The sequence below is a fragment of the Mangifera indica genome, chromosome 17 (assembly GCF_011075055.1).
Source record: "Mangifera indica cultivar Alphonso chromosome 17, CATAS_Mindica_2.1, whole genome shotgun sequence".
NCBI classification, from domain to species: domain Eukaryota; kingdom Viridiplantae; phylum Streptophyta; class Magnoliopsida; order Sapindales; family Anacardiaceae; genus Mangifera; species Mangifera indica.
The window spans coordinates 3,090,428-3,158,680 of NC_058153.1; the positions used below are offsets into that span (position 1 = coordinate 3,090,428).

A 68,253-nucleotide genomic window follows, 5' to 3' on the forward strand; every position below is an offset into this window, starting at 1 on the left:
CATTGACTCAATAATGTTGTTTTAATTAAGCATATTAGCATCTTGGTCACTACCTAAAGCATTTTAACTCATGCTCACACGATCTACCCAATTTATCTTATATTAAAATGTTCAAAATGATCTTAGGAATTGATTTATTATATATATATATATATGTATGTATATATGTATGTATGTATGTATGTTTTGTATACATAGGTCTATTCCCATTGCATTCTATTTGATTAACGCAACAGTTAATTAATTATTATTACTATTATTATTCCTTTGTTTTGGACTATATGCAGGTAATTAGATCTAAGTTTATCTTTTCAAATCGATATAAATATGATGGCTTCTCTTTTCCCTTGTTGAGTAAACAATTAACTAAACAAATATGATAGATCCAAGTAAACCAAAGTTTAAAAAAAGGGGCAAAGTTGCGAAGCTATTACACGTGTGATAATTTAGAGAAAACTAATAAGAATTTGTTGATCATCACAACCTCACTTTCCACCTCCTTAATATTTTTTCTTTTATCTTTTTAGGGCCCTCAAGATAAAATTATATTAGGAGGATACTTAAATTTAAAGAAAACATTCCTAAGTATAATATTGTGTATAATTTATGGCCATTGATGATTTCTTATAGACGCTTCTTTTAAACAATATTATATAGTTAGTTATATGAATTGCCAAGAAGTCACTGCAAATTAAACATATATGTGACACAAAAATATTATAAAAATATAATTAAAGAATCCTGTAAATAAAAGTAGAGAGATCACATCACACCAACAGATATGATCATATTGGATGATCGATCTTTTTCAGGAATCTCAGAGGATTCTTTTTATATAATTAACTAAGAAAAGTTAAGAAACCTAAAGTCTTCTCTTTATATGATCCTTCCCTCTTGCACACAAACTCAAATCCAGCTTGATTGATCTTAACAACGGATCACCAAAAAGAACAACAAAAAGCAAAGGAAAGCCCTTAGGAATAATCAATGAAGAATCTTATAAAATATGAGATAGTGATATGAACTTTGGAAGAATCATATTTTAAAAACTAATTATTAAAATTAAAAAGTTTAAAGAATATAAATCTCACCTAAATAGCTGATACTTTTTAATATAGAGTTTATCTCATATTTTAAACTTGGGATCAACCTCGACACCTATGTGGGCATGTTGTGTGCTAGCGTAGTGTTGGCTTTGATAATAAATAATATAAATTTTGAGAAAATCACATTTTAAAAACTAGTTATTAAGATTGAAAAACCTTAAAACATATAAATCTCATATAAAAAACTCATATTTTTTAATATGAGATTCAAGTTTCATACCTTATACTTGAGATCCTATAAGATAACGGATGATTTGGTTTAATAATTGGATGGATTTGGAAGCAGTGGGGCTCTTTTATTTTAATTTTAGTTCTTCAGAGACACATAGACAGCGTTTTCCAAGGGATCATATTGCTTTGCAAATCGTGTGGAGTAATGCATCCTGTGCGTTGCCATGTGCCCACAATCTACAGTAGATATCATATTCTCTACATCCCTCCCCACTAAGCTTTGTCTTTGTTAATTTCTTCTTATATTATATATTATTGATAGCAACATCACTCATCAAATCACACCTAATCAACATAATCCCTTCTTTTCTTCTCGACTTAACTTTCCTTATATTATTATATTTCTATGTTCAAGGAATAAGTATAGAAGCCAGCTTATGGTTACATCATCAACAAGTTAAACCCAGGTAGACAATACACTGTCCAAATTCAGCCTTATTAATCTAATCCATTCATATGCTTTGTCTACTTTATTTCCTAAACAAATGTGTGCATATGTCTTATATATAATATTATTCTTGGAGCCAAGAATATTCATACGTCAGTCTTAAAGGCTCCAAAACTTGGCCAACGCCTATTGGCTGCACCTGCAAGTAAATCTACATCAATAAAACTATGTTTATATATTTTAAATACATAAATAATTATATATATAATATGTATCATCACTTGATTAAACAATTTTAAATTAAGAATAAAATATCACTCAATTATATGATAATATATATATTTTTTTTTTTTATATTCAAAATAAATACACATAATATTATTTTTATATAAAGAGAGAGAGTTGTTTGAATCAAAGTATCATGAACTTTTTTGTTAGTACACCTATTAATAAATTTATATATTTTAATATGATTAAATAATTTTAAATTAAAAATAAAAAATTAAATCAATCCATAAATTGATAAGAAAAATTAATAAGTATAATTTTTTTTCATTATCATATGATTCATGAGAGATGAATTTAATAAAATTTTATTGAAAATGATAACGTTATGTACTCCTAAATTAGACTACAATGTTCAAAGGTTACATCAAGAATTGGTAATGAATTAATTTTTATTGGGACAACAAGAACAACCATTGTGGTTGAGTGTTGCATTTGCATAGAGTACAGAATATTTAATTTAAAATATTAAGATGTTGAAGCTATATTTTATTATATTTTACACATTTATTTCAAATATCTAATATTATTTTGAAATTAGTCGTGGACCACACAATTAATATCATATAAGAAGCTAGGTTTGCGTTCCCATTGTGACTGACTGCATGCCCTGTTGACTTTGTTAGCTTGTGATATTGTAAAACTGAATATTAAAAAAATTAATTAGTTTATTTATTTATCATTTCCATAAGAATTAAAGTATAAATTAATAGCATATCTAAATTGACAAAATTTTATGGTGAGATTTTTCTTGTCGTTGAAGCCAAAATTTTCAAAGATCGGGTTATTTAAAGCGTTTTGGATAGAGCGACTAAGGTGTACAATTTATTGGGTGTCATCTTGATTCACATAGATTATTCAAAAGTTTAGAGGTGCTTGAATTTGAGCAAAGCCTTCCTTTATAAGGAAATATTCATCAATATGTAATGAAGTATATATGTATATATTTCTTCCATCTTTGTATGAATATTCCATATCATATATGAGTTGAGACCCAAAAGGTTAATAAAACTGATAGAATGTTAAAACTTTAAAAAAAAAATTTAGGTTTGAAACTCTAGAGCAACGTTATGTGTATCCAATTTTTTTATTACCTAGATAATATACCCCCCAACCAATCAATACGGGCGGGATTCCTAATTGCCAAAATAAAAAAAAAAAACATATGTGAAAGCCAATGAACTGATATGAGCAGAGTCCCCAATTACCAAAAAAAAAAAAAAACATATGTGAGAGCCAATGAACCGATGCGAGTAGAGTCTCTGGTGACCAAAATAAATAAAAAAACATATGAGTTGATCTTAATACAAAGAGCAAAGTTATGTGTATCCAATTTTTTGATCACTCAATTAGGTATTTAGATGATATATTAACATATGATGAAATATTATATGTGTATTCATTTGTGTACTTAAAAGTATGTATACAGAGTTTTATTGTATTATTTTATCTTTAATTTAAAATCATTCAATCATATAATGATACATTATCTGAATTTCTAATTAAGTACTCAATCGATATCATCTAAATTCCTAATTAAGTACTCAATGTTGTAAAATGGACACAAAATGTTAAAATAGGAGGTTAGATGAGAAGATGTGATTATACAAAAGGGCTTAATTGGTAATTGCATGAGTTCACATGCCTGTATAAGAAATTGGAGGATTCTCACTTTCCACCACACAAACAACTCATAAAATATGACCCACAAATCATGCGTGAAACAGCTCAACTAGATTTGGTTTCTGTCGATTGTATTACATCAAATCATCCTATTCAAATTAATACCCATCTTTTCCTCAAATCACTTATCACATTACCATTAATTCTCCCATCTTGTTTTAGAAACTACTTCAATTTGGAAATTCATCAACTCTTTCAGCAAGGTTTAAAATTTCGGCAATTAAGATTTATACAGCTTCAGATATTAATGGCAATGATTTCTTTTCTCCCTAAATGACAATCCCTTTGAAGCTGCAAATAAGATTTTTAGAATCTATAAATTTAATGATTTTAATGTTTTCCTTTCCTGTGAAGTTTGCTTATAGAATTTCACAGCTGGGGCCTAGGATAAATTTTATAATACATTTAACAGAGAGACAATCGCTTTCAAGTCGTAGGCTTCAAGTCCATGACTAAAGGAAAATTTTATAATGGTAAAAAATATTATATATTATTGTTAATATAAACAATTTATAGAAGTTCTCAATGAGCAAAAGAGAAGGTGGAGAAAAAGAGCACAAAATCTATGTGTATATATCAAATAAATCTTTACAAAATCTGATCCAGCGATGCAATAATTACTGTATTTGAAACAGCTTTGAAAGACGTATAGGAGATCTCTGATTTCTCAGCAGCTCGTTTGTCTCAAGTTTTGCAGTAAGAGAAAGCTAGGGATTTTCAAACCAAACCTTCTATATATCCTTTTCATCCTCCCTCTCACTCACAAACACTAAAGACTGAAGATGGGTAGTGGTTATTTTGGAGAGCCAAACTTGGGAAATGAAAGAGGTGGATCTTCAAGGAAGGGGAAGAAGAACTCAGATAAGCCTAAGCAGCCACAAAGAGGGCTTGGTGTTGCTCAATTGGAGAAGATCAGATTACATGGTCAAATGGGTGGTAATTATCATCCTTCTTTTCACTCGCCATATCCTACTAATTTTAACCAGGTTTTTCTCTATCTTTATCTTTCTCTTTCTTTCTTGCTATGAAGCAGAGAATAGTAGTTGAAGATTATGAAGTTAAAGAATTTTCATCAAATTTTTAGATTTCTTCTACTATTTATGCAGGAGGATGTACGGGTGCAAACTGTTTATTCATCACTGCCATCATCATCTTTTTCTTATTCATCATCGTCATCATCCCCAACTTCCTATGGTTGCCACCCCAGCATCACGGTATACATATATGAGCTTTCTTTTCTTTAGTTTCTGTTGAAGTGATTTCGAAATGGATCCATTGTTTGCTATATATTGGTGGGTCTTCATGTTTATCTCTGACTTGATTTCTTTTTCATACTTTGTTAATTTTGTTCTTGCATAATTGATGATGGTGTACGGTGTTGTTAAGAGAAATCATAGCAGAAAAGTTTAGCTAATCAAAGGAAATAGTCTTTTTTTCATCATTGTTATCATCTGAGTTTAACTTTACACAGTTTTCTTTCAAATTTGAATAAAATTAAGTTGAATGCCTAAAAATTTGTTGTTGGTCAGTTTTAGTTCTTTTGGAGGTTCTACTTATTGATTGGCCCTAACCCTAGCTAGATATTTGCTCAAGAAATAAAAACTCAAAACTTAATGCACATCAGCCATCATAAACCCTAATTGTTTAAGATTGGAATTAATTGTTGTTTGCAAAATGAATGAATGCATTTCAAGAAGTTATAGGCGTTTGAAATAATTCTTTTATGTTTGGTTTTTATATATTAAATTTGTCTAAATCATATCGCCTTACAGATGGGGTTAGGCGACTATGAAAGATCAAACTTCATATATGGTGATTTGCAACCTACTACCACAGCAAGGTACATAATAATTATATTTGCAAATATAAAATGTTGTGATAAGGAAGAACTTCAAACGAAAATTCTATAAAATTTTACTTTTGTTTTTAATAATCTCTTTGATTTTTATTTTGGTGAATTTCCTGATTCTAACAAATATATTTGTTGGGATCCTTTACAGCAGTTGGAACCCTGGAAGTGGAATCTTAGAAACCCAACATTTTATTGAACCAAGCATGAATAGACACCTTCTAAATCTGCAAGTTGAGGTTGTTATACTAAGCTATTTACTGTGGTTGTTGGTTTTATACTCTTAAATGCATGATTCTCATAAAGATATATTATATATTACTTAAAAGATCGTTGAATATAAATTTAGATGTATTCTGATAGAAAGAACTTGCTTAGGTTTCGTTTTGATATTGACATTCTTTACATTTATGATAGGATCCACAGCAAAATAGGAATAAGAAACACAGGAGTAACTCAAGGGGCTCAAGCAGTCAGAATTCTGAATCAAGTGACACTCAAGAAGTAGATTTGGAGCTCAGATTATCGCTTTAGCAATTGTTTTCTCCACTCAAACAGATGGCTTCAAATTTTATGCGTTCAAGTCAAATCAGAAGATGAAGATAAGCTGTTGTTTTGGCCAACAAATTAGTAATTGCAGTCAAGTTTATGAGAGATCGAGCAAGGTTATAAACATGAAACATGCTTTAAATATGTTGAAGAATCTTATATGTACTATTGAAAGGTAGATTGACTTTCTGCAGAAGACAAATAAAGTTTCTTCTAGTTGATGAATTGTCAAAGAAGGGAGAAAGTCATAATAATTCCACTTTGAGAAAAAGCTAACATCATTTCTATTAGGGCATGAAATTGTTTAAGAAGGTAAAAAATGGGGACCAAGAATAAAGCATGTCAAGAACACTGGTAAATTAACTATGCAGTGCTTATTAAAGTTTCTCGTTTATGATTTAGATAAAGCCACTGACAGCTACAATGCCCTCTCATTTATGTGTTGAACTATATGGTATTGTTGAGAAAAGATTATTTGCATATTAAATTTGAAACTCCACGCATTTGCCTAGTTAAAAATGTTTTTCTTCACTTAAATGGAAACCCCAAATTTAATAGTTTCCATAGGTTTTAACTTTGAACACATCTCAAACACAACCCTACTTTGACTTTTGGTGTCAAATTTTGTTGTTTGACCATATAGACAATTTCAAAAAATAAATCAATAAAATTATGCATACATATTTTTTATATACACTTTGAGTATATAGAGAATATGTGTTTATATAATTAGATGATTTTAAATTAAAAATAAAGTAATGTTCAATCACATAATGATATATTATTACATACTAAAAGTATACACACATAATATTGTTCTTTTATAACATAATCACTATTAAATTTAGGATTGAATATTTGTAGAATTAAAATTGTCTACTAATCTCGAACATAGTATGAAGTTAAGGAAAAGTTCAAATAAAGAAGGAATACTTTGAAAGCAAATAATATACTTGCCTAAATCATGGCAGGGGCCATTGGCTCGAGGCATTTTATGAACAAAAAATATGTTAAAAGAAAGGCAGAAGATCAACATCTGAGACCCTAGTTTTTAAAATCAATGTTAAAAACATTTGTCAACTCAATTTTTTTTGACTTGGCTCCTAAGGACATTCCCTTCTAGTTTAACACATGTTAACGGTTTGAATCACTGTGAACTTTGAAGTAGTGTATAACACCAAGCATTAGTCAAAGCATCGGACTTTGAATTACAAGAAGAAGTTTATTATTATTTGGGCAATTTAATCAAACAAGGTAGTTAAGAAGCCTGCAGATACTATACTGTGATGTATACTGGTTTCACGATGAACATATGATTATCGATTTTCATTAATAAAAGTTGCCTCAAAATGCACTAAAAAGAATGTATTCTCAATGTTTAACAATAATATCTCATATTAATTAAGGAAGAGCCAAGCAGAAGCAGCTGGCTTCTTTAGGCTCCACTCTTTTAAACTTTTGTTAAAAGTGGAAGGGTAATTAGGGTTCACTATGTTTCTTTAGAATTTATGTTTTCAATTATGGTCAGACAAATAAATAGTTATATAGTTTTATAATATTAACAGGCCCCATGTTCTTTTCATCAACTCAGGAGCGCCATAGTTAAGATAATGTCAAAACCAGTAAAAAGATTAGGTAATGACAATAAAAACAGCTAATTATTAAGATTGATTGATATGAAATTAGAATTCTTTAATCATAAAATTAAAGTCCCATTATTCTTATTTAAATTATATGTTTGTGATTAGGAAATTATATGTATAATATAAAAGGGAAACTTGGCCAGTGCAATAGAAAATTTGTTAATAATAAGAGACGATGTAGGTAATGACAGGCTAAATATTCAAAATTGCAGTTCAGGATTCACCTAAAGCCCATCATTTGAAATTTTGCAAGAACTCTTAAAGTAAAGCATTATGTCAACTACCTGCAATCCAAAAACAACTTGAGATTATCAATGTTTTGATTTGAAATACAATTCGTTAATATAATTCGCAAGTTTTATGTGGGTAGAGTTTACCTTCTAATAATTGTACCTCGGTTAGTATTACTTACTGGATAGATTCTTGATGTGCAAACAATTCACAATAGGAGTGTGACATAAAAATGCAAACAGTTCACGCTTGGAGCATATAGATAACCAAATTGAATGTTGATGAGTCAATACAAAAGTTGGAAACTGGGCTAGTCGATAAAGGATTTCAACAGGTACTTGATGTAGATTAATGTGAAACATTCAGTCTAGTTATAAAGTCTGCCACTATTAGAGCCATTTTTACTTTGGTTGGCACATATAATTGGCCTATTCACCAAATTGATATGAATAATGTTTTTTTAAAAGGAGAGCTGAAGGAAGATATGTACATGGCAAAAACAAAAGGGTTTAAGGACTCAAGTAAACCTGGACATATATGTAAATTTACTAAGGCTATGTATGGGATAAAATAGGCCCCTGGGGCCTGGTATGAGAAACTAAACATGCATTGATGAGTTCTTAAATTTTATATTAGATTCTAGTTTGTTCTTTTTTAATAAGAAATAGCCTATATTTTGACATAAATAGATGATATGTTGTTGATTGGCACAGATACTAACTATATTCAATAATTATTATTTGAATTAAACGGGTTATTTTTTCTAAAACAGTTGGGCGAACTGAACTATTTTTTGGGTTTTGAGGCCCATAGGACCAATGAGGAAATCCACTTGTCACAGGCAAAGTATGCCTTAAATCTGCTTATCAAAACCATAATGAATGAGGCTCATATATTCTTGTAACACACCTATGATAGTAGGAATTAAATTTATTGTTAGTGATAGTGAATTGTTTGTTGATCATACTCTGTATAGATGCTCTACGATACTTAATCATTAACATACTTGATTTGGTCTTTGTAGTAAATTGATAAAGTTAATTTTTAAAAGCACTTACCCAACTCCAGTGGTAAGCATGTAAGAAGATGCTAAGACACAATAAAGGAACTATTCATTATGGACTGATGTTCAAACCAACCCCAATTTTACACTTAAAAGTCTATACATATATTAATTAGACTAAAAACAATTGAGATAAAAGATCAATCAGTGGTTACTATATATATTTTGGAATCAATCTAATCTAATGGAGGTCTCGAAGATAGAGAGTTGTGTCATTATCTTCCACTAAGGTTGAATATAAAGCCTTAAGCCAAGTTGCAACTAAATTAGCATGGCTTAGGAATCTATATCAGGAAATTTTAGTAACATGTGTTGGTCCAAAATAGTTTGGTGTGACAAACAAAGTGCAAATATGCTAGCCTCAAATTCAGTTTTTCATAGCCACACTAAACGCATTAAGATTGATGTGCATTTTAATTTAGAACAAGTAGGTGCTAAAACTGTGTCCATTCAATGTGTACCTACTAAACATCAAGTGGCTGATCTATTTACAAAACTATTATTTGTGAATAGGTTTGCACAACTGAGGCTAAGATTGAATGTAATTTCTTTAATGCAGATAACTGGCAATACAGGGAAAGGCAGTAAAAGGGCTCATGAAACTTCTGAAATAGACTCTGATGTTGGCAGTTAGTCGGCTATGAAAATTATGCAGATACATGCATAGCTTTCTGTGAACTACTATCTTGAACTGTTCCTCTACAGGTGTTGAGATAGTATTTGGTGTAAACGGTTACAGGAAATGTTTGGCTGTTTATGGCACTTTCTTGTTTTGCTCTTCTAGTTGTTTTTGGGAGTGATTTACCAATTGTTGAAGTGTTGTATAGTTGTCTCTTGTATCTGCTGATTCGATTTAGGGAGGATAAGGAGTCTGTGAAGTTGTTCTATAAATGGAGAATCAAGTTGCGATGAAAAAAGTGATTCTGCTGAAAAATTAGCAAAGCTTTGTAGTGGTTAGCACTCAAGTTGTTGTTTTTTTGCTAATTACCCCTCTTGACTTCATTATCTTTACAGACCATATTATTTCTTCTAATAATATGGTTCAAGGGAGGATGTTAAGAATAAAGCTGAAGATGTGTTGCACCTAAGTGGACGAAGTTAGTGACTCCACAAGCATATATACCATGAGAAGTGACAGTGGAGTTAAGTCTGCTAATGGGAGAGAACCAAACGGCATCGCTTATGGTTTAATGGCTGGGATTGATTCTTTTATTGTTTTTTCTTAAGTAATTAATGGTGCTTATTGGCTTTCACCCCAATTGCCAAATCAGACCCATGAGATGCATAAATTGACTCATTTTTATCTGTAATGACTTTTGATTCCTTTTTAAGAAAAAAATTTGATGTTACACACAAATATCTCACTCTTCTTCTTCTTTTTCTTAGATCTAGGGTTTCTTTCTTCAAAATTTCTTGTTTGATTCACTGAGTGGTGTGAGGTTGAGTGTTTCTCTTCAACATTTCAACATTTCCCAAAAGTAACAACTTGATGGAGCTCGACGTGGTATCTAGTACTCCAAAATGATATTAACTAACAACTTGATGGAGCCAACGTGTTCAATACATGGAAGAGGACTTGGAGTCCTTTGTCAGTTGACTTATTACTCTCGTTGATGTTGAGTGTGAGAAGTCTTGTTGTATGGTGTGGATGTTTCCGCAATAGTTTCCTTCTTGAAACTGGGCCCTTTAACCGTAGTGTATAGCAAATGAACAAAATTGCATGCTAGTTGAAAAATGTTGAGAAGATCAATTTAAGGCGTGGAAGTGGTACCTCATTTGGACTACGATGTTTTAGTCTTGAAGATGAATTGGCTTTGGGAAAGAGTTTTTGAAATGCTCTTTGACCTATTTAAGGATAGTTTGTCTAAAGCCTTTTGATATAATTTTTTATGAGCCATTGTCAAAATTTGTGAGAGATTATTGATGTGAGATATGTTTGTGTCCTTTTTTTAATGTCAAACTATTGATTCTATTTCTTTTCATCAACTAAAATATATAATTCAGAGTCTCAACCTAGGTTAATATAAAGACTCAATGGATCATGTCAAGATCGGCCCTATATGACCCATTAATACCTCTACTTAGATACAAAGTTACCAATTTCCCAATAATTTCAGGAATCCAATTAACTTGACTATTAAATAAAATTTAAAATACAATTATGAAATAATAACAAAAATAACTTTAAAAATTTAAAACATAACGAGACGTTAGCCATTTGAACTTTCTCGATATCTTGCTAACAAATTGAGATGAAATGGCCCCAAAAAAAGGTTTGAGTTAGCACTAGAAGATTTTCATCCTCCCTTTGCTGAAAGAAATCGCCCACTACACCACAACTCTAGGAGGGATATTTTAAAAAATATACATTGTTAATTTGTTTATATAAATCTCTCTAGAATTATATTTGAACATTATTCAATTTATGTATTATATAAAAAATATATATAACTATTGTTTACACATTAATGTAACATTACTACTATTTTTTAAATATATTTCTTACAAATATAATGAACGAAGAACAGTTTAACTGGTCGGCAGAGATGCAGCCACAAATATTTACTGTTCAAAGCGACTAGTTCAAGCTACATAAGTTTACTAAAAATGGAAAACAAAAGCAAATTTGACAAATTTATCGGCAAACTATTTTAACCACAAATTATTAGAGGCGAGGCAAGCGAGGAATCGTATAAATTATCAAGAGCGATGAAGGTTGTAAACACAACGAAATGTTATTGTATTTCAGATAAGATGACAATCAAATACGGTGTCATATGTATTCTTCCACTCTTGTTCGTTTCTGCTTACGCAGGTCCTGGAATAGCTGAGCCAAAGGGTCCTGGAATAGCTGAGCAAAAGGGTCCTGGAATGGCTGAACCAAAGGGTCCTGGAATGGCTGAACCAAAGGGTCCTGGAATGGCTGAGCCAACGGGTCCTGGAATGGCTGAGCCAACGGGTCCTGGAATGGCTGAGCCAAAGGGTCCTGGAACAGCTGAGATAAAAGGTCCTGCAACAGCTGAGACGAATTTTCCTGGAAAATGGGAGCTAGTAACTCCTAATTCTGGTATCTCGGCAATGCATCTGATCTTGCTCCCAAAAGTTAACAAGGCTTTGATGTATGATGCCACTGTTTGGAGGATATCAAATATTACATTGCCTCCTGAGAAGATGCCTTGCCGTATTGCTAACCCGGCCACCGGTGAACAAGACTGTTGGGCACATTCAGTCTTGCTTGATTATGAAACAGGCCAACTGACGGCACTCAAGGTAGGTTTGAAGTTGATGAAATGTTAAACATATTAGTTTGAATGTTAAAAAGATTTTGTTCAATGTAACAGATTGTGAGCGATACATGGTGCTCATCTGGAGGCCTCACGGTGCAAGGAGACTTTGTGGGCACCGGTGGTTTTAGAGACGGAGCAAACACCGTGAGATTTCTCGACTCATGTGAAAAATGCGATTGGAGGGAATACCCAAAAGCACTTGCACAACCCAGATGGTGGATATATATTTATCTACTTTTCCTTTCAATATTTTTTATTTTTTACTATATTCAAATGAAAAAAGAATTTATTTGGTTGAAATCAAACAGGTACGCAACACAAGTAACTTTACCTGATGCTTCCGCCGTGGTGTTTGGTGGCCGTGGTGTTTATGATTACGAATTCATTCCAGCGGAAAAACAAACCAACAAGGATGCCATTTTCCTCCCCTTGCTCAAAGACACCCATGATAGGTTGCCTAATATGAACCCACCACTACCAGACGATTCACTTGAAAATAATTTATACCCTTTTGTCCACCTTGCCCCCGATGGCAATCTCTTCATTTTTGCCAACAATCGTGGTATCTTGCTGAATCCAAAGACAAATCAAGTCGTCCGTGATTATCCAATTCTTCCAGGAGGAGCCCGTAATTACCCAGCATCAGGAATGTCCGTTCTCCTCCCGTTACAACTTGAACTAAAGCAGAATTTGGTCAATGCCGAAGTATTGATTTGTGGTGGTGCACCTCGAGATTCATTTTATTATGCAGAGAAGCAAAAGAAATTTTTGCCTGCGTTACAAGATTGTGGAAGATTACAAATCATGCAACCCAATCCAGTTTGGGCGATAGAGAAAATGCCAGCTCCACGTGTTATGGGCGATATGATGATTCTTCCAAGTGGAGACGTGTTAATGCTCAATGGCGCAAAAACGGGCACATCAGCATGGAATGATGCCGAAGAACCTTATATGGCTCCAGTTTTATATAAGACTACAGCACCAGAAGGCTTAAGATTTAAGGAATTAGCACCTTCAAACATTGCAAGAATGTATCATTCTGTAGCTGGAGTTTTACCAGATGGAAAAGTTCTGGTAGCAGGAAGCAACACTCACGATGGATATGAATATAATGCCAAATACCCCACAGAGCTTAGGGTTGAGAAATTTTCTCCCCCTTACTTGGATCCAGCATTGTGTCCTTTCAGGCCAGCAATACTGATTGAACTTTCTGACAAAGTGCTTGCTTATGGCCGACATTTCTCAGTTAAGGTTAAGTGTGATGAAAAAATACTTAACAAGGAAAATCTCAAAGTGACAATGTATGCTCCACCTTTCACCACACATGGTATCTCAATGAGTCAAAGACTGGTTATCTTGCCTATCGTGGAACTAACAAACAATGTTTCTCCTGGAGTTCACAACGTCGTGGCTGGGGCACCCATGGCTGGCACATTGGCTCCTGCGGGATATTATCTTCTTTCTGTCGTTAACAAAGGAGTGCCAAGCGTTTCCATGTGGGTTCAGATTAAGTAGAGCAGATTCGAGCTACTGATGAAAATTATATGTTTCCTTATAAATCTTTATGCTTTCATTTCATAAATTCACTGAGCCATGATTCCTTCGGAATCCCCTACGGTTGTTTTACCAGATTTTTTAAATAGTAGATTAAGAATGGATCCTAGTAAGTGTTTATGATTTTGTTTGAATTTTTAAAATTTTAAATTATTATTTTGTTGTGCATGAAGACCATGAACAATTATAGAGAAAATTAAATATCAATAAAACTATATACATATATAATTTTATTTTTAATTTAAAATTATTAAATTATATAATGATATGTTATTGTTTATATATAAAATTATACAAATTATTTATATACAAAACATTATACTCTTAGATATATACTCTTAGATATATATAAAACTAAAAAATTAGTGGGAAAAAAAATAGGGACAGTAAATATTAAAGAATATTAATAATTAAACATATTTACAAAATTAAAAATAATTATTAAATATGTTGTTAAAATACTCTTATGGTGAGAATTATAATAAATTACCCCCGGTACGTTTTTATTTTTTCAATTTCACATAATTTTTGGTAGAGTTTAATATAAATATCATAATGAAAGTACTAGTAAATATTTTTATAATATCAATCATTATCAATAACATAATAAGTTTTTTTTTTTTTATCTTCTTTTTTTTTTTATAATTTTTAATGGTTTTTAATATAAACGTTTGAACAAAAATGTTAGTAAATATATTTATTATAATAATTATATGGTAAATTATTATTTTTTTAAAATTCATAAGCTTTAATGGTTTTTAATTAAATATCATAAAATATGACAGTAAATAATATTTTTGTTGTAAGAGCTAGGCTATATAGCGAAATTATTTACTAGAACCTTGATGCAACACAAACCAAAGGCCATCGTCTTTTCGCACAATTGTTGAATGATGTGCACCTCACTTAATATACAGTGGCTACCCAGAAATAAAACTTAAAAGGGTTAATATTGTAATAATATAAATATATTTTAAATTAAAATAATCATAAATATTTATTAAATAATATATTTACAATTATCTTCGACATCACTATATACTAACCATTGATTAAATTCATTAAACTATAAAACAACAAATCGTATTGAAAATCCATCAAAATCTTTAAAAGGAAATTCATAGACTTTAGGTTGAAAGAACCCATTTTCAAATATATTCTCTTTATTTGATATTGAATATTAGAATCATAATATGGAATTCAAAGTTGAAACTTAGATCCACGAAAAGATCTTACAAATCGATATCTCTATTTTTACTTGAATCATCAATATTTTCCTTTGTTCGTATGATAAGATCATTATTTACTTTCTTTTAATAAATCTCTTCATACTATTTTAAAATAACAATATATTATTAATTAATAAATAAAATGTAATAAAAAGAGATTATAGGTATAACAAGAGACTTATTTTTACTAACGAAACATTGAAATTAAACTTAAATTAACCTTAATTTCACACAATCAAAATCATAAACACCTTAAGTGTAAAAATTACCATACCTTCAAACAAGTCTTTTTTTTCACAAATATCATGGGATCTCTTATTCTCAATTAATCATTCTTCCAAATTTTAGAAAAAAAAAAATTAATGTAATTAAAGCTCTTTAATGATTAAAATATTTGCTCAACTGATAATACATTAATCCTCCAAGAAATATCTAATCTAATGACAACCATATAAAGACAAAATACTCATATAAATGCACCAAATAGACTATATGAAGTTGGAAGATTATAAATATTCGAAATAATGATTCAATATTTTAAAATGAGAATAAAAACTATAGACACAATTTGAAGCAAGACTTTCTTCAAACGTGTTACAAACAACCGAAAAACAACCCATAATAGACAAATCTTCTTTGAAATAATCACTCCCAAAACAAACCAAATAGTCAAATTAGCCCCATAAATAGTCCAAAAATCAAATTTAAATAAAACTTCAACAACCCAATATAACTCAAACCCTATTTCATTCTAATTAAATAGTCAAAATAACAAAAAGGGATGTAATTGATACACGAAGGAAAATCCGAATAATTATATGAAATAAAGGTGGAAGAGAGTTAAAAATCTTGTGAAAAAAGAAATGAGCAAGAGACAAAAAAGAAGCGAAGGCCAGGACGGATACTTGTTTAAAAGAGTGAAATGCATTTTGTATAATAAAACCGATTATATAATATAATGACAATATTGTAAATAAAATTTTTTTATATAATTAATAACATAATTGTAAATATAATAATATTATATGTATCTAATTTTGAATATAAAATTAAGTATTTAGATGATATATCCTCATTGAATTGAATATTATTTTATCATTAATTCAAAATTATCTAATTACACGGTGATACATTATTTAAGTACTCAACTGTATGATTAAATTATGTGCATATGGTTTTATTATTTGAAAATATTTGCGTCAACTAAACCTTGATGAAATGCAATTGCAGAGAAAGAATAGGACAGGCAACAAAGTTTGCGAACTAGCCATGTCCACCCAAATGGAGAATTATATTCTTATTTAAATTCATGGATTTCAAATGAATGCTTAAAATCTCTATGTAATTCTATGGTTTACACATGTAATAAAACTATATGTATATATAACTAATACAAATTTGGTATAAATAATAATATATTATTATATATTATATAATTTTGAATTAAAAATAAAATGTTAATCAATCACATTATAATATGTTATTATTTATATTTAAATTTATGGTCATTATTTATACGAATAATTCTACACTTATGCATAAGCTTGTTCCACTAAAAGGGCCTGCTAAGAAAAAGCTTAATTGTATGACTTATTTAGTAATTTACTTTTAGAACTATTGACCTTTTCTTGCTTATTTACATTCGCGTAGTGAATGTTATGTGTATAATGTTTGCATACAATTATGTATACAAACAATAATGTATTATTATGTGATTAAATAGTTAAAAATTAAAGATAAAATAATACTTAATTACATGATGACACGTCATTATTTTTATATATAGTTATATATATTATTTATATGTATAGTTTTATTAATTACATATACTGGCATGTTTGTGTCAAAGGAGTCAAGGCAAATGTTTTAATTCAAACAATGCCTAAAATGTCGGAGTAAAATTACCAATGCTTTTATAGGAATTAAAGGTAGTTTTATTGATGGTTGAAGTTGGAAAAATATAAGGCGTAAAATAAGTATGACTAAATTTTATTTGAATATTTTTTCATGTAAATTCTCTGTCCGAAATATTGGTAATTTGACTATATAATTTAAAAGATAACGGGAGTGTCTTGATATTATGTTTAAATTCAAGAAAAATTTAAATACAGGGATCAACTCTTAATCTTTATATGTTTTTTAAATATTATTAACATACATACATGTTTAGAATTTTTTTTTTAATTAACCATGACTCCACCGGTATTGGTTGGATGAGTGAACTTAATGTACTATAGTGATCGAATCCACAACTATTACATAAAATACGTTATGGTTTATAAATATGATAGAGGTTCAAACTTGGGTCTTTCTTTAGAAGTTTTAATGTTTTTTGCTAAGTCAAATATGTGTAAATATTTGCTAGAGATATAAATCATGAATTAAAAATGTAAAATCAGACTGCAATTTCTAACATTATAAATATTGAATGAATTCTTATTAATTTAGATCTAAAAGATCTGATCTTAAAAAACATGACCAGTTATTTTTGTCTTCAATGAAATTCTGAAATGAGAGCATAAAGATTTACAAGTAAACATATGATTATCATCAGTAGCCCGAATCTGCTCTACTTAATTTGAACCCACATAGATACGCTTGGCACTCCTTTGTAAACGACAGAAAGAAGATAATATCCTGCAGGAGCCAATGTGCCAGCCATGGGTGCCCCAGCCGCAATGTTGTGAACTCCAGGAGTGCTTGTTACTTCCACAACAGGTAAGATAACCAGTCTTTGACTCATTGAGATACCATGTGTGGTGAAAGGTGGAGCATACATTGTCACTTTGAGATCTTCCTTGTTAAGAAGTTTTTCCTCAGACTTAACCTTAATGGAGAATTGTTTGCCATAAGCAAGCACTTTGTCAGAAAGATCAACCACTATTTGTAGCCTTAAAGGAGCCAATGCTGGATCCAAGTAAGGGGGAGAAAATTTCTCAACCCTAAGCTCCGTGGGGTATTTGGCATTATATTCATATCCATCGTGAGTGTTGCTTCCTGCTACCAGAACTTTTCCATCTGGTAAAACTCCAGCTACAGAATGATACATTCTTGCAATGTTTGAAGGTGCTAATTCCTTAAATCTTAAGCCTTCTGGTGCTGTAGTCTTATATAAAACTGGAGCCATATAAGGTTCTTCGGCATCATTCCATGCTGATGTGCCCGTTTTTGCGCCATTGAGCATTAACACGTCTCCACTTGGAAGAATCGTCATATCGCCCATAACACGAGGAGCAGGCATTTTCTCTATCGCCCAAACTGGCTTGGGGTTTAAGATTTGTATTCTTCCACAATCTTGTAACGCAGGCAAAAATTTCTTTTGCTTCTCTGCATAATAAAATGAATCTCGAGGTGCACCACCGCAAATCAATACTTCAGCATCGACAATTTCCTTCCCTTGTACGAGTTGTAATGGGAGGAGAACGGACATTCCTGATGCTGGGTAATTACGGGCTCCTCCTGGAAGAATTGGATAATCACGGACGACTTGATTTGTCTTTGGATTCAGCAAGATACCACGATTGTTGGCAAAAATGAAGAGATTGCCATCGGGGGCAAGGTGGACAAAAGGGTATAAATTATTTTCAAGTGAATCGTCTGGTAGTGGTGGGTTCATATTAGGCAACCTATCATGGGTGTCTTTGAGCAAGGGGAGGAAGATGGCATCCTTGTTGGTTTGTTTTTCCGCTGGAATGAATTCGTAATCATAAACGCCACGGCCACCAAACACCACGGCGGAAGCATCAGGTAAAGTTACTTGTGTTGCGTACCTGTTTGATTTCAACCAAATAAATTCCTTTTCCATTTGAATATAGAAAAAAAAATAAAAAATATTGAAAAGAAAAGAAGATATATATATATATCTACCATCTGGGTTGTGCAAGCGCATTTGGGTATTCCCTCCAATCACACTTTTCACAAGAGTCGAGAAATCTCACGGTGTTTGCTCCGTCTCTAAAACCACCGGTGCCCACAAAGTCTCCTGCCACTGTGAGGCCTCCAGATGAGCACCATGTATCGCTCACAATCTGTTACATTGAATAAAATCATATTATCATTCAAACTATTACGTTTAACATTTCATCAACTTCTAATCTACCTTGAGGGGCGTCAGTTGTCCTGTTTCATAATCAAGCAAGACTGAATGTGCCCAACAGTCTTGTTCACCGGTGGCCGGGTTAGCAATACGGCAAGGCATCTTCTCAGGCGGCAATGTAATATTTGATATCCTCCATACAGTGGCATCATACATCAAAGCCTTGTTTACTTTTGGGAGCAAAATTAGATGCATTGCCGAGATACCAGAATTAGGAGTTACTAGCTCCCATTTTCCAGGAAAATTCGTCTCAGCTGTTGCAAGACCTTTTGTCCCAGCTATTGCAGGACCCTTTTGCTCAGCTATTCCAGGACCCTTTTGCTCAGCTAATCCTGGACCCTTTTGCTCAGCTATTCCAGGACCCTTTTGCTCAGCCAATCCAGGACCCTTTTGCTCAGCTAATCCAGGACCTTTTATCTCAAAGTTTGCAGGACCTGCGGAAGCAGAAATGAACAAGAGTGGAAGAATACATATGACACCGTATATGATTGACTTCATATCTGAAATACAATAACTTTGTGTTGTGTTTACAACCTTCATCACTGTTGACAATTTATACTATTCCTCCACTGCTTCCCTTGCCTCTAATAATTTGTGGTTGAAATTGTTTGCCGATAAATTTGTCAAATTTGCTTTCATTTTCCATTTTTAGTAAACTATATGTAGCTCGAACAAGTCAGTTTGAACAGTAAATTTTTGTGGCTGTATCTCTGGCGATCAGTTAAACTGTTCCCATTATACACATTTAAACTAGGTTGCTCTGAAATCGGATTGACCTTATATATATATATATTAACTACATAGCCATTTCATTGCAATTTATTAACATGATATCGAGAAAGTTAAAAGAGTAAATCGCAAAGGATAGTTTGACATGTATAAAAAAATTTGTATTTAAATCTTTTTTATAATATATTAAGATTATCAAATTTTTTATTTATTTGATTCAATACCCTCTTATTATGTTTTAAATTTTTTAAGTTTTAAATGTAAAATGTAGATTTTTTTGCTAATTTTTATTTTAAATTTTATAATTTTTTAAGATACCTAGAATATTGTTCACATGCATGTACTATGCATTAAAATAACTTAGATGTGATATATACTTCCGAGGGAGAAATAATTGTAGACCAGATTAGAACTAAATTAAAGTCATATTAGTATTAAAAAGGAAATACCAATCTTGTTGTAGGGTAAAAGAGTTCTCTTGAAAGTTAACTCTCTGAATACAACCAATACAATTCTCATTAGACAATGATTAAGTAATTCTTTAATACGAAATCTATAAAAATATGTTTGATATTTAAACACTTAAACGAGCAACTAAAGAATAGATGACTTCAATTTTGTATTTTATAAAGTAAAAGTTTTACTTTAAAGTAAGGTTATAGTTACAATTTTATCAAAAAAAAGAAACCTATTAGAATTATAAAACGTAACACCCTTATAAACTCTTACTATTCGCCCCCCAAAGAAAATGTCATTGGCATAGAGATAACTCTTGTTCACTCATTCAAATTCAAATAATAGATTAAGGTCTACCATAAGGGGATTTCCAAAGGAATTTTCCCTAAAAAATACTTGTATGAAAACAGATGAAAGAAGAAAAAGGGGGAGGAGGAGCAATAATACATATAAAAGATAACATCACCATCTTGTATTATTCTTAATCTATACTAGTGTAGTTTTGTTAATTTATATTAGTGTTATATTTAGATAGTGGTTATTAATTTGTTTGACGTTAAATATAAATTGTAGCAGAAGAAAAAGGGCGTTGGGGGTTGTCGTTATGTTATTATACTTCACGGACTAATTTGCAAATGAGTATGTCGCACACCTAAATGTTGTGTTGTATATCTTAAACAAGATCATATTGCTAATGTAGCATGTACAGTTGCATTCGAATTGAGTAGAGTTAAATTAAATTGAGTTTAAATTTATTTTAAAGATGTTTAAGTTTGTTTCAAAGATGCTCAAACTTGACTCGTTTCAAAAGAGTCGAGCTTGAATAGAATTTTAAATTCAGTTCGATACTAATATGACGTTATTTTAATGCATATTAGTTAAAGTAATATTGTTTTGTATTAAAATTTTCAAGTTCAACAACTTGACAAGTCTAACACCTCTAAAGTTTGAGTTCAAAATTTTTGAATTCTCAGAGTCGAGCTCACCTGAATTGAATTCATTTCAGACTTGTTCAAATCAAGTTTGAGTTCAAACAAGCTCGATTTGAATTTAACTTTAGTTGAATTACACATAATTCAGATAATTTATTTTTGAAAATATTTTTAAATAAATCCTTATGAACTGAGATGATATCATGTGATTAGAAAAATCATCTAATCAAATATTACTATATTAGGTTATATATACACATTTTAAATATATAAATACATATATATTTTATATGTATTATTATATAATTGAATATTATTTTATCTTTACATTAAATATGTTACTATTTATATAAATAAAATTGGTAGCATAGTTTTATTTTATTGAATTGTATTAAGAAAGTAAGTAAATCTTTTTTTTAAAAAATGGAAATAAACCAGAGGAGCATCCTGCCGTTTGGTTTCGGCAATTGTAACTATAAATAGCTGAATAAATTCTTCAGAAGATGAACCCTAAACATGGAGAAGAAGCAGCACAAAGTTGCAGAAAAGAAAGGGGGTGATGAAGCTGAACAACAACTTGTACAAGTGAAGAAGAGGAAACGTAAAGAAGTTTTTCCGTTCGGAAATTACAAAAATTACTACGGCTATCGTGTAACTACTTGCTTCTTCTCGTTTTCTCTATTTAGAATTTTAAAGAGTTTAGTACGACTGTGAGTGTGTTTGTTATACAGATTGGCGGGGGCTTTGATGAAGATCCGCGTCTTAAGGTTTTTAAGAAGGAGTGGTTTCAAGATAAAAAGTGTCTCGACATTGGTTGTAACAGTGGCATTATAACTATTCAAATCGGTATCTTTTAATCTTTTTTTTTCTTAATTTGATTATTTCTTTTTTCCAGAAATGATTTTCGTTTGTCTTGGGCAGCTAAAAAGTTTCGGTGCCGAAGTATTCTTGGAATTGACATTGATTCCAGTAAGATTTTGATTATTCCGGAATTCCTGTAATTGATATGATCAGCTTGTTAGGCCAAACTAGTAATGAATTTTGATGATCACATTTCACTAGACTCTTCAAAGTTTAGTTGACCTCCAAATTCTTTAGATGATATACTGAACAAGTAACATATTACTATTAATGATAAATGCCTAAATGTTGTATCCATTATATCGATTTTTTTTCAAGATGTGTGCTAAATTGCAATAAAAATGCATTTGTATGTGTTGATATGCCTCCACTTGATTTTGGGCTGCAAATCTTTGTTGGTTGAGCAGGGGGGCAGTAATGGCTCTTTGCTTGCAGTTCTAGTTAATGGTTCTACACACGCTTCAGATGTGGAGTGATAAATGTTGAAATTGTGATGACTTCTAATGACTCTTGTTTTAATCCTGCAGATCGAGTTGAGGATGCATATTGGCACCTTAGGAAAATTGTGAAAAAGGAAAAGGATGAGAGAAATCGTGCTCAGGCTTCCAGATTGGATGTTTCAGGGAATACAGATGGTCGTCAGCTTGGGTTAACTGTTATTGCCAATGCAGAGGAGGAAGTTTCAAAAGATTGTTCTCCTCTTGTAGAAAGGGATCTGCATGACATAGTTTCCTTCCAACAAGAAAATTTTGTTCATAGTCAACATCCATTACAGAGTCAGTATGATACAATTCTGTGGTAAGTTCTTATTTATTTTGTCTTACCTCCAAAAAAAACATTTGCATGTATCTCAGAAGTTTAAGAAGTGGCAAAACAAGAGAGCTAGGCGATAATACTTGGATAAGATTAATTTCATTTCAAGATTTCACATAAAATGATGTACAGAGTTTTTCTGAAAAATAATTTTGCAACTACAAAATTCTTGTTTCTCCCACTCTTTCATCTTTTTCCTAATTGATTGGTGTTCTCTCTGTCTCCAAAATGATTGGCACAGTCATTTTTTTAATCTAAAACCATAATGAGTAGAATTCCTTCTACTGGTCGGTTTATGAATCATTTAATTCCTAGCTAATGCTGCTGTGCCTTTATTTGAAAATTAAGTGGTGTAAGTTTAATCTTGAACAACTGCACAAAGGGTATTCTTGTATGTTCAGAAGAGAACACTGTTGTCACTATTATTAATATTATTATTATTATTAATAAATTATGTGCTTTTTTTTTTTGTAATTTTGGATTGAAGATGCCAAGATCATTGCCTCTGCTCCCTATTGTTACATGCGTTTATGCATTCGTTTGCTCATGCACTCAATTCTTCTTGTTTCTACTCTTTCCTCACTTGGTTTTTGGATAGTTACCTTACTTTATGTGGATGAGTTAATCTCATTGATTGATGAAACATTTCATTTTTCTTCTTAATTCATGCTTTTTGGTTATTGTACTCTGGATTATTTATAACTGTGACTTTTTGTCTAGAAAATGAATTTGGGCCTTTCATGGCCAACAACAAGTTCACATTTCATATTCATTTTACTTTGATGTTCTGCACATGTGATGAAATGGATTTGATTTCTGGAATGCAGTTTGAGTGTAACGAAATGGATTCATTTGAACTGGGGTGATGATGGATTGATAACTTTGTTTACAAGGATATGGAGACTTCTTCACCCGGTAATTGCTGCATTTCTTGTGCTATAGAAAAAATGTTTCCATGCCTTTATTAAGGATAGTCAGGGTTATGTTGCATTGTGTCTTGGCTTATGAAATGGCCTTGTAAACTCTATACTGAAATTTAAATTTTCATTGTGAGTAGGGTGGCATATTTGTGTTGGAACCCCAACCTTGGCGATCATATGAAAAGAACCGTCGTGTGTCTCAGGTATTAATTCTTCTGGGCTTCTATTTTCTTTGTGATTTTGCTGAGCAATATATAGGATCATATTGTATGCTAATTATTTTCTTTATTTTTTTAATCAATAATTCTATAAGAAAGGTTGCTGAAAACCTGAAATATAAACGGCAACTGTATAATGTATGTGATGGCTTCTGCCAAGGCTGGATGGGGACACAAATAGGTTAAGTTGTTGATCATTGAGAAGCAACCATTATGTAGTTCGTCTTTCGGCTCTGCTTATGAAAACTGAAATTTTACGAGATAAAAATTTTCAAATATTGAATTAGAATAACAGTTTCTTTGTGAAATATATTTTATGAAGTTGCACTTTTTACTTATACAGACCACTGCTGCCAATTATCAAAATATTGTCTACCATCCTGAGCAGTTTCAGGAAATTCTTCTGGATAAGGTATCTACTATGTTTTTGTTCTGTTAGCACTTGGCAGTATGGGTTTTCTGAATGAAACCCTTAAGGTTTAGGGAAATTTTATGCCGGCCATATTATCAACTACATGTTAAGATGCTTGATTGATGTTTTGTAGATTGGATTTAGAAGGGTGGAAGTCATCACTTCTGATGGCTTATCAGACAGCAAAACTGGATTTGACAGACCGATATTTGCATTTCAAAAATGACTCAGCATGTAGAGTTGCTGCTTCTGCCCAACTTGTCTGTCAGATGCAACTAATTTATTTCTTTTTTAAGGCATAGTATGTGTAAATTTCTTTGAATTTGACCAGTTGTTAGAATGTTGCTGCTGCCTAACACAATTCTGTACACAGTTTTACAACCGGGGAGATCTGAAATATGTTGGATCATTTGTGCTTTGTGGCTATAGATCATGCATTTCGGCATTGTGTTTTTGCTGTAATAATTGGGATTGGCAAATTTCTGAAGCAGAATACCAAGTGTTCGATGTTATACTGATTTGAAGGCAACTTGCGTATCAGGTATGAAGTGTTGATGTAAATTGGTAGATTTGACCTGGATATTGTCATGGTCAACTTCAGTGTAAATAACAATTGGAAGAAGAATCCATTACTAGTAAAGGTCACATATTTCTTAATCCGAAAATTTTGTGCATAATGCAATGTGTTAATACCATACCGCATTGCGAATAGTTGATGGCATCTAGGGTTTGATTAAAATTGAGTCAAACTTTAAATTCAATTCAATAATATATTAAATAAAAATTGATTAAAATAATATAAATTTTATACATATCGCTCAAACTGATGTTTTAATCAGTTCATATTAAATTTTTTTAAACTTACAAAATTGGTAAGTTAAACACTTTTTAAACTCAAGTTTGAAAATATTTAATTCTCAAATTTGAGTTCGAATTTACTTAAATGAAGCTTGTTTTAGGTTTATTCAAACCGAGTTAGCTCAAACAAAAGCGAGACTTGTTTCTGACAATTGGAATTCTTCTTCCTTAAAGAAAAGCCGAAAAGAAATTAGACGGCACATTCAAAGGAATAAGAAAAAAGATATATCAGTAATAGCATATAAACTGGCTTCATAACCGCCCACAGTCTGTAACTAGAACAAAATAGTTCCTGAGAATATCAGCATAAAAACAGTCCCTTATAAGAGGTACCAATGATAAAGTTCCGAAAAATCTTGCTAAAGCTTTAACAAAGGCAGCACACTTCTCCACACACTTGCATCAAGACAAACACAGATTCATCTAATGCAGTAATCCAGGAACAAGTTGAACATCTCAGCTAGAACATTTATGTCACAACCCAATACACCTGTACTTTGTATTTTATGTCTAGGTATTTTTGAGGGATAATTTCTGAAGGATCACTAAGTAATCTGCTTTCAGGAAAATCCTAAACGTCAAGATGCCTAGAAAAGAGCCCCAAGAAAACTAATTAGTATATGTACAAACAAATCTTACAAATTTACTCATACAATTTAATATGACAGCATGTGATTGAACTATTTTAAAGTGAAAAACAAATGTAAATATTCACGTCACCCAATCACATACAGGCACATCAAGTTGTATAGATAGATTAGTTAGAAAAATTTGTTTGTACACATAGTTTTATTCTAAATCTACTCAGCAGAACCCTGTAGAAACATTAGACTACAAACACTCCTTATCTCTCTTCCACAATTCTGGTGACCACCTGTAATCAGAATTCTTATAGTTGCACTCTAAGTTATACTTACAAGACCTTGTCAGTCTGGCCGTCTGCCCTTCGATTTATTTTCCAGTTATTCCATTCAAATACAGACTTCCCATCTTGACAGTTTTATAGCTATACGATAGACAAAGGCATTCCTTTTCGCAAGAGAAAAACCTATCTTACAAAGGGAAACTTACAAACATTTCCAGATGCTGTAGTCTGAACCTACAAATTACTTCAAGCAATCTTCCCTCAATCAGTAGTTATGTAGCTTCTTCCCCAACAATGAATAACCATAGATGTGCTTCGTGGTCTTCAAACACCATCACTAAACAGTATCAACTAATTTTCAGTAGTTATGTAACCATAGACATCGCCACCTTTTGCACAAAATTGTAGATAATAAAAAAGCCCTACAAATTACAAAGTATCAACTGAAAATTGAAAGTGTTACTTAGAATTGTTCACACATATACATTAATAAAGTAATTGGGGAAATAAAATGGAAACCACTCATCATCCCAAAAGAATGGAACCATGTAGGAATCCTGATCACAACTTGTAACGAGAGTAGCTTGAGATGCTACTTGAATTCAAAAAGAAAAACATGGGTCTAGAAAAACAATGTCACGAAACAAAATATTATTGCAAGAATAATATTCTGAAGGTAAAGACATCAATATTGCTCATCAATCTTTAAGAAGGTGACGCGACACGAATAGGTTTTCTTCTGCAAAATGCACCACTTTGTCATTTAAAATTTCATTTAGAGGACTGTTCTCAATTGTAAAAAAAGATACATCTGGTAATCATGCAAGTACAGATGAATACTTTCAGGAGTAAATAAGCTAGAAATATAATTGAAATTTGCAATTGAATAATTCAAAATGATCTCTCTGATCACTAAAGTAAGAAGTGAATGAGATAGAAACACAACATGTGGCTAAGGATCCATAAAATCAGGTCATACCACTGCAAACTCACAATTGTTAACTTACATAGAGCTACATCAATCAGAATAGACATGTACCTTGTCCATCATCATAACATAAAGCAAAAATTTTGAAAGAAACTAGAAACAAAAATCATGCCTGAAAAGTCAAATTCAAACTCAAAAGCTTTCCTCAATCTGCTGTCTTAAATGTAATGAACACAACATGCGCCCAGTGCTAACTAAAGAGTAATATCACAATTAAGTTTAAATTCAGCAGTTGTTCTCTTGTAAGTCATAAAATATTCTTCCACTTGACCCAGTTTCCACGGTACAGCTTGATATCTCGCAAGAAAGAGATTAGCTGAACCCAAGAAAAATGCAATAATAGGGGTCAAAAATAACATTTTCATGATAGATATAAATAATTACTGCAAAGTTGTGCTTCAGTTAGTAGGTTATTAAAATAACAAGAGCACACTAGAAAAACATAATCATGAGTTAAGTGGGAAAAAAAAAAAATTGCTGACAGCCATATGAAGAAAGCTAAACTGATAATTTAGTGAAGGGGAAAAATAAAATTTTCACATATAACTTGGGTTACATAGAATCATAAATTACAAGGATGCTATAAATCATTCATGAAATCTATGTACAGCACACTAACCAAACTCTCAATATCTGTACTTCACATAACAACCAATGTGTCTGCATTCACCTTAAGAAAAAACAATTTGAGATCACATTCATAAATGCAGTTCTTCAAATTAGCAGCATACTTGCAGCCGTCACGTGTGCATCAGTGGCAACTTTTCAACCAGATACATAATGGAAAACATAACATCAAATCACCACACATTCCCCGCTCCATTAATGTAACTCTAGTTCTTCTTGACCAAATCCATAGCTAAAGGCATACTGGTGAATATCTAGTCAACACCATGGGTTAAAATGTGGATAAACGCACTTGCTGCAATAAGAAAGAGTCCAACTTATGGCACAATGATGCCTTTTCCATTTTTTTTATTTTTGAAGCCATGAAACACATCAGTGAATGAACCAGATAAGTTACCGTTTGATCACTTTGCAGAAGAAATACGCTGCAACGATGAAATCCAACTACTTGAAGGGCCAACCTTGGAGCTGTGTCCAATACCAGGATTTGAAGCTTCAGTGGGTATCACTAGCTTTGGGGTGCTTCTTTTTGAGGCACCAACAAGTGAATAAGAAGTGGACGGCAGTTGTGCATCACTCACAACCTGCAACAATCAAATTCATCAACAGCTATCCATTTAAAATATCCAGGTCTACAGAATCAAACAGGTATATTTATTTTTCTTCATGCAGAATATATATATTTGGACAACTTACATTCCTGTCAACAGCATAATCAGGACTTAAATGCTTTTCCATAGGTGATCTGAAGTGTACACGTGCACCAGAACCAGTTACATTGCTTGATCGAATGTGCTCTGTGACATCAGCTGAGTGTGGAACATTAACTCCTCCTGCCAATCAAAGAACAAATGGATCTCAGCTTTAATTTCGATTAATGAGATATCTCAATAACTTAACAGCCTTAGCTTGATTTGCATCTTAAAGCAACCTTGTCAACTTCAACATATTACAGCTCACTCAGCACCAAAAATGTGCACTCCATATGTTTTCATTATTTAGTTTATGCAAATATTTTACTCAAAAAAATGAACTTTGTTTTTGGCCAAAAACAAAAATCTTAATCAATCACTCCAGAACCTATAAAATGAGCAAGATGCACTTGCATATGCAAGCACAAAAATGTGTAGAATTGAATCTTCAGTTTGTTCGATCATGTTTTTAATCACAAAACATCTCCAGTTCATTAAACAACTAAAGAACAGAAAGAACATTTAGTTATTGATAAACTTACATTAAGACATGCATTTTCTACCAGTAAGGTTACAACATGCCACAAAGAAGACAAAAAGAGATTAAGTCTTAACATTAATGCAAATTATGTACTAAATTGATACCATCAAGACCAAATTTAGCACCAAAATCAAGTCAGGAAAAATTGAAGAATAGATAACACCAGATCTATGACCAAAGATTAATTTACTCTCTGCTTGCAACTTATTACAGTTCTTCTAAACTTCAAATATTGAACAGCTAATTGCCTCAAAACCACAACATATCATAAGTGCTAGCTGATCTAACCTTGGTGGTTGATATCCATTGGCATTGCACGACTGCTGCTCCCCCCAGGAACCGGCTGTAATTTGAAGTACAATACAGTCACAAATTCAAAAATATTTGAATTCTGATAAAGAATAAATACTAAATTACTTAAAATATAGTTCACATTGAAAAATTATAAACCAAATCCACAAATCCAAGAAATAGACACAAAAATGTGGAAGATGAATTTAAATTAGAAATAGAATATAGGCAAAAAATGTTACTAACAGATAATCGAGGCTGACTTCTACTTTTCTGTGCCTGCTGGAACTTTATGATGGTCCAATCAAATATATAATCAAATTCATATCCTGCCATAGAAGTATTCAAATAATCATTAATTTGCACCAGGGAGTTGACATAGCATGAGAAACAAAACTACAATTTCTACCCAAATTCGGCCCCTGCCCCTTCCACCATCTAGGTTTGATTTTGAATTCTAATCAAACACAAAGGTCAGTTGGAGAGAAACTTGGACACAATTGGCCAAAAGGCTGATACCTTCTTCGCCATATTCAATTACATTCTTCTACACCAATTACCAATAGTGTCCAAAGAGACATCAAACAAGATCAAGTAACCCATGCAACAATTTTAATGATGTCTCATGCGCTGCTAACAATGCTTATTCTGAATCCAGCGTAACAAACATGAGCATACATGCATTTAATTGAAAGGGGGATGGCCAACAAACCAAGTTGGTCATCACATATAGACATAATATGCATATATACCTCATACAAGATGGAAATTCAAATTCTTAATACAAATGATAGCTGTTGAATTTATTTCCTCGAATACCTTCACGAGCAAACAAGTCACGAAACAGACGTTTTAAGAACCCATAATCAGGCCGCTGATCAAACGTTAAAGAATGGCAGTAATGGATATATGATGCAAACTCGACGGGGTGAGATTTGCACAAAACCTGACGGAAAAGAAGGCACATCAACTTAAGTTACATTTGAAACAATATATATAACTCATACACATTTAATTGGAAAACATACCTCAATAGGAGTTGATAACTTCTTCTCACATATTTTGTCATATTTCTGCTTTTTTGTTGCAGCTTTTAGCCCCTGCCATGGAAGGCTGCACAGAACCATTTGAATCAGTTTCACACACACTCAGAAACCCCAATACTGCAGCTTAAAAATTCTCTTTCCTTTCGTGTGGTATGAAACTTTTGAATACCTTCTTATAATATAGATCAGTCAACAACATAATTCAAGGCTAGGAAATGTCTAAAAATCAGAATTTCAACAAACAATTAGGAAAACGGTTGGTTTTCTTCATCCTTGGAGATAAAAACCAGTACCTTCCTCTGAGGAAATATAAAAGCACATAACCAAGAGACTCCAAATCATCCCGCCGACTTTGCTCTGACCAAGACAACAAAGGTGGAAAGGTAAGGCCAAGATTTACCAAACAAAAGAAAAACATTTATTATAACATCCCCATTCTTCTTACCAATCCCAAGATGTGTATTGCAACTTGCATATCGTGCAGTCCCTGTTAAGTTTTTATTTTCCCTGAGCAAGGTAAAGGTCAGCTTGGTACTCATGAATTTTGAACTCTCTTAACAAACTCAATCTTCTCTAGGTTTCACTAAGTGACAATATTTAAAATATCGACAACAAAAGTTATAACACATGGGCAAAGTTGTGAATGTCAAGTAATAAGAGGGAAATCAAAAATTGTATATTTTAACATATGGAAAAACTACCTGTAAGGTATATGCCGGTTGGTTGTAGCATCGCGATATCTCTTTGCAAGTCCAAAGTCAATCATGTAAACCTGATGAGTAAGCATAAACTTAAGGCACCAGGAAGAAAGGGAATAAAAAAAATAGAAGAGATGATTGAAGTCAAAATATAGTGCAAAATTTTTACCTGATTTGCTTTACGACCAAGACCCATGAGGAAGTTATCAGGTTTTATGTCTCTATGCAAAAATCCCTTAGAGTGCACATATTCTATTCTGGTAATCTGAAACAAGTCATCTATTACCAGCAATCTAACTAAAAAATTTCTTGCTCAAATTAATATATGACACATCATAAACAACTTACCATTTGATCAGCCAACATTAAGACAGTCTTTAGTGAAAATTTTCTACTACAGTACATAAACAAATCCTCAAGACTTGGTCCTAGCAAATCAATGACAAGTGCATTGTCCTCTCCATCTGTGCCAGACCATTTGATGTTCGGAATCCCACCTAGAAGAATAAATAAACAAATAAGTTGATGAGTCTCAATTCCACATCTCATAAAGACATAAACCCAGAAATAAATACAATATTTATTATAGTGTAATACATACTTCCTCCTTGAAGAATATTGTATAACTTGGCCTCGTAAAGCAGTTGCGGGTGCTTTGTTTTATTATTTTCCTGGAAAATTAATAATAACAATGATTGCTGGTAAGGGATTATCTGCTCAGAATGGTTTGAATATTACAACAGCAATTAGCTGACGACTATACACACATGTACCCAAACTTAAACAGTTCATCAAATATCAAATATGATACGTCATAGCAATCCACCAACACCTACACTCATGATCTACAAATGTCCACTCTAAAGCACGCATGATACCGTAAGATCAAACTGAAACTTACAATTTTAACAGCGACGATCTCAAACGTATCAACATGCGTAGCTGTAAATTAATGAAAAAAATTTCACAAAGATCAATCAGCACCAGGTAAATATTATATCAGTGTATATGATAAAAATTTTCAATAATAAAAACACACACCGAGGTAAATTTCGCCGAATGAGCCACTACCGATTTTTCGGCCGAGCTTGTACTTGCCACCAACGATCCTATCCATGCGAACTAAGATCGGCCGATGGATCAGATCATGAAAGAAAAGCTAGGATTTTGTAATTGGAGTTGGTGATGCGATAAAAGTAAGTATGATCAAAGAACGATCTTTTTTTTTTCCGTTTAAGTTTAGACAGAATAATATCAGAGAAGAATTTGAAGCCACACAGATAATAGCTTGGCAGCACACGACAGACAGGAATTAGTGTGGCTGGGTTCAGAGGATAAAGCAGGAAAATTCAAGGGTAGCTTTGGAATTCGGCCCAGGATTTGGTTGGTTGTCTTGTTGACTAATGGCCCTACTTGATGCTGAGGCTGACGTGATAGTGTGTTGTCAACATAGGTGCACATCATTTTATTATTGATTATCTACTTGTTTGGCTTAACTCGGGAGGAAACGCGAGAGAATTGGTGATCCCTCAAGGCATGTGTTGTGTCTTTTGTCTTATTACAAAAAATATATACATTAGTTAAAAAATTATTAGTATTATTTTAATTAAATAACTTAAAGATTATTAAGTATTATTATAATAAAATATTGTTTATATTACTTTTAAAAATTGTAAAATATTATTTATATTATTTATTATATTAATTAAAAAATAAGAATACTTTTACCTTAAAAATTAATAAATAAAATCAAAATTAACTAATTTTTTAATAACCAAAATAGAGACAGAAATCAAGTTATTTTATATTAATTATTATATCACCATTAATAATAAAAAATTAACAAAATTCCTTTTTTACCTAACAAATCAAACAAAATAATATTAACAATAAAAAATATATTACAAAATAATTTTTCATATTGATATTATTATTTAAAAAAATAATTATAAAATTATCTATTTATAAAAATATAAATCAATATTATACGTATCTATTTTAAATACATAAATAAATATATATTTAATGTATATCATTTAATTAAATATTACTTTATTTTAAATTCAAACTTATTATTTACTTCTACATAAAAAAATTCATCTTTTTAACAAATTTATCACTCACCAATGTAAAAATTTTCAACCATAAATATATAAATATTATTATATTTTTAATTTAAAATTTATAAAATATCAATAAAATTGGGATATATATCAATTCACACACAAACAAGAAATAGGTCATTTAATCCTTTGAAAAACTGTTTGTAACCAACTGACCAGGATACTGAATGGCGGTTCTTTGTTGATAGCTGGCCCATGAGATTTAATTTTAACGGTGATAACCCACCCCACCTGAATGTAAATAAAACGACTCTGTATTAGGGTGGAATTTAATGCTAACAGAGAAAATCAGATATGAATGGCAATTACAGTCAACTAAAGTGTTGCAAAATAATTAGAAATGGAGACAACAGCCTCTGGTTCAAGAATTTTACAACCAAAATTAAGACACAAGAATTTGGAAACAGTTTCTTATAGACAACCACTTCTTTTTCCTTTTTTTTTTTTTTTTTTTGGGGGGTGTTATTCTGTAGTCTGTTACCATATAACTAGCTTCTTCAAGCGGGAAGCAAAAATAATATTAGGAATCATATTAAACAGGTAAATCATTATCTAACAAATCCTTCACTGTTCCAAACCTAACAGCAAGGATGCTTATTGCAATGATCACGGCAAAAGATACTTATCAACAAATGGGGATACACTCTCAGCAACATCTTCAAAATTTTGTTTTCAATCCGTTTAGATTTCAGTGTCACAAGCTTGGTTCCATGATGCCCCTGTAATTCACTCCAACTCCTTGAGGAAGTCAACATTATCAACAAAAACCTGCAAAATTAATTAATAAATAAACACAAATGAATCTCGCAGAACTAACCATGACAACAGAAACCAAATACAAACAGAAGCAGATTTATTATTCTCAACAGACAAGTATTGCAAATAATATCCAAAAACACACAATAACAGCAAGACTTTGTGCATGTGTGTGAGCATCTATGTTCAAGAGAGATGTGAACCTTTGCAATCAGAAAAAACATATTAGACCACGCAGAGGACTAACATCATCTTGCCATAACCATATAATTGCTGCAGATTCTAATTTTCGTTATGCTGATCTGTTTCTAATTACCCTTAACCCAGAACTGTCAGATAAGTTCCATAAAGCTTGTCGCAGGACCATGAGTCAAATATTATGCAAACTTCCACCAAAGCACTTTTTTCTTAGTGAAAAAAAAAAAAAAAAGAATGATACCTAACATGAACAAAAGGATTAAAAAAAGTTAATCAACCTGAAATCTACTGCAAACTCTCATCTACAGTAAATCCTACATACATTCACTCTCCCATAGAAAGTAGTTTATCTATTGATGCTCCTTAAGCGCACATACAGTTACTGTATATAACATATCAAATTGTCTTGGTCTGGAAAAGATCTAGCAGATGTGTCACACATCAAACAGTGAAAAAATAATCAAGTCAGAAGTGCAATTATGTTATGCTGTAAGATCTCTTATGTTCAGAAACAAAAATGTCTCAGGCACAAGCATATAGGTGTTAAATCTTCAAATGCCTACCGATTTCCAACCATCAGGATCCAAGCATGCAGTAATCTTGGTATTGATACCAGGTAAAGGACCAGGTTCCCGGGTAATTTTACCACCAATGAGCTTAATTGCTTCTGCAGTTTTATAAACATCATCTGTGCCAATTGCAATCTGCCAAGAAAAGATATTAATCTCTAATTTCCTCCAATGGGATAGACAAAGCATAATGCAAAACCAACATACCGATACTGTGAGAAGAAAAAAATTAAAAAGTAGAAAATAAGAACCAGAAGCAGGATATCCCAAGACCACACAAATTTACCGCTGGATTCATTACATTGAACTAAAATGATATTTTATAACCCAGATATGATGGCATATGTGCATAGTCCTAATATATAAATATCAAACCATCCTGACAACAGACTTATTCAATACCTATATGTGTCTGTGCATATATGTGTGTGTGTGTGTATTAAAAGGGAACAAGAAAGAGGCAGTACAATATCTAGCATGTTGGCTAAAGCGAAACCTTCTGCCTAACATGTTTGAGAGAAACAATGAAAAAGAACTTGTTTCTACCTGAGCATAAGCATTTCCTTTGTCATATTCAGTAACCCCATAGTTGTATGTCAACTCAAGCACTGCATTTTTATCTTCAGGACCATAGCCCATCATTGCTATTGTATACTAGAAAAAGATGACATCAAGTTCATGTCAGCAACCTAGCAATGCATACCTTAACAACTACCAGAAAGGCAATGATAAGGAAAGGAAAAAAAAAGCAGCTAAAATGCACATCTAATACCCATAAAACATAAAGAGCAATATATGACAAAGATACAGGAAAAACATTTGGGAAATACTTTAAAAGTATATAATAATTTTAATAAGGAGTCAAATATGAAATTGAAGTTGAAATATGATCAATAGTCCACTAAATTTGATCAGAATGGGGATAAGCTCAAAAGAGATATGAAGAGATGGCAATGTTCTAGAAAGAAATGTCATTTAGCAAATGTCTGTTCAGACAATCCATTATTAATTTGAAGAAAAGTTTCTTTATTTTTTTTTAAGTGTGCCTAACCTCACGCAACAATATCATAGTAGGACAAAGGGAATGTGTATAAATATATCTTTTTTGTTTGTTTAACAGTAATAAATATATATATATATATATATATATATATATATATATATATATTCTGGGTTCCAATTGCCGCCTAACATTGTTACTTAGATAAGGTAGTTCTCCTATTCCATGCTGTAACCCTTTATTGGATGAAACAGGCTTTGAGTTAGAGAATCATAAAAGGGATTTCCCATTCCCAAAAATACAAACCCAAACACTCCTTTTGAATTCCTTAATTATTACAAAATAATAAAATATTGACAAGTGAAATAGTATACAAGCCATTTGCCAATGTAACCTTATATTGTGGATTATCAAATTTGCGGAGCAGCTCCATGCCAAAGGCCTAAATGGCAAAAATGACAAACCAAGAATTACAGTAAGAATAGGGTAACACAAAAACAAATTGCATAATAACAATGAAGACCAAGCCCCAATCTCTTCCAAAACAATACTCACCTTCTCATAAAAATTTATGGAACGATCAAGATCACCAACACGAAGCATCACTTGACACAAGGGCTCAGGTGTAGGCCCCCTTTCCAGCAGTTCAAATTTATAACCATCAGGATCTTCAATAAATGCAATTACCGTACTGCCACCTTTGACAGGACCAGATTCACGGGTTACTTTGCCACCCTTGGCCTTTATGAGTTCCACAGTTTTAGCAACCTAGTCAGAAGATCATGCAAGTGTGTGTCTTTTAAGAGTGAACAATCCAGCAAGCAGTCTAAGAACAAAAGAAAAAATTCACATAAAAGTAAGGAACCTATAAACAGGAGAGCCGGAAATATATATATATATATATATATATATATATATATATATATATATATATATATATATAGCAGAATGATTCTATTGTGAGCTTTAAGAAACAATAGAACTTACATCCTCAACCGCTATTCCAAAATGGCCAAATCCAGTACCAATATCATACTTGTCAACTCCAAAATCTGTCAACACCATTTAATCAAATTTCATAGAACAAATAAACATTACATGAATGTGTAGTAAAGACAACAATTATTAAATTTGTCTACACAAATTATTTAGCATCTCAGTATTCAGCAAAAGGTCACCACAATTTCAGCAATTTCAGAGTTTAGCAACGCTTAACAAAACTGAGGAGCAGGCAGATAGTTTACTGTAAGTGAGTTCGATGACAAAATGAGAATCTTCTGGCCCATAACCAAGAAAGGCATTTGTGTATCTCTCCTCCGGTATGTCACGTTTCCGCAGCAACTTCATCCCCAAACACTCAGTATAGAATCTAAAGTCACCAAATATATTAGTGCCTTCCAAGGTTACTACAATAATATTGTTTCAAAGAGAAACTTATATTACATTAACAATGCAATTGAAGTTAAACTAAAACTGCATACTTAATTGTCTTATCCAAATCTCCAACATGATAAACAACATGGAGCAATCTTCTTTTGTCTTTCTTAACCCATTCTAGGGCATTTTCTTGAGAAGCACTTGTGCTTGCCTGTGCCACATTCCCAGCTGATACCAGTCCTATGCCATTACCATCTCCTCTCAAGCACTTAGAAGCCTTCAAACCAAATAAGTGCGACTGCGGGACAGCTGGATAACGATTCAAAAATTATTCTATAGTTAAAACAAAACCACTATCACTCAATTCATCAGCTCTCTGAAGAAACACATAATCTCCACAATACCAAAATTCCTAGTTAGAAAATCAACTAGAAAAAGCACACTTCAAACATTATTAAATAAAACGAAACTGAAAAATTTAGCCAGCAAATACTTAACCTTAAATATGCATTATCAATAACAATAATAATCTCGATTTTAAAACCTAACTTCAAACAGATTCTTAAAAAAAGACTACTATTTGCTTTATCATTTTAGGCTCTCAAGAAAACTGCAAAATGTAAATATTAAATGAAAAAAAAATTAGGCGAAACTTAAATTTTAAAAAAAAAAAAAAAAACCTACTACTCTGATGTTTCTTACCACTAGCTAGATGAGAGAAAACGAGCTTCCAAGAAGGATTGAACGAGGCGAGAGGAAGACCAAATCCGGAGGAAGAAGAAGAGAACCTGAAGGATGATAAAGGTCTGATTGAGGACGCCACAGAAATTATCCTTAACATTGCTCGCTTTCTTTCTGTGCGAGCTTGCGTTTCTGTTGTATCGCGTAAAGGGCGCCTAGAGGGTGAAGTCAGCAAGGTGAGGCTGTGATAAGTTTCTTTTAAAATTTTCTCTTCGTTTGATAGAGAAATGGCGAGAATACAGTGAAAATTGCAGCGCTTTGTCCAAAGGAAACCGTGTAAGGAAGCGATGCTCCACTCACCAAAGTCCTGGAACCGTTTGGTTCCTTGCCTATGTTTATCATCGGCCTTCTAGCAACTTTTCTTATGAAAAATAGGCCTAATGCACTGTTAAAAAATTTTAAAAATTATAATTTAATAAACCAGATTCACAAAAACATGTGGGCGGCCCGTTACGGCCCATGGGAGCACTGTTGCGGGGTCTAGAGTTTTGTCCTAGATTCTAAATTCTTCTCAAACCAATCCGATACAAAAATCTATCGAGTGGTGAGCGTTGGTCCAGCTTGGCATGTGGGTTCGGTGGACCACACCAACATCGGTCCAACATAACTAGTCCACTGCCGTCTCTAATTATAGGCCATGGTGTTGTTGAAGGCCAACCGAACATCAGCCGCAAATTCCACCAGTGAATCATACAAACATTATTGGCTAATCTAAAGTTGCCATTACCCAGATCCATTGGGTTCTTTATAAATATTATATATTCATGATAATCATGTGAACCCATACCAACAACATCAACAAGAGAAATAAAAAAATGCCCGTGTTTGTGCTTCATCAACTTGGTCAAGATTTGCCCGCAACTCTTTGATAGCTTCCCATTATCTTGATTCTTTAAATATAGACTCAAATTTGGTGGGCACAGACACTTGTTCTCCGAGATCCTGTTATACGTAGTTGCAGACAATTTCTTGGAGTTAAAACTGAACGACAAATATGTGATAATTGTTTACTTTACTCCAATTATATAATAATTAGATTCATAATAATTATACTAAATAATTCAAAATTTTAATTTTAAAATATCATTAACAAGAATTTAAATAATTACTAGTATGCTTAGAATGCTATGCCTTTGCCATGATTGAGTGATTGATTACTGATTTTACGTCTGCAGAGGCAAAAAAATTAGGGAAAATCTTGTGAACCCAAGATGAGAAGGCCATGTGTTATGGTTGCGTCAGTTAAAGAAACAAATGCTCCCCTCATAGAGATTTATAAATAGTGTTATTTTATTGGCCAAAACACTTATTCACACCTATGGTTTGATGTATATTTAAACTAGGGTTAGATCCGAGCCGAGCTTAGTTTGAATTGGTTCGGTAGATTTTTTTTTAAATTTTGTATACAAAATGACGTCGTTTTGATTAATATATATTAAAAACGACGTCGTTTTGATAAGAAAAAACAAGTCGAGCCGAACGGGAGTACGAAACGAGTCGAATCGAGCTCGAGCCGAACTTGAGCCGCTCATATATGAACCGAGCCAAGCTCAAGCTGGCTGCGAACCGAGCTAGGCTTGGCTCGAATCCAACCCTAATTTAAACTTTTATTTATTAATTTTAAAAAATTTAAAATTGTATTTATAAACAGTTAAAATTAATAAAATTTATTAGTTATAGTGATAAAATTATCATTTAACTAGTAATTTTAAAAATATAAAAAATTTTATTGTTTTTCTCTTTAAACCGAAAAAACTAACAAATTCTCGTATGATTAAACTTTGAAAAAATTACATTTTCCCCTTAATGTTTCCATTTTTCAAAACAATTTCCCTTATGTCGAACTTGTATTCATCAGATAAGACAAGTCTTTATTTAGATGAAAACAAATCGATAAAGACGTTTATTTTTTTCATCTTATCTAGATGAATGTATCAAGAGTGATAACTTTTAAATTGCCAAAAAGAGACATTGTCGAGAGAGATAGAGATTGACAGAGAAACCGACCACTCATTAAAAAATTATTGTGAAATACTAAAACTCTAAAAAAGGATAAATGTAATTTTTTAAAGTTTAATTCTAAAATAATTAGTTAATTTTTAGATTTTTTAAAAATATAAATTTAAATATATTTTTATTTTTAAAATTAATAATCTTGACTAATATTAAGATTTTAAAATTTGACAAGTAAGAGGCGGAATAAGTCTTCTGACCTATTTTATTTTGACCTTGAGAATCCAATCCAACCGCAACCAACACAAGAATCTGTCCCCCGGGTGTCACGGTGAGCTGACTGGCGGTGCCATTAAGCGGTTGTTGCGGGCTTTGTCTAGAGTTGATGTGACTGGCTGATTTACCAAAACGCACCACTTTGGGAGAGAGCAGCTGGCCAGAACCCAATGCTAATCGGATCGGTGCGTCTAAAGTCACGTCAATGCCACTGATCCCAAATTACCCAAAAAATTAAAAAAGGAATATTAACATATACGCATGAGATGGTTGTGAAAAAATCGCAAATAATTACCTTTTCTGTTTAACGATTTTTTTTTCCCGTCCATTTAATCGAACCAAAACATAACGATTAATGGTGTTAATTAGATCGAATTAATTTGAATGAGAATTGACAAGGTGATTTAGAAAGACTTTTCGACCTAACATTTTATTTTAGTTTGGTAAAACAAAACAGCTTACGGGCTAGACAACTGGAGGGGCGTAACTTTCATATAATATTAAGAGATAGAGATCAAGGGACCACTTGCAAAATGAAGCGATAATGAGTGAACGTGGGGTGGCGCTCTCGGTCTAGTCATGTTACATGACACGTACATTGAATTGAAGGCCAAAAAAATAATAATAATTAGTTGGACCTACCGTATAAAATTAATTTGTGAATAAATATGCATTAAAAATAATTTGGTACATAACCAAAAGACTTATTCCCACCTAAAGTTTGGTGTATTCCCAATTTTCACTTATAAGATTTTAAAATTTTAAAATTTTATCAATTTATTAAAATTTTTTAAATTAAAAATAAAATCGTTATTTAACAATAAATTTTTAAAAAACTAAAATTTGGCCTTATTCCCCTTTCTCTTTTTTAATTTAAAAAACTAATAATTTTTATTATCTAAAATTTAAAAAATTATATTTTTTTCCCTCAAGTTTTATTTTTTTCAATAATTATTTTTCAATGGGCACTCCAGGAAAGCCATTGGCCCACCTTCTTGATCTTCTTAGAGTGGTCTTCAAAAAAAGGTTATTAGAAAAATTCAAACTCTAAAAAAATATATATAAATTTTTAAATTTTGAATAGAAAAAATTATTAATTTTTTAAATTAAAAATAAAATAAAATTTTATTTTAAAAATTATTTTATTAATGGCTGTTGTATTTTTTATTATAATAAAAACTTTAATAAAATAATTAATATTTAAAATTTTATAAATAAATTTTAAAAATATACCAAACTTCACATAGCCATAATTGTTTTGATTAAAAAAATTAACTTAAGAGTATAGTTAAAGTAACCGATATAATTCAGTGTTCAAGTAAAAATTTAGAGTTTAGGTTACTGTTCAGGATAATTTAATTTTAGATAGCAAGGACGCTATCATGCTCACGCCAACATGATGCGCGTGAGAACAAACAACTGGGGGTAGTGGCCGCAAAAGCTGACACCCTCACTTTACATACACATGCGCTGAATTACAACACGTACGTCATCACCTAAAACGAGCCGCACGCAGACAATCTAGGGTGTGACACCTCCTCTCCTCCAACCTTTCCATGAATCTCTACTTCCTACTCTCACTCTCACGCGCCCATCGTGGCTCATTTTCGCTCTCTAAGTTCTAATTTGCATTTACATTCACTCTCGCCGGCGTCCCTCCGCAGTTCCAGTACCTCTCTCTGTGTTTATTTTTATTTTCTTTCACGATTATAAAATTCTTCTAAAACGCACACTCACAGATTGAAGATAATAATTATTTTCTTAATTTTATTGTTTTATTAGTGTAACAGTAGATCAATACTTCATTTCAATTCCAGTTTTGAACAAGTTTGAGGCGTTTGCATTTCTTGGGAGAAGCAGAAGATGGTCACAATAATGATTTCAGAATTTGGATTGGTGGACATTTATTGTTGTTTGGAGTGATGGGTTGTGCGTATTCAAGAGCCTGTATAGGCGAGATTTGCGCACCAAGAGATGCTAGTATCAAAGAACCCCAACCAATCGCTGCAAGAACCACTGACGAAATTGCCGTATTTTCTCCAGCTTCACCGGACGGTGAAACTGGAGATCAAATCAACCAATTGGGGGACCCAGAGCTGGGGATTACTAGACTCAAAAGGATTTCGTCTCAGTTTCTTCCTCCTGACGGTTCAAGAACCGTTAAAGTTCCTTCGGGTAAGTACGAGTTAAGATATTCGTATCTCTCTCAAAGAGGGTATTATCCAGATGCTCTTGATAAGGCCAATCAAGATAGTTTTTGTATTCACACTCCTTTTGGGACCAATCCTGATGATCATTTCTTTGGAGTGTTTGATGGTCATGGAGAACACGGCGCCCAGTGTTCACAGTTCGTGAAGCGGAAACTGTGTGAAAATTTGATTAGAGATAGCAAGTTTCATGTGGACCCTGTCGAGGCTTGCCACTCGGCTTTTTTAGCGACGAATTCGCAATTACACGCTGATATTTTGGATGATAGTATGAGTGGGACGACGGCCATAACGGTTTTGGTTCGCGGGAGGACAATATACGTGGCTAATTCTGGTGATTCTAGAGCAGTTTTAGCTGAGAAAAGAGGCAATGAAATTATGGCCGTTGATTTGTCTATTGATCAGACCCCGTTTAGAACTGATGAGCTTGAAAGAGTGAAGATGTGTGGAGCTAGAGTGCTGACATTGGACCAAATTGAGGGTTTAAAAGATCCTGATGTGCAGTGTTGGGGCACAGAAGAGAGTGATGACGGTGATCCTCCTAGATTGTGGGTCCCGAATGGGATGTATCCAGGTACGGCATTTACAAGGAGTATTGGAGATTCCGTTGCTGAGACGATTGGGGTTGTTGCAAATCCTGAGATTGTTGTTTTGGAGCTCACAAAGGATCATCCTTTCTTTGTGCTTGCTAGTGATGGGGTTTTTGAGTTTATTTCTAGCCAAACCGTTGTTGACATGGTAAGGTATCCTTTTGTATCTCTGTTTTTAATGAAGATGTTAGATATGCGTTTAATGTATACCGATAGGTTGCTACTTGTAACTTGCTTAAGTTTATTATGATCTACTGAAACTCTTGGTATATAGTTGATAATCGTGTGCTGTGAGTGTGATATTGAAAATGGTGTCATATGAATATCGTATGTGATAGTATAAGTGATTCTTTAATTTGTAGCTTGCAAATATGTTTAATGACTTTATTTAATTTTCTGGTATTCCAAGTCTTGATGTCCCATCCTTACGTTTTTCCTATAGATGCACCATTAGTTTCTAATGTTACTCCTCTTCATTCTCCTTTCTGCTTCTATATCCAGGTTGCAAATTACAAAGATCCCCGTGATGCTTGTGCTGCAATTGTTGCTGAATCTTATCGTCTTTGGCTACAATATGAAACTCGGACAGATGATATCACTGTAATAGTTGTGCATATTAATGGACTAACTGGAGTAAGATAGCTTCTTTTTTATTTTTGTCTATTAGAGGGAAAAGTTAAAATTTTCTTTGAAAGATGATTTGTTTCTCGCTTGCTTCTTTATGAATATATTTCACCTTCTTTTTCAGAGCGCCGCTGGTCATTCAGTAAGTTCTGGTGCTGTTTTACGACCTCCTATTCCTCAAGTGATGGAGGTTACAGGATCAGAATCCCCTTCAACCTTAGGCTGGAGCTTTATGAACCAACGTGCAAGGCATGATTTATCACGTGGACGTCTTCGTGCCATTGAAAGTTCATTAGAGAATGGACAAGTCTGGGTTCCTTCATCTCCAGCTCACAGGAAGACTTGGGAAGAAGAAGTAATTTTTATCTTCATCATTTCTTTTGTTGTATTTATTATAAATGATAAAGGGAAAATAAGTACATATATTAATCATCAGGAATTATACTTGTTAAATTCTCGGGTGTTAAAATAGTTAATGTTTGTACATTATAGGCACACATTGGGCGAGCGTTGCATGACCATTTCCTCTTCAGGAAGCTTACTGATTCCCAGTGCCATGTTTTGTTGGATTGCATGCAAAGAGTAGAGGTTCAAGCAGGGGATGTTGTAGTTAAGCAGGTTAGTACTTTCTAATGGTTCTTTTTTATGCATAATTTCAATGGTTGTTCTCCTCATATGTATTATAATAATATAAGGCCTGTCAATAATTGATAAAGATGTGAAAATTTGTAATAAAGTAGTGAAATGATTTGGTTCTTTTTGAATATTAACGTTGAACATCAGTATTCAGTGGGCTGCGCTTGAATCTGGTAATGTTACAAGATAATACACCAAAAAGGAACCTTATTACCTTGTCCATGTGCTCAATAAAACAACAATAATTGTTATTAGCACTATTTCTGGATGAAACAGTTCTGGATTGCAAACTTTGCCATGATGTAATTTGATCTTCACAGCAATGAGCTTCTTAAATTTCCTGATCATGATTTCTCATCCTCTGCATTTGAAAGTACATGAGCTAGGCTGATAATGGTTACATATTGGAGTTTTGTTCACAATGATTAACCCTTGTTTGATTATACGTGAAGTTTCACGTGCAAGTAGTTGTGGATGAATTCTCTTTAACATAATTCTTGTTGGTGGAATTAAAGTTGCAGAAGTTTAACTCTGTTATTTTTGTTAGGGTGGTGAAGGTGATTGCTTTTATGTTGTTGGCAGTGGAGAATTTGAGGTCTTGGCAACTCAGGTTTGCTTTTATTCAGTTGCTTGATTAAAATTTCAAACTTACCTATTTTATGAAGCCTATAGCTTCTTGGGTGGATATTTGATAGACTCTCGCCGGTGAACCTGCAAAATTCTCCAAACACAGCAGCAACAAATCCAATCTACAACCAATGACACAAAACACAAACAATTTAAGATGAAAACTATGACATATTGATCTCTTTAACCTAGAAATGATAGTAAGCCTCACTCAATTACAGTCGGACTTCCTGTCTCACTATTCCATCACTCAATTAAACAAAACTCCAGCCGTTTGAGGTGCTGACAACCTCTCTAGCTCAAGCTACCTTTTTCTATTCTTAATCTCTCCCTTTTACCACTTTTCCCTCATTCTATTATAGTTGCCAAATCACTCTACTCTCTCCTCTCCTCTCTTGCTGCAACGTGGCCTTCTATAATTTCCACCTTTGGGTGCCCCTTTTCTTCTTCTAGCATAGACCTTGAGAGGTCTATCAATCTTCAAACTTTCTCTTTAGTTTATTAATATAATATCATCCAATGGCATCAAATGTCACTATTGTCACATTCTATTTTCCCAATTGGTAAAATTTGGAAAGTCGTTTGGATGAGCTATAACTGTGTTCATACATAGATGTTGGTTTTCTGTAAGATGTTGAGATCGTTTCTGTTTCTTGACTGAAAATTGTCATGGCAGGAAGAAACAAGTGGAGAAGTCCCTAGGGTTTTGCAGCACTATACAGCTGAGAAGTTATCATCCTTTGGGGAGCTTGCCCTCATGTGGGTTTTTCTCTCAAATTTTTACTCTTTCTCTCTCTCTCTCTCTCTCTTTATATATATATATATATATATATATATATATATATATATATATATATTGCCTGAAATAAAATGATATTGCTATTTTAACTAACTTAGGTTGGCAAATACTTGGTACTGGATGACAAAGGGATTGCTAAACCTTTAATATGATTCTTACTCAATTTTTTTATTTAAATTTGGTAGAACACATTTGATGTTTTAGAAGATAATACACCAAAAAAGGAACTTATGGCCTCATGTGCTTCAGTTTTATCAATAAAACAAAAATAGATATTATTAGAATGATTTCTGTATGAAACAGGTCTTGGTTGAAAATTTTGCCATGAGGTAATTTAATCTTCACAGTGATCAGCTGCTTAGATTTCCTTCTAATGATTTTTGCATCCTCTGCATTTGCAAGTACAAGAATTGGGCTGTTAATGGTTTCACATTGGAGTTTTGTTCACAATGATTAACCTTAGTCATGCAGATCCTTATGGCCTTATAAACAGTTGTAAAAACAATTTTTGTGATATATGATACATTAGGTATAACAAGCCACTCCAGGCTTCTGTGCGTGCTGTGACTAATGGAACACTGTGGGCTTTAAAAAGAGAAGATTTTCGAGGAATTCTTATGTCTGAGTTTTCTAATCTTTCATCTTTGAAGTTACTTCGATCAGTGGATATTCTCTCAAGGTTGACAATATTACAGCTAAGCCAACTTGCAGATTCTCTTTCTGAAGTTTCCTTCTCAGCCGGAGAGACAGTAGTTGATAGGGTAAATTTGATTGTCTTTAAGAATATGTTTCCTTTGCTGTTTGTTCCTTATATTAAGTTTCTTCAACATGTATATGCAGAATGAATGCCTCTCTGCACTATATATTATCCAGAAGGGACAGGTCAAAATTACATTTGATGCAGACTTATTAAGTAGTCCAAATGTATGCAGCCTGAAATCTGAGAATCAAAAAAAGGATGATAACCCACAGAGCAGTGAAGAGCACTCATTGAAGAAGACAGAAGGAAGTTATTTTGGTGAATGGACACTTCTTGGTGAATATATGAGTTCTTTAAGTGTGCTTGCCGTGGATGATGTTGTATGTGCTATTTTAACAAAAGAGAAGTTTGATTTAGTGGTTGGTCCTTTAACAAAGCTTTCACAGGAGGATCAAAAGTATGTTGTAACCTCTTTTACGAAGTGTTTTATCTTATATTTTACATTTAATCTCTTCAACATTTCTTCTAATCTGTCACCAAGTAAGGAAGTATGAAAGTTTTATTGCTTTTAAATTCTTTAGTTTCATGATTAAAATAGGTAACGTCCCTACTGAACAATATTTGCATATTAATTTTAATTTTGTTGAAAAATATATATGCTAAAATGCTTGCTTTATCTCCTTGACAACAGTCCTGTATCATTTAGGTCAAGAGACTATACTTCTGATTTTCCCAAGGAAATCAACAAAACTGTTGATATCTCAAGTCTTACTAAAGTCAGTCTTGCTAATGTGGTAATGATTGCTGGTCCTTCCTATGGTTGTGCTTCTAAAGGCTAACTTCTAGAAAAAAGATCTGTTTCTGAAATCAGCTAATGGAAATTTCTTTGTAGGAATGGAAAAAGTGCTTAAGTTCTACTGACTGCAGTGAGATTGGGCTTGTGCTTTTGAGAGACTCAGGTAGGTTTATCATGTATAATTTTTTTTCTTCAATGGCTCTTTTTTCAGCTTGCTCTTTTGCTTGAGTGACTTGCTTTTTGGCCACAAAGTAGAAATGCACAGCTTATAATGTATTTGAGATAATGTGTTTCATATGGAAAAAGACTGATGTATATTACTTTGATTTAATGTTGTAATAAGATGTGCATTTGTCTTTCTATGGATAGTATGTAGTGAGAAACTCATCTTTCTGAATGTGGTTTCCTGTCAGATACTTTGCTTAGTTTGAAAAGGTTTTCGAAGCAGAAGATCAAGAGGCTGGGAAAGGAGGCTCAAGTGTTAAAGGAGAAGAAACTGATAAAAAATATAGGCCCTTCAGCTTTTGTTCCACAGGTTTTGTGTACCTTTGCTGATCAAGCTTATGCTGGAATGCTATTGAATACACGTCTTGCTTGCCCTTTGGCTTCAATACTTCACGTAGCGCTTGATGAACCATCTGCACGATTCTGTGCTGCCTGTGTTGTGGTTGCATTAGAAGATCTACATAAGGTCTAATGTCTACAATTAATTTTACAAACCCTCCCCTCCCCGAATTTGATATGCAGCTCTATTATAACTGTCACATTTCTCTCTTTCTTAATTCCTCTATGGTTTTGATTTCAGAATGGCATTCTTTACAGGGGCATATCTCCTGATGTATTGATGTTGGATCAAAGTGGGCATTTACAGGTTAGTGGTGCATTTTTTATTCCGCTCTTTCAGAATCTGATTTATGTTATCATGTTAACTCATACATGGATAATTTTCCTTGGCTCTCTCTCACTAAGTAAATTGTACTGAGTTATGCTTATTTTTTATTATATTTTTTTCCATGTTGCGCTGTTTCTTAGTTAGTGGACTTCAGATTTGGGAAGGACTTATCTGACAACAGAACGTTCACAATTTGTGGAATGACGGACTATTTAGCCCCAGAGATAGTCCAGGGAAAAGGCCATGGTTTCCCTGCTGACTGGTAAAAATGCCTCTGTAGTCTGCTTGCTTATGCTAAAGTTTTCATGACGTAAATAGTGGAAATTAGTTCCAATTCATTAACTGGAACTATAAGATAAACATTTTCTGTACTCCCAACATCCTTTAAGGAATTGTTGGATAGTTCACATGGGAGGTCTGAGCTGAAAAGAGATGTCTGGCATGGAAATCTCTCCCATAATGTTTGGATGTGAAGTATTAGAATCGATAGGATGGCTGTACTTTTTAATGGGATTTACTATTTAATTTGTTTCCTATGGCAGCTTTAATACATTTGTGTTTCCCATTGAAGAGAAAATCTGGATCCGATTGAAAAATTAAAGATTGTTCTATTGTGCAAAAGCAATTTAGAAAAGCAGTCCCCAGTTCTCTATTTAGTTTCCTATAACATCTTAAGTGTCTTAACTTAGTTTTAGTTCTGTGACACTCAAAATATGGCCGTATTTTACAATGGAATCTTGAAACATCATATCATTGAATAATGAACAGACAATTTAAAATTCATGCAGAATAAATTGACAAATTAATCTGATGTGAATTTTGGCGACTGTTGGCATTTCATGTGTACATGAACTTTTAAAATTAATCTTGTTCTATGCCATGAACATTGTTTCATTGTATCTCCTGCAGTTTTGATATGGTTTTAAGGAGATGATGCTATTTACAAAGAGAAGAAGGCAACTTATTTAATCAGCATTTTTTTTTTTATTGGAGGATAATTGAAAATAATTAAATCAATTCCTAAAAGTACTTAATGATCTTAAAAAGGTGTAGTAAAGTTTGTTGTGGTCATGATGAATAAGTGGTGTTAGCTTCAATCTATATACGCAATTGTAAATTTTGTTTCCTTGATTCATAATGAAGCATCCATTAACTGTCTTTAACCACTAATGTGGTGATCATTATGCAGGTGGGCGTTGGGAGTCTTGATTTATTTCATGCTACAAGGTGAAATGCCATTTGGCTCATGGAGGGAGAGTGAGATTGATATACTTGCAAAGATTGCCAAAGGGCAGTTGAATCTTCCACGAACTTTATGTCCGGAGGCTGTTGACCTCATTACAAAGGTCTTGTTTCAAAATTTTTGTGTTTTCTTTCTTTTGTTTGCCCCTGTTTCTGAAAAGATATATGAAGAAAACAAGAATATATTCAATATTCTAAATCCTATTTCAACATATACAACTTTTTTTCAGTTACTTGTAGTTGATGAAAATACAAGACTTGGAAGCCAGGGTCCCAGTTCTATCAAATCTCATCCATGGTTTGAGGGTGTTGATTGGAAAGGGATTGCAGATTCAAGTTTTCCTGTTCCGCATGAGATATCTTCTCGTATAAGTCAACACTTGGAAACCGTTTTACAGGACTCTGCTCTTCCTCAAGCTTCCCCACCTCGAGATGTAGAAGAACTCAATGCTCCAGAATGGCTTGAAGATTGGTAGCAGAATGTTCGACATGCTTATCTGGCTTTGCTCTGGTAGATATGTTGCCTCTATTCCCCTTTACGAACCCCATTGGAATTAATCAGCTCTTGGCTTGCTTGAAAGTTTGACGAGCATACTTTTACAAAAGAAGCGAGAGAAGATCGGATTGCAGCCTCGTTTTTTTAAAATCCCATGATTTATTTTGGGGTCATGGTAACTAGTGTAGCTGTGTAATTAGCCATCTAACTAATTCATTGGAGAGATTAGTTCATAGATTTTCTATATTCAAATCTCTCTGTATTTTCCCATTTGTGTAAATGCAAAAATACATAAATAAGTTAGGGTCCCTCCTATTTGAAATTATAATTCTAGCTTTCCATAAATTTCAGAATCTCTCTTAGCATCGGGAACAATTTACCTATCTGAAATTGAGAAAATCCGAGTCTAAAAATATTCCTTCATTTAAACTAGTACCAGTGGCACTTGGGCAGGGTCATACTCATATTAGAGGCACAATCATCACCATGATTAGATTCAAAGAAATAAAATAGAAAAGCTAATCTACCAACCATACCCAGTTATTTATTTTTATAAATTTACGTGAATTATTGCTTGATACCTCAAATAAAAAAATTGGGAGAGCCAGTGCACGTTATGTATATTATAACCATGAAATACTGAATCCATTGATTTATTCATTCAAGACAGGGACGACTTGCTCTTCCAGTGGTGGCAGGCAAAGGGAGATTTAAAAAGCATTAGAAACTTGTTTCCTTGTGTGGATGGAATCATGTCATTGACTCAAAAGCTGTAGTGATTTAAGTTTTCCTGAAGCTGAGGTTGAGATTCCAAAAAACTGGCTTTCCTTCTATACAAGTACAGGCACTGCTGGGCTGTTGAAGCCTCTCAGAGTGTTTCGTGTGGATATCGAGGTATAAACCTACACTTGGTCTGAAAGTAACTTCAACACTTTTCCGGCTATCGTGAAAGACGAAGGAACCACCAAAGAAGTGATATAATACATAAAGATGAACCAGACCAGGGCGGGGTGGCAGTCACTTTGTTGTTTAAAGCAAAGAAATTTTTGTTAAATAAGAAACCCAATAATGTTCCTGTAAATTTCTATCTTTCACAAGCACATCATCAATCAACAAGCATATATGTAACACCCTCAAAGTTCAAATATATGATCGAGTATATATGGTTATTGATTAAATTTATACATCTAATGTTTTCTGGGCAATCTGTGGTGATCTTTTTTCTCTATCTGCAAACCATTGAACTGTTCTCTTTGCAATCGGCAACCAAACCCTTCTCCTCCTTTCATTTCCATCAAAAGTTTCGGTAATTCTGTTCTTGATTTTCATCTCCGGAAACCTGGAAAGGCCAGTGATTTCTGAAACTGACCTTCTGCCCGGATATTGACTTGTTGAAATGGCTTTAGAATCTGATCCTGAAGCATCCCCAATGCAACTACCACTCCTGTTCATTGAACCCACCTTTATTTCAAACAATCTTTTCATCTCTATCTCCTCTTTAATCTGTTTTATCTGCTTGTTTTCGATACCTCCCGGGGTTGAAACTTGGCTGCTGTTATTTTCTTCAAAGTTAGAGAATCTGTTGCTTGACATTACATTCAGCATCTCTGAATTCAACAGCATCAAGTCTGAAGAACTCACATTGCTCCATCGGTTCTTTAAAATAGCATCACATACAATGATCTTGTGATTAAACTTGTGCCAAAGCTTTTGATCATCCTCGCTTTTAGCCCCATCATTCTCGACAATTAACATTCGTTCTTCGTTGTTTGTCTCTTTCTCTTTAATTTTCCGGAAGCTGCTTCCAACGCTGAATCTTGATGAACCCTGATGGCCGTCTTCCTCTCTTTGGACATAGAGCTCTATGTTGGGGTCCTCTCTAAGCTCAGATGCGTTCAACAAGAACCGCATACTATTTGAGTAAGCAAAGATTGTTGGGTCCTCAGGGTTGACCTTGTGCCTGCAAAGAGGGCAGCTAGAGTGTTTTTCAAGCCATTGATCGATGCAGTTAATGTGAAAGGCATGCTTGCACTTGGGCAGAAGCCGCAGAATTTCGATGTCTTCGAATTTGGATAGACAGACTGCACATTCAAGCCCTTGTTTTGCTCCTTTAAGCGAAGAAAATCTAAAGAAAGGAAGCGACTCGATGACCGTCTTGTCGATTCCTGAAAATCTTGAGGTCGATCTGATAAGTGCGGGATTATTTTCTTGATCGTTGTAACTTGAGGATCTCCTGTGACAAAATTTCGCATACATAAGAAGGATAAATGTAAGCGAAAACATCACACAGAGGATACCTATAACAACACTTAAACTTGGTTTGAAATTTGAGACAGCATCTTCAGAAGGCGTTTCATTCTGGCCACCATAGTTTTGAGCTTCAACATAAAAGTCTGAGAAGACAAGAAGAAGAAAACTAATCAACCATAACCGATTCATGACAAGCTTAATACTTGAGAGATATTCTAGAGTGATCTTCAAAGGGTTAGTTTGAATGAGATAAATATTATGCGTGGACCTCTCTCTTATTGTTTTCACTTCCTAAAAGAGTATCTTTCTGGTTTGTCAGTTTTTCTGGTTTCTTCCTAGGCTTTGCCTCTCAGTCTTTGCTTGATAAATCATTTTCAAATTCTAGTGCAAATTTCTTAACCTGGAAATTCAGTAGTGATGACATGGTGGAGGCTTATACTATTATAAAAATTTTGGCATTTTTCTCATTCCATTCAAATAAACAACATTGACAAGGCTAAAGCATTTGCATTTTCAATTCTTTCTGCCAATAAAAAAATTACTTGAATCCTTTTTTCCCTCTTACCCAGCAAGAAAAATATAACTATGGTATGTATAATTGAGATGTAAGTTAAAAGTCAAAGTTTGTTAACATCAGAAAAGCAAGAAAGTCAAGAAAATGGAAGTGTTAACTTCGCATGTTGCAGGTAGTTGGTGATCTGATCTCATTGCAGAGGCAATACTCCATGCATGAATATGAAGTTTAAAACATTTAAAAGCTACAGAACTGCCTTCTTCCAGATAAATGAATTTGCTTTGTTGTTCATGATGATGTTAAGAAATGGTTGATAATTAATCATAAAGTACTACCGCTTATCCAAGTCTTGTCAAAAGGAAAAATAAAAAGAATCTGCATGTGTGTGTCATTCAATGGGAAGCCCAGCTGTAAGGAGAAAACACCCCAATAGAAAATGGGGGTGTGTTTCCTGAGGATGCACATGGAAAATAATTTCAACAATTATATATTGTCAATCTTTCCAGGCGTCGCCAATACGAAAACTTAGCCTATGTTACACGTTTTTGGGAAATTTGTTCAACTGCCCATCTTTGAAAATTGTATGATCTTATATGGGTTCAGTGTTTGACTGGTGTCTTACCAAAGATTTTAACTTGGAATGGAATCTGAATATAGAGAAGGTATTTCCAGTGCCATGTTTTTAATCTTAATGGAGGCATAAAATCAAGAGAATAGGCAGGTGAAAACCTGACAAAAGCCGAAAGTGAGCGAATTTAACATGAACAAAGTCAGCCATTTGAGTTGAGGGAGAAGGAATCCTGCTGAAATACAGTACCTAAGTTGGTGGTTCACCGGTTTGGCATAAGAGCGGTCTTATATATGCAACTTTAGTGTATAACTATGTATACAAAAAACGACATATCATTTATTAGATAGTTAAAACTAAAAATAAATTAACATTCAATCATATAATAAGATAATATTATTTATACATATAATTTTATTATTGGCATAATCTCTTTTCATATTTGAATAAACAAATGTAGAGTTTCTAGGTTCTCACATTCGTCAAAATCTACAACAGTCAAGATTCTTTTTGACACTGAATCTTGTTCAGGCAATTTTAACCTTTTACTTGACAGTTGGAAAAACTAATATAAAAGGGAAACTCTTTTTCCCAATTTAAACCATTGAGGGAGGCTGAGTTACATGGCATATGATAAGTCCACTAGTCTTCCAACATTTGTAATAATTTATGGTTACAAAAGAAACCAAGCAAGGTTTTCAAGCATCTCATTCGGCCAATCATCGGTACCACAACATTGTCATTATGTAAACAACAATATTTGACAAATCAATCTCAGGTTTGAGCAAAATTCGTAAAGTATTAGAATTTTTAGATAAAGTTTTGAATTCAAATTTCTGTCATATTTATAAAATTCTAATTTATCTAGTGTAACAGGTGTGGATTCAATTACTGTACATCAAATTTATCCGTCCAACCAATATAGACGAAGTCATGCAAGAAGAATTTGCATTTCGAGAAACCTATAATTTCTAGATTATGAGAACTAGTTATGTTTAACAAGTTGATTTTCTACATTTTACATTCCTGTGAATATGAGTTCAATTTTAAATTGTTTCGAATAATTACTGACTATATAGTATAATTTTCTATTTCTTGCAATTTATAATCCAAACTTGAATTGTCAACTTATAAATATAACATTACTTTGTTATTAGTAAATATGTCAAAGGGGCGGATTGGCCGAAACACGATCCAAACCCTCTTTTTTGGACACAACCCAAAAGAGCTTGACTCGCAATTTTGCAAGTTGTGCAGATTATATCAACACCTTAAGGTAAGATTCACAATCTAGCCTATTAAAACTAATATAGAAAAAAATTATAATTAAAAATTAAAAAAATATAATTTACTAAGCGAACTGTAAAAGTATGTAAACCCTTCTATCTTAATGGGCTAACCCGACTTGTTAAACCCATCAATTGACAGGCCTAAGTTTGATACTAGCATCAAATCTAGACCATCCAATATCAACGGTACTTATTAAGGATAAATTTATACTTTAAAAAATAAAAATTGTAAATTCCATAAAATATTTCAAGATGAAATCAACTTATGCTAAGATTGCGAATGAGTCGAATCGCTCAAGAGCAACTCATGACTCAACTCAACTAAAGATGAGTTGAACTCAAGCTTGAGTCGCTCAAGATCAACTCTCGAACTAAACTCAAGTCTAACATTAATTGACTCAATAAACTAACAAACTCATAATTTGACTCGAGTAAAATATAAATAAACTTTTAAAAATATAAATAAACTGAAAATTGAGTTATAAAATAAATTTTTGAACAAAACTCAAACCAACTATTTTTATCTCTACCTTGAACTCAAGCCAAACACTATTCAACTAGACACAATTTAGCTTATTTGCTCCCCTACAATAAATTTTTGAACAAAACTCAAACCAACTATTTTTATCTCTACCTTGAACTCAAGCCAAACACTATTCAACTAGACACAATTTAGCTTATTTGCTCCCCTACAAGTGTCATTCAAGTTGACTCGTTTTATACCATAACAGAAATTGTGACATTTTCCCTAATTCTATATGATGTGCCACAGTTTCCTTCAAAAAATACAACTGCTATTGAACTGAAATGCTTGAGATTATACACAAAGAAATGGTGTTGAAGATTATTACATAAGCAAGCGATATTGGTTCTTCTGGTTTGGATAAGTGATAGAAGAACAATAAACAGGTATACAAAGATAAAGGAAGAATCTCACTAGCTACAAAGTTATAGCCAATATTCTCTGATCATATGTAAATTAATCAGTCTAAACAAAATACATTTCAGCTCTGAGCAGAGGCGGCAGGATTTGAACTCGAAAATGTCAACAATCCAGCGCCACCCTCTTGATTACTATGCTCATCATTGGCATGCCGAACAAACTCCTCAGGGGACATGTGGCAACCATGACAAGCACAAACAATCTTGATCTGGTTTGCACTGTACCTATAAGTAACACCAGAAATTGTCCTACCATTTGGGCCAGAACCCTTGGTCGATACCCATGGTAAATCTGGATATGAACCACATCCCCCAAATTTCAGGTCTGCTTCAATACCTGGCTTTATAGCTGATAAATCAAAAGTAAGACCATCAACTGTTGAACGGTCAGATGCATCTTTTGCCCTATTGTTCATGCCACTTACTTTTCCATCTTCTTCTGCCTGAGTAGATGAACCTTCTTCTGTGCCATGCTGTTTCCCTTCAACTTTGGCCCATTCTATGGTCCTCCCATCAAATTGCATGGTAGCTGCATCAACAGAGCAGGATAAACAACAGCAATTCTTTCAATCATAAATATTGTAAATAAAAATAGCAAGACACCAATATATCCAGAAAAAAAGGAAAAAAAAAAAGCACCAGCAACTAATCAGTAGAGTTATCAAATTTGTAATGACAAAAGGTGGGCAAAGCCTTTAAAGAAAAATAGTTAAATCAGTATTTGCACAAGTCCCTTGGAGTATTATAATAATACAAAGCTATTATCCTTTCACCAGTTAAAACATGATGAATACCAAAAGTAAATATTTAAGTACAATTCAGCTTCAAATGGTTTAAACAACACATTTGAATTCAGAAATTGATTTTCTTCCAAGGTAGGGAAATAATGTATCTATAAGCAAAGAGAATATCAGTAAAGATCAATGTTCTGTCTAAATGTTTTTTTTTTTTTTTGTCAAGAAGGTAAGAGCAATTTGAACAGCATCAGTGAGATGGAAAATGGATATTACAGCACATTTTACCAGCATACCTATTGAATATCCTAACCATTTCTTCTATATTCTTTAATAAAGAAACATAAGTGTACCAGACCTTCAGACATCTTTAATCCATCGTTCTGTTTATCCAGGTTTGGCGGACCTCTGCCAGCATAGGAAGTGCAGAGCTGCTGAGACTGAGAAACCATCCCCCAGGAATTATCTTTATCAAACGTTGGAAGTTGGACAGCTGAGTAGCCAACCATAACTGGCAAGTTTCCAGGATTTGTAGACTGGGCTCCTTGATGTTCATTACTTGAGGTAGGCATCTTTTGTATCATGCCAGGTAGTGGATGGCCAGATGAGCCATGTACACCAGTAGAGCTAGACTCTTTCATAGATATTGTGTATGGAAAATTCATGATGTTTAGTGATTGGACAGAGAAAGGAACACCATAGGTCGTGTTTCCAAGCTTACATTCATTTTCTGATGAACTGTTAAACCTCTTTTGTCCTTGTACATTCACAATATTTGAATTAGAAAAACTGCGAATGTCCTTTGGAACCTCAGAAGCACCACCAACTCCGATGTATTGTTTGGAACCATCATCATGGTGAGAAACCAGCCTAGATGTTGAACCCTCAACTTCAGACTCAGCCACATCTTCATTTTCAGCAGTCGAGCCTTCCTCAGTTATGGAAATATATGATGTTTTTGTCTTGTTGAGTGAATCAGCAGGGTGAGCTTCTCTCTGGTGCTTTTTTTGAATGTTTATGTCATCAAACAACAATTTGCGTTTGTTACTTGCCTCAAGTCTTTTTGCTTCCTCAATTTCAGGTCTGCTGTTTGTGACCCAGGGCCTTCTGCTGTTCAAGTTCATATTAGCATTGGCCTTGGAAAGATCATTAAAGAAATTCTCTTGGGGTTTCACAGAATCACTTCTCTGAGATCCAGTACCAGAGTCCTGTTTCTGGTTGGCGCCATTCAGGAAATTTTTTAAATCATCTCTATTGTTGCCCCTATCATCTTCTTCTGTTTTAGCATCTGAAGATCTACCATTTTTACCTTTGGATTTAGCAGCTGATCCACCAAAAGATAAACCCAAACTCAGTTCAAGACCAGTATCATCCTCCATTCTGTGTAATAGGTGTATATCAATGTGGGTCTAGCATAACCATATTCAATCCTGAATACTACTCCTTATACCATTGATCCCATCATGATTAGGTGATCTTCATAAAAATGCCTGCATAAAAGTAATTTTATAATAATGGGAACAATAAAGAAAGTAAAACTTGGTTCCAACAACATTGCCATATGTGAAAAACAAGAACATTAAAATAAGATTTACTAATACACAGATAAAGACCTCTGATGACCAATCCAATTCAGTCAACTAATGTATAAGAAAATGCATGTCATTAAGAGTGCTTAATCACACATAAACATTATCACAGATTAATTTGCATCAAAGCAAGAACACAAGATGTCCAATTGAAAGTTTATCACTGTGGTATGTTAAAAAAGTAAGAATCAGTTGGTAGCATATATAATTGAACTCTCAAATTATACATTTAGGAAATCCAAATGAACAAGTTAACATCGCAAGAAACTTTCTTAGACTTCAGTCATAATATACATAAAAAAGGATTAAAAGATCAAATAACCGAGTACAAAATACTATAAATTATACAAATACATCCTACTCATACAGAGGAGAAGTTTCATTAAATCATCTAAATAAATCAGAGATCCAACCAAAGATTCTCTCGTCTGCAAAGAAAGTAACCAGAACTAAAGCCATTATAGTTCCACAACTCAAAATTTTCATCACCCAAGATCACCGGACGTAAACTCCTCCATTCAAGTGAGCCTAATACAACTACATAGCTCAACTGAACTAAAATGTAAATCATTCTAACACAGTCAAAGAACACAAAAATCCTTAATCCATCATTTTGACTTTTCTCATTTCTCAGCAACAAAAACTATAAATCCCAGATCTGCAAATCACCCAATCATGCATGCAAGCTAGAAAACACAGAAATTAAGCAAACCCAGAAAAGCTTGTACACAAAAACAGCAAATAGCAATATAATTCGCAACACCTAATAAATCAAAATTGATCCAAAGAAGATCAAAACCTCCACATAAACAAGGTTCATGAAAATCATACAAAGTTAAAGAAACCAAAGCCACCAAAATTCAACGAACAATTGCAGTAGAAAAACAATCCAAAAGTGAAAAAAATGAGAGAAAAGAAAACCTGAATCCGGGGAGAGAGGATGGAAACGAAACCCTAGAGTGAAGGTTGTGCTTGCAAATAGAAGAGTGACAAAGAGAGAGAAAGGACAAAGAGGATTTTCAATTTTGGATATAACTTAGTGAGAGAAACTTTCAAACTTAAAACAAAAAAGAATTAAAAAAAAAAGAAAAGAAAATTTTAAGCATGTGATTATCATGCAAATTCATATGTCGTTTTTCACATTTCATTTTTTAAATAAATATAAAATATTTACATTTGGCTGTAACTAAATAATTTAATAATTGGTTTTACATTTTGACACGTCATCTGCCATGTCATTACTATATATTGATTCAAAATTGTTATTATTGAAATTGATTATATAAAGCTTTTTTTTTTCCATCAAATAAATTAGTTGCATACTTTGACAAATTCATGAGGGCATATTGCACATGAAAGGTATGCAAAACGCCCCGTTTTATTTGTGGAATTCGTTTTCTTCTCGAACAACTTTTTACCACATGAATTTTGGAAGAAGAATGATTTTTTTTTTAATTTTAAAAATTTTATTTATTCACTCGTTATTCATTTTTATTAATCAAAATTATTATGTAAAAAGTTTAAAAAGTCGTTTTATTCAAAACCTTTAATTTCATTCTACACTATTATATGAATCATTCCTTTATTACTATGGCCACCATTTACCATTTTCATCACTACTATTATCATCTTTGTTGGCTCATGGTTTGGTCCAAGGGATTGAAATATATATGGTTTTGAAGCCTTTTGGGGATTAAAAAAAAATACAAATGATAATGGCTTGCACAATCAACCAACCCATGAAAATGGTAGCCCTGGTAAAGCATTGGAAGTTGAGATGGTGATGGTGGTAGAGAAGGAGGAAGAAATTAAAGTGTTTACGGAGATGTACATGTCTTTAATGGATAAATTAAGTGATAAAAGAATAAGACTTCAAATATAAGAGTAGCAATTCAGGTTTTATTTATTTTATGTTGTTAGTTTAATTATGAAAAAACGATCTACCTCAAACAAGGTTTTTTGGTTAAGAAAAAACTATATAGATGCTTCCCAAGCATAAGATGAATTAAATCAAAAGACAGGTTTGATTTCAACTTATATAAAAGTATGTACAGTCTGATTTGATATAGTTTGAGAGTTTTTTTAAACCATACTGAGCAAAAAGGTTTGAAAATTTTTCAAACCAAATCATTTTAGATTTTAAACCAAATTAAAAAAATATAATTTGGTATAGTTTGGATTGCGGTTTAAATTTATTAAAATCGTTCATTTCTAAATATATATTATTTAATAAAATTAATTGAAATATAGTTTTTTAGAATATAATTTGAACATATAACATAAATATGAAATATATATAATATACAAATAAAAAAATGATAAAACAAATATAAAAAAATTATACACATAATTATTTATTGAAAAATTATATCAAATATAAATATATAAATATATTTTTTTAAAATACAGTTTATGGTTTGATTCAATTTAAAAATCACCAAAATTATAATCATTTTCTTTTTACTTTTAATTCAAAGTTTAAAAAGTAATCATTTTTATTTAAATTTTTTGATTTTTTTTCAATGATAACGATAAATTGAGAAAAAAAAAAGATTGTGACATCTCTAGTATCGTCATCGTTTCTTGATGGACGGAGATCTATCTCTTTCCAAGAAGAGACAAGTTTACTTGTTCCTTACTAGTTTATAATAATAATATTATCAATTATTTATTTAGATTCTGATTAAACTTAACTAATATAATATACTATGGGGCATACAGAAAATACAGAGGTTTTTCTTTTTAATGACCTTATTATAAATTATTTTAGCACTATCTATATTTCCCAATATTCCCTGCACGCAACCCATCATTTTTCTTAATTATTGACGTGATAAATGATTTGTCTTTTTCACAAAAACTGTAATTTCATGATGACATTATTAGGAAAAGTTCAAGAAATAATTTATTATTTCTCCTTTTTTATTCTTATTTTGGAAAATTATCATGTCTCTTTTTTTCCTCTCTCTCTCTCTCTCTCAAAACTATATAGATTATAATAAAAATGTGTTAGATAGAGTTAGCAATTCGAGAGGAATACTTTCTAACTCAAGTTTGGATCAAATTTGTATTTTAAATTTATAATTTGAGTTTATAATTTATTAATAAAATAATATTATTTTGATTGATAATTGATAAAACGATGTCGTTTTATAAATTAGTTATAAACTCAAAGTTAAAATTTTGAACTATAAATTGAGTCAAACTCAAGCTATGATTTTGAATTATGGATTAAACTATAAATTTTAGTCAAACTTCAATCGAATCAAGTAAACACTTTTTAGCTAAAATTCTGTTCGTTTTAAAATATAAGTTAACTTTTCATACTCAAACTAAGTTCGAATTCAAATTAAACAAATTCAAACAAAATTAAACCGAATCAATCTGAATCCAACCTTAGATGGAATTGAGCAAAAACACACTCAAAGTCAGCTTTGGGCTAAAGTTCAAAATAAAGAAAGAGAAGGGTCACCTAACATGAACATGAAACTAAGACAGATTCTGAGTGCTTACCTAACTCCATTGGTGGGCATTTTGGGAGGTTTTAGTTACATAATTTAGATTGAGTTTAGCATATAACTACGTTTACACTGATTCACAGCCAAGTCAAAATCTGGTATTCAAACTGTATTAAGCAATAGAGCCAAGTCTCTTTGAGTACGTACGTACATATTTGATGATAATAAGATGTAAAATTATTAAAACTTACAGCTAACTTCAAGCTATGGTTGACCCTTGCTGTTTATAATTTGTCTTTGTTTCAGTGTTTTTCTCAGTACAGGCTTCCTCTGTTCAGTTTACATAAGACACTCACTTTCCTACCCCAGACATGAACAAAAGAAGAAACTGATGGCTGGAGGAGGATTTTCAGATGCAGGCAGCCTGAAGAGGGCTCATCTTTACGAGTACAACACTACTCTTTATTTCATAGTTGCTTGCATTGTTGCAGCCTCTGGAGGATCTCTATTTGGCTATGATCTTGGTGTTTCTGGTGAGTTTCCCCATCTGTAATAAGCTCCTTTCTTTTTCCCCATTCATTGATCTCTAAGCAAATGAATTTATTGGAATTTTTGAAGAACCAGACCGATAAACTTTTTGGGATTAATTCAATTGAATTATGCATCTTGAAGTTGAAAACTGAATTGGGTTTTTTTTTTTTTCGTTTGATTAAGGGGGAGTGACTTCCATGGATGATTTCTTGAAGGATTTCTTCCCAAAAGTGTACCAAAGAAAGCAACAACATTTAAAAGAGACAGACTACTGTAAATATGATGATCAGATTCTAACACTGTTTACATCTTCATTATACTTTGCGGGTCTTATTTCAACATTTGGAGCTTCGTATGTGACCAGAAACAAAGGCAGGAAAGCCTCCATTCTGGTTGGAGCAGTGAGCTTCCTTCTGGGAGCACTAATGAATGCATTTGCAGTCAATATCTTGATGCTCATCATAGGAAGAATTTTACTTGGTATAGGCGTTGGATTTGGCAATCAAGTGAGACTAATCAATCATTCAAACAAAAAATTTAAATCCCATCTTCTGAAATAATTTAATTCTCATCTTACTGATGGAAATGTTGCAGGCAGTTCCTTTGTTATCTTTCAGAAATTTCACCAGCAAAAATCAGAGGAACAGTTAACCAACTGTTTCAATTAACAACATGTTTGGGGATTCTAGTAGCAAACTTGATTAATTATTTTACTGATAAACTTCATCCATGGGGGTGGAGATTATCTCTTGGTTTAGCCATGGTGCCAGCGGGGATAATGTTTTTTGGTGGCCTTTGCCTCCCCGAGACTCCGAACAGCCTTGTAGAACAAGGCAAACTGGAACCAGGAAGACAGGTGTTGGAGAAAATCAGAGGTACCCCCAACATTGATGCTGAGTTTGCCGATCTTGTCAATGCCAGCAATGCAGCTCGTGCAGTAAAGCACCCCTTCAGGAATCTCCTTCAACGCAAGCATCGCCCCCAATTGATAATAGGGGCCTTGGCAATTCCAGCTTTCCAGCAATTAACAGGCATGAATTCAATACTCTTCTATGCTCCAGTCATATTTCAGAGTTTGGGTTTTGGTTCATCGGCAGCTCTCTATTCATCCATCATAACCGGTGTAGCTCTTGTCCTCGCTGCAATTATATCAATGTTTTTTGTGGATAAATTAGGCCGAAGAGCTTTCTTTATAGAAGCTGGAATTGAAATGATTTGCTACATGGTAATCCTCTACAATATACAAATCTTTAATGTTTTGTGTACTTTTGGCAACCCATACACTTACTTGAACGTTGGATGTGTGAGGCAGATAATTGTGGTTGTAGTTTTGGCTCTGGAGTTTGGAGAAGGAAAGGCCCTCCCGAAAGCAGTAGGCGCCGTCCTTGTAATCATCGTCTGCTTATTCGTCGTGGCCTATGGTAGGTCTTGGGGTCCTCTGGGTTGGTTAGTTCCAAGTGAGATCTTCCCTTTGGAGACAAGATCAGCTGGTCAAAGTATGGTGGTGTGTGTAAATCTCCTCTTCACGGCTTTAATAGCACAATGCTTCCTCGCATCACTGTGTCATCTCAAATATGGAATTTTCTTACTGTTTGGTGGCTTGGTTTTCATCATGACCTGCTTCATTTACTTCCTACTGCCTGAAACTAAGCAAGTTCCAATAGAGGAAATTTATCTTCTATGGCAAAACCACTGGTACTGGAAGAAGATAGTAGGAGAAACAGAGGATGCAGGAGAGTTGTAGGAAATGAAACTTGAAGGGTAGTCAGGGACTTAAAGTCTTCAATTTCCTTGGAAGAATATCTAGTGCAGGGCTGAATTCAAACCGAGCCGAGCTCGAGCTCGGCTTGGTTTGCATATAATATAGCTCGAGTTCAAGCTCGTTGCAACTAACTTAAACTCGGTTCGAATTCGGCTCGACTCAACTCATTTCGAGCTCGAGCTTTTAAGTAGCTCATTATTAAAACAACATCGTTTTAATATATATTAATTGAAACGACATCGTTTTGTATCTAAATTTTTAATTCGTAAATTTGACAAACAGTTCGAGCTCGAGCTTGAGCTTGGTCGAGTTTGTATAAGACTAACTCATTTTGGACTCGTTCGAATTAAGTTTAATTCGAATCAACCCTAACCTAACGTTAGAGATTTCTCAGCTATATTCTGTATCTAAACGCATTATTTTAATATAAGCTTTCAGAATAGTCATTTTAATAGGAAAGTAAGCTTCAAAGTACCAGCCTTGTGGATGGACCTTCACCTTTTGAACATCTAATCACCATGCCAATGGCTTGGGATTGAGAATGCTAAAAGCAAAGAATATATAACATGGACAATCTGGGTATAAAAATCAGTATCAGATAAAAGTAACAAAAATTCATCTTAATGCGATACATCTCTGATTCTCTGAACAGGACTGATGCATATTATGCTAATAGTTTAGCAAGCTCATCTACTCCCAGGCTTCCCTGTGGTGCTACATGTAGACATTGCTCATCTATATCCTCTAGTCTATTACGAATCTGCCTTGTCGCATTTCCTCTTTTCTCAGCAACAGTTGTTACTTCTCTTCTCACTTCCAAATCCCCCACTTCTTTCTTCTCGTTCTTCTGTTTGTTCTTGCTCATTTGACTAGCTTTCTTCCTTGACCTATGCTTAAAAACTGGCCCAGGCGGAGCTGATTTGGCAAAGGCAACTGACTTTTCATATACATTGTCTGCATCCAAAACAGCATCATCTAAAACTATAGCACCTCCGCTCTCAACAGCTTGCTTCATTAGAAGTAAAACGCTTTCCATACTAGGGCTATGGAACCTTTCTTGCCCATTATCATCTTGAGAGACTTCTAGAGGATTCTGTAATTTGTTATGATTTAAAGGACCTGCAGAGAAAAACTCAGACTGATTTCCGGTGATTTCATCAACTCCAAGCACTGTTTCTGATCCCATTGATTGAGTAGCCTGCTCTTCATCAACAAAGCTTTTATTATTCAATACGACCTCACATCTATATGTGTTGCTCACAGGTTCTGACTTGTCATCATCAAAACCAGAAATATCCAATTTGGTGATACTACTAAAGTCGTTTCTTGTGGCATTGATCTCACCATCAGAGAATCCTGTGTTAGTCTTCTCTGTTGTAATTTCATTAGTTGCCATCACATGTGAAATTGAGACAGTAGCTGAGCTTGATTTGCCATCATCTAGCACAGCCATATTCTTATGTGGCTCAGCATGCACATCTTCAGAGCCCACAAAGGACATGATTGTACCAGATGTTACAGAACTGACATGCCTGACTGAGATCAAATGAGTATCTGATGCTGCTAATTCATCACCTTGTAAAGTTGATGCAACAGAAGTTGCATCAACAACTTCTAATGTCTTATTAACCTCAGAATTAATTTCTGGTTTGGGAAGCGAGGACTTCCAGTCCCTTCCCCTCCACATGAGTATGTGCTCACGTTCAAATGAGATTAGAACACACGGGACAAGATCCTGGAATTGAAAAATTAGACAAATTATTATCTGTATTTTTAAAAAATAGATTACACAAAAGAGAAAGAAGAAAACGTGTAACCTTAAGTTTGCCACCAATTTTTCGGAAGTCACTCCCATTCATTCCTTGACAATTAATACGGACCAATTCACACTCTTCAAAAGCCTCTCTAACATTTTTCACCAGATCACAGTACACACCATTCTTCCCTGAAATACACCCAAACATGAATTTGTGTGCTTGCTTAAGTAAAACTGATTCTAGTTTCATTTTCCACAAACTTTGGCAACAATCATCTACCTAGCTTGCATATAGGCATAAGTGTCCTCCCTTTTTTGCGCATTTCTGACGCTTCTTCCAGTGTTAGACCCTCGGGAGCCCTCTGAATCAACCTTGGATACACAGGAGTGGCAGGCTTCCACAGCATAAGAGGAAAGTGCGGACGAAATCTGTTGTTATAGTTTCTGCCTCTAAAAAGGTATAAGACCCCTCCTCGTCTATAAATTATCTTCCCTCCGGTCCTTTCCTGCCAAATCAAGAACAATAGACACAGCTTACTAATCAAATGACAATATCCAAGAGCCCAAAAATAACCACATTCTTTAAGTAACAAGAGAAACAGACCTCCAATTGCTGGCAGACATTATCCATATCGACTGTACACACTCCTTTGCACTTAATCTTGCAAACTCTCCTCCGTTTCCAATGAGAATGAATATTATCCAACATGTTATGTGTCAAGCCATCTCTACCTGCAAACAGTATTGTAAGCCTTTTTTTCAACAAAGAGAATCTAAAACAAAATGATAATGAATTACCAATATTCAACTGCCGCCTTGACTTTATGCAAGACTGAACTAGCTCCTCAACTTCCTCCTTGGTTAAGGGCTCCCCCAAAATTTCCTCCCTCGATGACACGTACCTGGGTCCGGTTCCGGGCAAAAAAGGTCCCGGCTTTTGCACCGGTTTCACTCCCTTCTTATTAGGCGGCGGCAATTCAAACGAGTCGAACTCCTTCAACTTCTTCTTACTCGGGGGAAATGGTGCCCGCCCGGTCCACGGCCGTGCCATCGTGGTGGGCCCAAACGGCGCATACGGTTCGCGCAATTTTAGTGGCTTCACCTTTGGCGTCTCCGTGTAGCTGTATTTGAACTCGAATGGTGCTCCATCGATAACGTAAGAGACGCCGTCTTCGCCCAGAGCTACGTTGGCTTTTCGATTGGCCGCTTTCTCTCGGGACAATTCTGTGATTTTGGGTCTTTTCGAGATTTTGCGAAATGCTGGATGGTCGTCGGAATTGGTGGGTTTGGAGAACTTGGAGTGTTTACCGGGAATTGAAGGTTGTGAAGTAGACGAGGAAGACTTGTAAACGATGTCGTTTTTAGCGCTAGAGTCATAGTCGTCAATTTGGGTAATATTCGTGGCAGAGTCGAAGCGGCGGTGGCGGCGAACATCGTCTTCTATAACTAGATGAGCGGGTTGGCGTTGGTTGAATTTCTCTGCGTGAGCGTTATTCCACCGCGCAAATCGGACCTCAGTAAGCGGCCACTGAGTTGTCGGGTTAGGGTTCGGGCATGAAGGAGAAGCGAAGATTGGAAACGGGATGGTCAGTTTAAGCGCCATGACTGACAAGTGACATAAACCCAACACAAAAAAAATGAGAAACCTATCGACCCAACTCCCAAGCCCGTTTCTGTTGTGGAAACAAAAAGAAAGATAAGCAACCAAACGACATCGCTTCATCGACATAAGTGACTAGAGGGTCCAGTCTGGGGCGTTTATAACATCTTTACAAGTTTGATTCAAACTGAGTTTATTTAAGTTGAAATTTAAGTTTAAGCTTGAATTCAATTTGAATGAATTAGAAATCAGTTCAATTCAAACAAGCTTGAACTTCAACGTTCAATATTTTAAAATTTGAACTTTATGGTATTTAACTTATGAACTTAAAAATTTAATACAAAATAATATCTTTTTAATTAATAGATATTAAAACAACATCATTGTAGTAACGAACTAAACTAAAAACTTGATTCAAACTCAACTCTTTTGAAATGAATCAAGCTCATTCTATATAAATCAAACTAAATTTAGTTCGATTTGAATCTAGCTTTAACTTCTTTTATTTTCTAAGAGAACTTCGATATTAAAATTAAAAAATTAAAATTAAAAATGTATTTACACTAGTAATTTTATTAAATTTCCATTAGTTTTATTTGTAGCTACTACAACAGTTAAAACAGTATTTTAAAATAATTTGCGTAATCGAATGAGTGACAAATGAATAAATAATTATTTGATGGCTTATATTGAAAGTGAAGTTTTTTTCTACCATTTACAATAAAGATATCATTGAATATTTTCAGAATATATCGAAGCGAAAATTTGTGTCAAACTAAGTATTTTCATATATGTCATTCTAACTTACTTTCATTTCTAAATCATTAATATTCAAATTTACAAATCTTTAAGTATACTATTATAACTCGATTCTTTTATTAATACTGAGTGAGATGTATGGATTTTTAATCTGAATGACGAAGTATTGATTTTGACGACTAGATTCAGAGTTGCAAAGCTTGAAGATCAACTACTTCTAGTAATTTTAATCAGTCTCTTTATAAAACTTTATACATTTTGCTTGTATTAGAATTGTGATTGAGCTTTAAATTTGTGTGAAATAATTTTTCATGAATTGTGGGTGATGTAAATACTTTTAATTATATTAGATTTAAGTGTAACATTAGATTCCCAAGGCTTTTTCACTCTCCTTACAGTGAGAGATTTTCTACTTAAAAAATTACTTATGGTATTGCATGTTTGTTTTTACATTATTTCTTTAATCAAGGTTTAGTGGTTTTTTAATTAAATTTTCACTTATTAGTTGACAAATAATAGTAGAGTCGTGTAAATCTTGTTTCAACAAAAATCCGAGATATGAAGATTTGATTGTCATTTTATCTAGACAACATCCAAGATTTTCTAGTAAAATAATATGTAAATCTGTTTTATAAGATCTCAAGGGTTAGTAAAACTAGTGAAATATTAGAATTTACAAGTGAAAATCTAGATTTGAACCTCTGTCACGTTTAGAAAACATTGACTTACGTAGGGTTATGTGTCCAGTCATTATACTC

General features: G+C 33.2%; 11 protein-coding genes and 1 long non-coding RNA gene across 27 annotated transcripts; 5 read left to right on the forward strand and 7 right to left on the reverse strand.

Annotated features, from left to right (window-relative positions):
* Positions 1-4,208: 4,208 nt before the first annotated feature.
* On the forward strand, positions 4,209-6,343 carry LOC123201028 (protein SPEAR3-like). Of its 2 annotated transcripts, none has more exons than XM_044616474.1 (5): positions 4,209-4,679; positions 4,800-4,907; positions 5,466-5,533; positions 5,697-5,781; positions 5,960-6,343. In XM_044616474.1, exons 1-5 carry the CDS (start codon positions 4,476-4,478, stop codon positions 6,074-6,076), a joined length of 582 nt encoding a protein of 193 aa, XP_044472409.1. In that variant the 5' UTR covers positions 4,209-4,475; the 3' UTR covers positions 6,077-6,343. The 2 variants fall into 2 exon arrangements, with proteins under 2 accessions (XP_044472409.1, XP_044472408.1); XM_044616473.1 differs by having other exon boundaries at positions 4,210-4,679; positions 5,694-5,781.
* A 5,417-nt stretch (positions 6,344-11,760) lies between these two features.
* Positions 11,761-13,989, forward strand: LOC123201082 (aldehyde oxidase GLOX1-like). Its single transcript, XM_044616532.1, has 3 exons — positions 11,761-12,298; positions 12,370-12,530; positions 12,624-13,989. Exons 1-3 carry the CDS (start codon positions 11,783-11,785, stop codon positions 13,828-13,830), a joined length of 1,884 nt encoding a protein of 627 aa, XP_044472467.1. The 5' UTR covers positions 11,761-11,782; the 3' UTR covers positions 13,831-13,989.
* Positions 13,990-17,541: 3,552 nt separating this feature from the next.
* On the reverse strand, positions 17,542-19,711 carry LOC123201039 (aldehyde oxidase GLOX1-like). Its single transcript, XM_044616485.1, has 3 exons — positions 19,198-19,711; positions 18,966-19,126; positions 17,542-18,868 (listed from the first exon to the last, which is right to left on the reverse strand). The coding sequence occupies exons 1-3, from the start codon at positions 19,690-19,692 to the stop codon at positions 17,668-17,670; spliced, it is 1,857 nt and encodes a 618-aa protein (XP_044472420.1). The 5' UTR covers positions 19,693-19,711; the 3' UTR covers positions 17,542-17,667.
* A 2,011-nt stretch (positions 19,712-21,722) lies between these two features.
* LOC123200071 (probable RNA methyltransferase At5g51130) lies at positions 21,723-25,200 on the forward strand. Of its 5 annotated transcripts, none has more exons than XR_006498499.1 (9): positions 21,724-21,962; positions 22,043-22,157; positions 22,233-22,280; positions 22,700-22,970; positions 23,813-23,900; positions 24,043-24,108; positions 24,467-24,535; positions 24,669-24,836; positions 24,909-25,200. XR_006498499.1 is itself a non-coding variant. In XM_044615174.1 (8 exons), exons 1-8 carry the CDS (start codon positions 21,828-21,830, stop codon positions 24,759-24,761), a joined length of 885 nt encoding a protein of 294 aa, XP_044471109.1. In that variant the 5' UTR covers positions 21,724-21,827; the 3' UTR covers positions 24,762-25,200. The 5 variants fall into 5 exon arrangements, 1 of the variants encoding a protein (XP_044471109.1); XR_006498500.1 differs by having other exon boundaries at positions 24,669-24,831; XR_006498502.1 differs by lacking the exon at positions 24,467-24,535 and having other exon boundaries at positions 21,723-21,962.
* A 405-nt stretch (positions 25,201-25,605) lies between these two features.
* LOC123199984 lies at positions 25,606-26,601 on the reverse strand. Its single transcript, XR_006498486.1, has 2 exons — positions 26,465-26,601; positions 25,606-25,980 (listed from the first exon to the last, which is right to left on the reverse strand). It is a non-coding gene; the product is annotated as an uncharacterized LOC123199984 (long non-coding RNA).
* A 44-nt stretch (positions 26,602-26,645) lies between these two features.
* Positions 26,646-33,481, reverse strand: LOC123199985 (casein kinase 1-like protein 3). 4 transcript variants are annotated; one of them, XM_044615048.1, is made up of 15 exons: positions 32,183-32,417; positions 32,043-32,083; positions 31,743-31,854; positions 31,490-31,638; positions 31,311-31,406; positions 31,145-31,215; positions 30,889-30,950; positions 30,737-30,800; positions 30,426-30,510; positions 30,217-30,343; positions 29,644-29,726; positions 29,395-29,449; positions 28,570-28,706; positions 28,271-28,457; positions 26,646-26,680 (listed from the first exon to the last, which is right to left on the reverse strand). In XM_044615048.1, the coding sequence occupies exons 1-14, from the start codon at positions 32,256-32,258 to the stop codon at positions 28,278-28,280; spliced, it is 1,338 nt and encodes a 445-aa protein (XP_044470983.1). In that variant the 5' UTR covers positions 32,259-32,417; the 3' UTR covers positions 26,646-26,680; positions 28,271-28,277. The 4 variants fall into 4 exon arrangements, with proteins under 4 accessions (XP_044470983.1, XP_044470981.1, XP_044470980.1 ...); XM_044615046.1 differs by lacking the exon at positions 26,646-26,680 and adding an exon at positions 33,421-33,481 and having other exon boundaries at positions 27,736-28,457; positions 32,183-32,263; XM_044615045.1 differs by lacking the exon at positions 26,646-26,680 and adding an exon at positions 27,736-28,168.
* LOC123199986 (probable lactoylglutathione lyase, chloroplastic) lies at positions 32,042-38,260 on the reverse strand. Of its 3 annotated transcripts, none has more exons than XM_044615052.1 (11): positions 37,867-38,260; positions 37,269-37,473; positions 37,032-37,156; positions 36,775-36,839; positions 36,343-36,555; positions 36,182-36,229; positions 35,334-35,441; positions 34,782-34,922; positions 33,429-34,032; positions 32,183-32,263; positions 32,042-32,083 (listed from the first exon to the last, which is right to left on the reverse strand). In XM_044615052.1, the coding sequence occupies exons 1-9, from the start codon at positions 38,003-38,005 to the stop codon at positions 33,991-33,993; spliced, it is 1,086 nt and encodes a 361-aa protein (XP_044470987.1). In that variant the 5' UTR covers positions 38,006-38,260; the 3' UTR covers positions 32,042-32,083; positions 32,183-32,263; positions 33,429-33,990. The 3 variants fall into 3 exon arrangements, with proteins under 3 accessions (XP_044470987.1, XP_044470986.1, XP_044470985.1); XM_044615051.1 differs by having other exon boundaries at positions 33,421-34,032; XM_044615050.1 differs by having other exon boundaries at positions 32,183-32,695; positions 33,421-34,032.
* A 3,358-nt stretch (positions 38,261-41,618) lies between these two features.
* LOC123200534 (protein phosphatase 2C and cyclic nucleotide-binding/kinase domain-containing protein-like) lies at positions 41,619-50,088 on the forward strand. Of its 6 annotated transcripts, none has more exons than XM_044615736.1 (15): positions 41,627-43,079; positions 43,433-43,564; positions 43,680-43,910; positions 44,048-44,173; positions 44,739-44,801; positions 45,495-45,577; positions 46,147-46,378; positions 46,458-46,774; positions 47,024-47,111; positions 47,210-47,276; positions 47,527-47,804; positions 47,919-47,984; positions 48,146-48,267; positions 49,195-49,351; positions 49,478-50,088. In XM_044615736.1, exons 1-15 carry the CDS (start codon positions 42,057-42,059, stop codon positions 49,721-49,723), a joined length of 3,231 nt encoding a protein of 1,076 aa, XP_044471671.1. In that variant the 5' UTR covers positions 41,627-42,056; the 3' UTR covers positions 49,724-50,088. The 6 variants fall into 6 exon arrangements, 3 of the variants coding, with proteins under 3 accessions (XP_044471672.1, XP_044471671.1, XP_044471669.1); XM_044615734.1 differs by having other exon boundaries at positions 41,628-43,079; positions 47,009-47,111; XR_006498600.1 differs by lacking the exon at positions 49,478-50,088 and having other exon boundaries at positions 41,623-43,079; positions 47,009-47,111; positions 47,936-47,984; positions 49,195-49,222.
* Positions 50,089-50,845: 757 nt separating this feature from the next.
* Positions 50,846-52,742, reverse strand: LOC123200333 (E3 ubiquitin-protein ligase ATL42-like). The gene has a single exon (XM_044615483.1). The coding sequence runs from the start codon at positions 52,180-52,182 to the stop codon at positions 50,923-50,925; it is 1,260 nt and encodes a 419-aa protein (XP_044471418.1). The 5' UTR covers positions 52,183-52,742; the 3' UTR covers positions 50,846-50,922.
* Positions 52,743-55,161: 2,419 nt separating this feature from the next.
* On the reverse strand, positions 55,162-58,700 carry LOC123200773 (ninja-family protein mc410-like). Its single transcript, XM_044616145.1, has 3 exons — positions 58,551-58,700; positions 56,399-57,530; positions 55,162-55,835 (listed from the first exon to the last, which is right to left on the reverse strand). The coding sequence occupies exons 2-3, from the start codon at positions 57,417-57,419 to the stop codon at positions 55,369-55,371; spliced, it is 1,488 nt and encodes a 495-aa protein (XP_044472080.1). The 5' UTR covers positions 57,420-57,530; positions 58,551-58,700; the 3' UTR covers positions 55,162-55,368.
* A 2,444-nt stretch (positions 58,701-61,144) lies between these two features.
* LOC123200430 (sugar transport protein 14-like) lies at positions 61,145-63,839 on the forward strand. The gene is given in 6 exon segments (XM_044615605.1): positions 61,145-61,290; positions 61,394-61,620; positions 61,802-62,124; positions 62,213-62,224; positions 62,226-62,843; positions 62,931-63,839. Coding segments are annotated over 5 exon segments (1,527 nt in total). The 5' UTR covers positions 61,145-61,290; positions 61,394-61,478; the 3' UTR covers positions 63,363-63,839.
* A 121-nt stretch (positions 63,840-63,960) lies between these two features.
* On the reverse strand, positions 63,961-66,803 carry LOC123200429 (CRS2-associated factor 1, chloroplastic-like). The gene is made up of 5 exons (XM_044615604.1): positions 65,935-66,803; positions 65,741-65,868; positions 65,417-65,642; positions 65,198-65,325; positions 63,961-65,115 (listed from the first exon to the last, which is right to left on the reverse strand). The coding sequence occupies exons 1-5, from the start codon at positions 66,737-66,739 to the stop codon at positions 64,045-64,047; spliced, it is 2,358 nt and encodes a 785-aa protein (XP_044471539.1). The 5' UTR covers positions 66,740-66,803; the 3' UTR covers positions 63,961-64,044.
* Between the last annotated feature and the right edge of the window lie 1,450 nt (positions 66,804-68,253).

Bases quoted from the DNA above. Each gene is read 5' to 3' on its own strand.
- LOC123200429 (XM_044615604.1), bottom strand. From the start codon at position 66,739: ATGGCGCTTAAACTGACCATCCCGTTTCCAATCTTCGCTTCTCCTTCA. The intron at 65,326-65,416 runs GTAGATGATTGT...GGTGTATTTCAG, and splicing joins TATGCCTATATGCAAGCTAG to GGAAGAATGGTGTGTACTGT. The intron at 65,116-65,197 runs GTTACACGTTTT...TTTCAATTCCAG, and splicing joins AAATTGGTGGCAAACTTAAG to GATCTTGTCCCGTGTGTTCT.
- LOC123200534 (XM_044615734.1), top strand. From the start codon at position 42,057: ATGGGTTGTGCGTATTCAAGAGCCTGTATAGGCGAGATTTGCGCACCA. The intron at 43,911-44,047 runs GTAATTTTTATC...TGTACATTATAG, and splicing joins GGAAGACTTGGGAAGAAGAA to GCACACATTGGGCGAGCGTT. The intron at 49,352-49,477 runs GTCTTGTTTCAA...ACTTTTTTTCAG, and splicing joins CTGTTGACCTCATTACAAAG to TTACTTGTAGTTGATGAAAA.
- LOC123200773 (XM_044616145.1), bottom strand. From the start codon at position 57,419: ATGGAGGATGATACTGGTCTTGAACTGAGTTTGGGTTTATCTTTTGGT. The intron at 55,836-56,398 runs GTCTGGTACACT...CTGTTGATGCAG, and splicing joins TGGATTAAAGATGTCTGAAG to CTACCATGCAATTTGATGGG.
- LOC123201039 (XM_044616485.1), bottom strand. From the start codon at position 19,692: ATGAAGTCAATCATATACGGTGTCATATGTATTCTTCCACTCTTGTTC. The intron at 19,127-19,197 runs GTAGATTAGAAG...TCAATGTAACAG, and splicing joins GACAACTGACGCCCCTCAAG to ATTGTGAGCGATACATGGTG. The intron at 18,869-18,965 runs GTAGATATATAT...GAAATCAAACAG, and splicing joins GCGCTTGCACAACCCAGATG to GTACGCAACACAAGTAACTT.
- LOC123199985 (XM_044615048.1), bottom strand. From the start codon at position 32,258: ATGGATAGGATCGTTGGTGGCAAGTACAAGCTCGGCCGAAAAATCGGT. The intron at 31,639-31,742 runs GTATGTATTACA...TTATTCTTCTAG, and splicing joins CAATATTCTTCAAGGAGGAA to GTGGGATTCCGAACATCAAA. The intron at 30,511-30,736 runs GTACTGGTTTTT...GGTTCTGTGCAG, and splicing joins TTATATTTCCTCAGAGGAAG to CCTTCCATGGCAGGGGCTAA.
- LOC123199986 (XM_044615052.1), bottom strand. From the start codon at position 38,005: ATGTTAAGGATAATTTCTGTGGCGTCCTCAATCAGACCTTTATCATCC. The intron at 35,442-36,181 runs GTTACATTGGCA...ATCTTTTTCTAG, and splicing joins TTGATAATCCACAATATAAG to TATACAATAGCAATGATGGG. The intron at 34,923-35,333 runs GTAGAAACAAGT...TTTTCTTGGCAG, and splicing joins AAGGAAATGCTTATGCTCAG to ATTGCAATTGGCACAGATGA.
- LOC123201082 (XM_044616532.1), top strand. From the start codon at position 11,783: ATGACAATCAAATACGGTGTCATATGTATTCTTCCACTCTTGTTCGTT. The intron at 12,299-12,369 runs GTAGGTTTGAAG...TCAATGTAACAG, and splicing joins GCCAACTGACGGCACTCAAG to ATTGTGAGCGATACATGGTG. The intron at 12,531-12,623 runs GTGGATATATAT...GAAATCAAACAG, and splicing joins GCACTTGCACAACCCAGATG to GTACGCAACACAAGTAACTT.
- LOC123200071 (XM_044615174.1), top strand. From the start codon at position 21,828: ATGGAGAAGAAGCAGCACAAAGTTGCAGAAAAGAAAGGGGGTGATGAA. The intron at 22,281-22,699 runs GTAAGATTTTGA...TTAATCCTGCAG, and splicing joins TGGAATTGACATTGATTCCA to ATCGAGTTGAGGATGCATAT. The intron at 22,971-23,812 runs GTAAGTTCTTAT...TCTGGAATGCAG, and splicing joins CAGTATGATACAATTCTGTG to TTTGAGTGTAACGAAATGGA.
- LOC123200333 (XM_044615483.1), bottom strand. From the start codon at position 52,182: ATGAATCGGTTATGGTTGATTAGTTTTCTTCTTCTTGTCTTCTCAGAC.
- LOC123201028 (XM_044616473.1), top strand. From the start codon at position 4,476: ATGGGTAGTGGTTATTTTGGAGAGCCAAACTTGGGAAATGAAAGAGGT. The intron at 4,908-5,465 runs GTATACATATAT...ATCGCCTTACAG, and splicing joins GTTGCCACCCCAGCATCACG to ATGGGGTTAGGCGACTATGA. The intron at 5,782-5,959 runs GTTGTTATACTA...CATTTATGATAG, and splicing joins TTCTAAATCTGCAAGTTGAG to GATCCACAGCAAAATAGGAA.